The sequence below is a fragment of the Nipponia nippon genome, unplaced genomic scaffold (assembly GCF_047370975.1).
Source record: "Nipponia nippon isolate SJK-2023a ecotype South Korea unplaced genomic scaffold, ASM4737097v1 scaffold_17, whole genome shotgun sequence".
Lineage (NCBI taxonomy): Eukaryota > Metazoa > Chordata > Aves > Pelecaniformes > Threskiornithidae > Nipponia > Nipponia nippon.
This window is the reverse complement of record NW_028262333.1, coordinates 10,913,904-10,980,326: the sequence shown is the minus strand read 5'-3', so window position 1 is coordinate 10,980,326 and position 66,423 is coordinate 10,913,904. Positions and strand designations below refer to the sequence as shown.

Sequence of the window (66,423 nt, the reverse complement as noted above, 5' to 3'; positions counted from 1 at the left end):
CAGAGATTTGGGAAAATCTGTTCACCCAGTTGGCAGGAGGAGGGAGTGGGTTTGTTGCAGTTCCTCTGCCAGGAAGGAAAACTATAACAACGATAAAGGTTATAAAAGGGGTTTTGACCAGTTTCCCCCACCCTCTTTGGATTTTGTCTGTGGGACCTAGGATGCATGCATAGATAAAATAATCTTTTAGCTTTAGCAACCTTATCTTACTTTTTGATTCGTATTTGTGACAATCTTTTCCAGAGACACATTTCTGCTAAATTCTTTCTCTATACTATGGACAGATAGTGCAAACGTTTTTAAAAAAGTGTTAGATCAATGGCCAGTGAACAAAAAATGCAGAACGGGCGTGTTCTCTGCAATTTGAATTGATCCTTTTCTCTCTAAAGGTCTGTTTTTTTAAACGCAGGTATTTGTTTACTTTCAGGTGTTGCTATTACATCACTTGGTCACAAGAGGGAGCTCGCATATCAGGCTCTATGGTTTATTTTTTATATTAAAACTGAGGACTGCAGACTAATAAAAAGAATATGTTAGAATATGCATGTGTGTGAGACATGTAAATGTGCAAATATAAATCTATATATATTTATATACCCACGCCTTTTAGTTACCAAAGAAGGGAGACCATTCATAGAAATAAGGAGCAATAACTACCAGGCACGACAGCAGAAAGGAGCCTTAGAATGGCCCAGAAATAACTTTCTCATACTCATGGGTATATATCTTACACTCATGGGGATATGCTCATGGATTGTGTCTTATCTCTGTTCCCACACTGCAGTTCTGTAAATCTCAAAACTCATACTAACTTATGGTATCAGGACACAGACGGAGCAGAAGACGCTCCCTCCCAGCAGCGCGTGACCAGCAGGGATTACTCTCACCAATAGTTTTGAGCAGCCCTTGGTTTTAACTTTCTGGTGTGAACCCAGGATCGCCTTTCACCTTTGCAGAGAGTCCTTTGGCAGCCAAAACTTGACTGTGCTTGGGATCTGTCCCAGAATTCATAGTATTGAATGTACATGCATTTTTTTTGATTGTTAACTGCGTTCATTAAAGAAGAAGACTGAAATACTAATTAATTTTCAATTTCTGCTAGATGCCAGTGGCAGCAGCATGGATTGATCTGATCTGCTCAAGGCTCATTTTTTTAAAACAAATAAACCTATAAATCCAGAGCTTTCTAACCTGAGAATTAACGTTGTCCTCAGAACTTGGTGTCACACATCTTCCTACAGCGATGTTCCCACTGGTCAAGCAATTGGTCAGCAATCCTGCTAATATATTTGCAAGTTCCTTCAAGAAAACACATAATAAATGCCCCTAATGAACTGTGCACAGTATGGGAACTTTTATTGGAAACCTTGCTGCTGTTTCTGTCCAACTGCTAGAGAAGACAGCACAGCTTACAGGATAACCCCTGACTGTTCAGTAGCTGGATTTGGATCTGGATTTGTTGATATTTGAGCTGTAGATGCTCAGGGTGGTTGGTTTCCTAGGAATCGGTAGCAACCTTCCTGTGTGAAAGTGAACTACCTTGTCTCACCCCTGGGGTGTGTATGGTCCCTCACATGGATTTGCTAAGCACTGCTGTCTGGAGCACAAACTGTGGTGGCCCTTTAGCTTATCCCATGGCTGGGAGGCAGTGCAAACCCACTGCACTATGCCAGTGTGAGCTACTTAACAGGGTAGTAGTTGCAGCATGCAGCCCTGGTTGGTTTGTCTTTCAGGTGTATCATGTCCATTTTGCACGTTTTCCGTTTTGTGCTCTGACCTTGTTCCTTAGTTCCCTTCAAGTTTTCTTTCTGTACAACCGCTGCCCTTCAAATACAGCATCATGAAGAACATCCCCACCCTGGCTGGTGGCACTGCTACAGATGCACCAGATGTTGGGCCGCACATCAGTGATGTGTTGCAATGAATTTGGGGTCCTTGAGAAAAGAGAATGTGTCCTGCCCCATGGGGCTGATTCCTAGAAGAACTGTTATGTATTTTGTTTGAGATCTGAGAGTAGATGTTTGGAGAGATGTGCAAGTTTCAGAAGCACAGGGTGGATTCTGTTAAGCTGATTCTTGTTTATGCAATGAAAGACTGTAGACAGGAGAAGGCAGCTTTCCTAACGTGAGCTTGCTTACTGAACCACGAATCACGTGGATATCTGTCAGTTTTGACAGATGGTAAGGCTGCTGGTCCTGAAACTTCTAAGAGAAGGTTACACGTAACTAATCATTTATAATCTGTACATCTGATTTATTAAACAATCTAATTATTAAGTTAATTGCACCACACCTGCATACCATCGTCCTGTTTGTTTAACTTGGTGGGATAGGAAAGTTTGCACAATCTAATTTTGAAGATCTTAAAAAGTCTGGGATTAGTCCAAGAGAATTACAAATAAGGTTAGACCTCAAGCCAGGTGTACAGTCATGAACATGTCTCATGCTGCTAGGACATATCACGTGGTACCGCAACCTGGATGTAAGCAGAAACACACTGCCAGAAAGGTGAAGACCCTCTCGAGGCTGTATCTGCTCACTGCTGTAATATTTTTGTGTTGTTGCCGATTCTGGACTTGGTTTGTTTCTCGATATACTTCTAGATGCCCTTTTCTAGTGTGTATGTGTCTTTTTGTAATATATATGGTCAAATTACAGGACTGGATGGTCCTTCTTGGAAAAGAGTGTGTGATAGGATACTGTTGTTATTCTGTAAGTCTGGGCTCTAGCCACTCTCATCCTTGTGGATTAATCTGCAATAAGTGGTCTTCCAGCTTGATCAAGAAGTTTGGTAGGGGTGACTGCAAGTATATAGTTACCGAAGTGTGAAGGAAAACTAAAGTATGGCGATAACTGAACTTTATTTCATAGTGCCAACTGTAGAACCATGTGGAAGTGTTTGGTTGTTTCCAAGAAACTTTGAGGAAAAATTGAATGGGAACAAAAAACAGTCTGCGTTATTAATTCTCCCAAGGCTTTCTTAGACTATCTCATTCAAAAATAAGAGGTTTTCCTTAGTTTTCAGTTGCTGAAAATGAAAACAAATTCCAGAAGTTTTCCAGTGGGAATATGAGTAGATAGATACTGCTTGAAGGTATTTCTATTTTGAGGACACAGCCATTTAGATCATACATTTAGTATGAACAAGATTCATTTAGATCTTGTAAGAATTCATTATAGATCCATCCATTATATTTTTCATGTCAGACAAGACTTGTAAGGAGTCATAGTTATGCCAGGTTTCCTTTCATTATTGATAAATCTGGAGAGGATGAAGCATGTTGCCACAAGTACTTACCTGGGTGTTGATTGAAAAGATAGCTTTAATGAATGCACTTAGAATTGGCCCTTTTGAACAGAAGAACTGACAACTTGTCCAAGGACAATTTCATTATATGCCTAAACTTACTTATTTAACTGAGGCCACCCAGTGCAGGTACAGTCCTGTTCTTCTTCACCCTCTCCCAGCTGTATGAAGAGTCAGATGGAAAATGAAGGATTATTTTTAGGTTGGACAGTTTTCTGTTTTGCACCGCACTGTGATTCCTGCATTGGAAACTATTTAGCACAGCCAGGTTGTTCCAAAGCCCTAGGCATTTTCTAGTCACTGGGTCACCTCCTGGGGACAGCAGGCAGCAAAGCTGTCAGCACTGGTCAGGATCTTCTAACCACCAGAGAATTTTTGGACATTCTGTTGATATAGTCAGTCTGCTTGCCAGTAAGTTCAGTGGCTTTGTTTATGGCAGGAATTCTGTCTGTATTTTGACTCAGTACATTTAAAATGTCATCATAAAGTGTTTGTATTCAAGGGAATGACGTCTAATGAGACATGTTATTTTGATAAAATATCTGTAGTATCAAACAAGTATCAGACTAGGCTTCCATATGCTGACTACTTCCTGATGCATCTCGCATGTATACATTCAGACAGGTTTTCCTCATTTATTTTTTCATAGTTCCTCTTCCTTATATCAAATAAATATAAAGGAAGAGTAAGATAAATTTCTCTGTTCATTTCTGTAGCTGGTATTGCCTCGCTCTCTGCAGTCTTGGGGCTGGCAGCAGAGCGTTCCTGCAATATGCACCTCCTGCCCCTGCTTCACCCACGCTGCTCCACTTCCCTGGTGGTTTCCTCTCATGCAGGGGGATTTCTCAGTTTACAGCCTGGGAAAGTCTGGTTCCCCATAATCAGATTCTTCCAAAGCCCAAGCATTTTCTACCTGCTGGACACCTCCAGGAGGCAATTAGCAGGGAATAAAATTTTCAGCAGTCTTCAGGATCTTCTGGTCTTCTGGTGTATCCCAAGGTTTGACACAAAGCTAAGCTGGTGCAGGGTGGCAAGGGCAGCTCCAACAGCAACACTGAGTAGCAGCTCCCACCTAACCCAAGAAGTCTGCTGGATTCTTGCCACTTTTTTTTTTTCTCATCCTCATGCCCCATGTAGATGGGGGCATTATAGGAAATATGCAGAATATGTGCTAGGCGCACATAGCTTTTCTTAATTGCACATAGATCAGTAAGGGGATTATTGGAATGGTGAAAGCTGCATTAAATTATCCTTTGCCTGCCCATCTTGTCCTCTGTGGCCCATCGATATCACAGAGTCTCCAAGGAGCAGGAAGACCATACTTTAAAACACCTAAATTGCCCTTCCCTGTTCCCCAAAACTGTTCCACAACTTTTGCTGCCTCAGTCAGCCACCAATGGAGGGGATCATTGGGTCCTAAATGCCTGTTTTCTTAAATCATTGTGAGATGAGCTAAAGCAATTAGTCCTTAGGGGTGCTTGCCTCTAAGTAGGTGATAATGATTCAATGCATTTTTGCACTTTTCCTTCCTTGCACACACCACAGCCTTTATTTCTCATTGCGCTATGTTGCTGAAAATACGTTGTGGTCAACGGGGATCTTTAAGTTTTCATGCTTTCCTTTCTATTACATTTTACTTAATAATATGATGTCAGGTGTATGGGAGCACAGCGAAATGAGAGTGAGAAACTTTTTCTGCCACTGTGGAACAATCTTATATCTCAATGGCTGATTTATATCCTGCCTGAAGTCAGTGTCAGACAGAACATCTCTCTTCTCTCCCACAGGCTGTTTGCAAAGTCAGAAGTAGGCTGATCATTATCTGCATCTCTTAAGTCATGATTTCCCTCTTATTTTGCTCTTTTACAATTCCAGTTTTGTGGGGAGTCAGGGGAAACTCCCCTCACTCCTGGGCTTTTTGTTGACCTATTACCTCTGGAAAATATTTATTTAGTCTGAAAGTTGTTAAGTTGAAAACTAGCAATATGAATGCAATAAACAAATCAAGGGCATCTGTTTTCTTGTGAAGCCTCTTCATGATTCTGTTTCTGACATCAGTAAAAAGAAATCTGACTGATATTTTACATGGAAAAATATTTTAAATGTCGTTTCTTACTGTCACTTTTTCTAGATTATAACCTGAGATAAGCTTAGGATTGTTTCTTGTATTACTACACGACTAGATTTAAGATATAGCAGAAACAATTCAGACACATATTGCTCATTTGTAAGCATCTTTGATTTTTAAAGCCCATATGTGAATCAGGAAAAAAGGCCATTATGGCAGCCTAGGTGTTGCGTTAGTAAAGCATTTTGCCTTCTCTTTCCAGCCCTTTCACTCCTTTGGTTGTCTGAGCCATGCTGCCGATGAGCTGTAATCCATTCTGTGTCTCAACAGGAAGACGACAACATTTATCTTGTGTCTTAGAACAGTAGTGTGAACATCCAGGATTATTTACAGAAGTTTATATAAGATGACAAAAGGTTTCTGTTTGAAGTGGTGCTTGGTGTGCAACTTACACTACAGAGTGTGTGTCCATGAAGATACTGTAATTTGTAGATCACCATGGTTGCTTCCATGAGAAATGCACATGAAAGTCCTGGGAATTTTTAGTTCTAACTTTTGGAGATTTTTAGTTGATTGAATCAAAAGTGGGAAACCAATAGAGAAGATGGGAAGGGAGCTATAACCAGCTGTGGGCAGGTATAGGCTTATCTGGGGAGGAAACAGACTGGAAATGGTAGTTACTTGGGCTTTAGTCTTTCCAGTAGCACCACCTGATATTATGTGTGCTGTCACTTGCGTCTTGGCGATGTGAAACCCTGGTATGTGTTGAGCTCTGCGAGCAAATGCTATCAGTCTTCAGACAACTGTAAAATGCAGAGCATCGGGGAGAAATGAGTTCTCCTGTCTCACCAAACTCTTGTTTCCTTACTTTTCTGTAAACCTACAAGAGTGAGGCTTGTCCACATGCCTCAGGAGGGTGTCGTGAGGATTAGCCAGATCAGATCAGCTTTCTTACGCAAATATGTAAAACTGCTTTTAAGTCATGAATGTGATTTATGACTGGGAAACCACAATGGCAGGCCAGTGCCTCTCTTCCCATAGCGTGGCATATACCAGACTTGTTCTTAAAGGGGTGCAGGAGACTCAGAAAAAAACAAGGACATACCAGATGCACTGGGGCAGTTCCAGTCCCTCCAAAAATATCTTCTAAACCAGTGATCTCCTATCTGTCATTAGAGACAGCTTCTTATTAGATCTTTGACACTGCTTAGGGCTTGGGCTTGTCCTGCAGCAGGTCATGGAGTTATGTTAAATCAGGGATAGCGCAGTGGAGCACAAGAACTTTGGCTCTGCTGCTGTACTTCTGCCTTGATAAGTATCGTAGCAGAGACTCAAGCATATAAAACTGTCCTAGTCAGGTTTCTGAAGGCAACACTCTAAGTTTTGTAATAGCTGTGCTACTAAGTGAATTCCCAAACTAAGACAGAAAATACTGCTGTGGAACTGTAGATCTTGTGAATGGGTTTCTGGCTGCCTACTGTCAGCAAACACCTTTCAAAGAAACGGTTGTGTGCTGGCTGGTGTAGCAGGATTGGGAGAATTCTTCCTTGTTGAAGAGTAAAGTAGCTTCTCAAGTGCCTTTGGGTCACTCCTGGCATACAGTTTAGCATTACTTCATTCTAATGGGGAAAAAAAACCTATAGTTGTGGTGATATGTGGTATGGAATTGGTCTGCACATTCCCAACACTTAACCTTCATGAGACAGACATTCCCAAAGAAAGAGGTGCAATGTACAGAGATAATGGTGTTTCTTTCCGCTTTGCAGAAAGCATCCACTCCTGCCCTGCATCCTCAAATATTGAGGGTTTCTGTCTCAGAAATCATAAAGCAAACGGTGTTCAGAGCCTTCTTTTCCTGATGTGAGTCGTAGAAAGCAAGGCAAGTGTGGAACTGTACATACTTGAAGACAAGCATGCACCTTGCCGTGGACACCCGGACAGGTTTGAATGGTTTGAAGAAGGGCTCTTTCCTAAAATCACAGTTGATTATCAATTCTCTATTGTAAATCTATTCCTCAGTATAATCTACTCATGCAGACAAGTCATCTTGTATACCAGATGTCTGACCTTCTTCACCTCCTCTGTCCCCCCTGCCCTATGCCACATCCTCTCCATCAGAACGTAGTATGACACGTCCTGCTAGAGAGCTGCTAGAGAAAGATAATTGAGATAACAGAAAGAGGTACTTCTTACAGTAATTAAGTAACTCAATGGATTAGTTTCCTTTTGTTTTCATCTGGCAGTTTCACAATCCTGTCGTGAACCAAACTCGAGAGAGAGCAAAGAGGCCTACAAGCATCCGCACGGTCCCACGTCTGCTCAGGGGCTGGCTCAGGGCTGGCTGAAGGGATGTTCTGTCCTGCCGAGAGACATCCAGCCCTTCCCACAGGACTGCCCTGGGGCTTGCAAAGCCTCACGGGGCTTTAGGGTCCCACAGAGAAGATCTGAATATGCCTGTGGGGAGGCAGAGGGCTGAACTACTCAAGGATGGAGGACTACCATGTTTCCTGGACTCTAGATTGCAGGGGTTTAGGGGAGGTCACCAGTGCAAGCAAACGCTTTGCATCAGCTCGCAGATGCAGGGGGAACGTGTACAATGACAGACAGCAGTGGAGGCACTTATTTCAGGTTGCGCAGTTCTGCGCTGAATGCTTTAAGCACACAACGATGATTGCTGTCATGCAGATTGCAAACCGAGGCATCAGATGAGTAGATACCTTGCAGATGTATCTTCTGCAGTTTAGTAAATTTGGTGGGTTTTTCAAATTCTGTGCAAGGGTTTCCTACTACTGTCTTGCAGAAGTGATTTGACTGGAAGCTGACTGACTACATTTGACTCTTGCCAGCTTATGTTGGGTAGAACTGAATTTATGATGTGTCTTTTGCTTGTGCCACAATTTCACAATCACCATATCTATTTCATAAATCTAATGAAGTTGTTTCGGGAGTAAAAGTATTAGACAAAGAATCTTCTTTTTCTTTGCAGTTGCTGAAAACACAGTTTAGGGGAGCTGTCTGCAGTCCTAGGACCTCGGAAGTCTTTTGCTCGTCTATAAAAATGAATCAACATTTTTCAGATTTTACGCTTGCTACAGATTATGACTAGACACAACGCTGGTGAACTGCACCTACAAAGATATGAAAATCAAAGCATCATGGAAACAATGAAATAGCTTGGACTTGCACTTGGAAAATATTAGCAAGACTGGGTATCAGTGTTTCCTGAGGCAATATTTGGAAATTTGAGATCTGACATCATACTAAGCACTAGATGCACTAAGATCTATGGATGTCACTGTATTTTGTCTTCTGTTCAAGGCCAGGAGTATGTGTAAGCACTCTGCTGATTTGTCAGAAATGTGGATGATTTTTCTTCACACTAGAATCCAAAAAAATGGTTATTTAGGAGAAATCTGTCTGAGCTGAATTTTGAGTAGAAAATGTAGGAAGATATGAAAATGTGAGCAATGAAATAGTTGTTTTATTTCTTGGTTTCATCTGCATAGGCGTTACCACAGAAATAGTGTTTTTTATTTTAATATTTATTATCTTCTTATCATATTTGAACCAGGTGGCAGAAACACATCAAGAAATGCATTTGATCTGATATATAAGTTTAACTCCTTTTATATACTTGAATCAGATGCATTTTCTATAATCTAGTTCTCTCTTTTCCCCCAAGCCCGTATTAATGGAAACCTTAAGAATAATGGTGTAGTTGATGAGCGTTTCCATCACACTTTTGATCCTAGAAACATGTTCATCCCATCGATATCACACTTAATGCTGAAAAAAGAAAGGGAATTACATGCCTGTGTCTGTTCCTTGAAGTCTGAAAAATCCACCATACTTCAGTGGAGGTGGTGAAGAAATTATGTCACTGGAGATCTTTTAAGATCCTCCATCTCAAAGGCCAGTCCTGTTACAATGCCTCATCTCTGAGGCACAAAGGAGATGAAATCTGACCTTCTCTCTCCTTTTGGGGACTTTCCCTTGTGTGAAGAGATCTTAGAAACTACTTGTAAGGCTTGAATAGGTGGCTGAGATAAGCGTCTCCCCTTATATGTTTTTTTTTTCCCCAGCAAAGCTCTCTTCTTGTGTCTTTGGTTTCTGTTGAGCTGAGTGGAGAGGTGATAGAGAAGCATATCTGAGCTCATGGCACTATAGAAAGATCTTCTTCAAAGCCGGTGTTAAATATGTCCTGAGAAAGAAACAGTTGTCCACAACACCTTCCAAAGACACAAGCCCATTAAGAACTTGTAATTAACCCTGGGTATGGTCTTGCTTTTGTATGTTAAGATGTTCATGAGTTCTCTACTACTGAATATTTAAAAGAAAAATAAAAGTGGCTATGGGCAGGACAATCTGCAACCTTGCAAGAAAGAAGCTAAGCGACTTATTCATGGGATGTAGATAATATCGAAAAATAAAAGTGATGCAGAAAGAAAAGTGATGCAGAAAGAAAACGCAGAATTTCTGTTTGAATCTCAAGTCACCAAATATTTCTGGTGCTATAGAGTGGTCAGAGTGTGCATTTTGCTGTAGCATCTCATGTGAGTGAAATTATTGGACTGGAGCTTTGCAGAAGCATTTTGACACCCACTACAAAAACAGGATGTTCAGACCTTTCACCAAGTACAAAACATACAATGAAGAATAATTTTGGTGCTCATGTAAATTATAGTTTTATTGGTTTAGCAGTTGTTATTTCTACCTTTTATATTTCAGGTGGACAATAAATACAATAAATAACTTTTCTGTTCCCCCTTCTTATCGAAGAGTTTAGGGATTTTTAAAGCTTTTTTAAGTTTTTTCTCTTTAAGCTGCAGGTTTATTGATTGCTTGATAGGTTCTCAGGATTTTATTAAAAAATTCCTTCACATTTCCCTTGGTCTTGTACTGGCATTGATTCCCGCGTGCCAGGCTCTGTGATGGAAGAAAGAACAAAGATTGGGTTACCAAAGATTTTATAAAAAATAAAGGATTTAGATGAAACAGCTGAAATATACATTCTTTGGAGCTAAACAAGGATTTCAAAAACAATTCCTAAAGAATTGTTCCTTGGGCAGTTAGTGTAAGAATGGCTTTTCATGGTGACTAACAAGGTGACAGCTGGACTGTCACATAGTTATAGCTGAAGTAATTTAAAGTAGGCTGGTTCAACCCAGAAAACAGGGCAGACAGAGCAGTATGAGAAGCTGGGTAAGACTAGGGCAATGGGTCTGCTCGGTGTCGCAATGCCATTCTAACAATATTCCCACTTGCAAGTTTGAAGGTAGCTTAAAGGAGCTCGAGACACTGCAGCATCAGCATCTTCCGTGTCTCATTGAATTACACAACAGTTTTGCTCGGTGTGTAAACAAAGGATGTTTCACTGCCTCAGAAAAGGCATCTGGGGATCCAGGAATCTTCCTGAGCATCATCACAAGTTTGAAGATGCTGTAGGTCACAGCAGTATTTCATGCCCAAGCATCCTTGAAGAAACTGCAGCATCGGTAGAATTAATGCTCCAGAAGAGAAGGATGTCTCTGCCTGCCTGTCCCCAGCCATGCTACTTCTGCACATCTACTCTCTGTTTGTATATCATTACTATTTAGTGTAGAAACACATTTTGAGAAAGGAAAATAGAAAAGCAATTTAAATAAAGTTCCTCTCCCAGAGATCTGTCTTTAAAGGTCCTCATTCTAAAGGGGTTTGGAGAAGGGAAAGGGCACAGTGGGGCAGAACCCATCTCCCTGCTTTCTCTGCCAATTTTAATAGCTTTCCATTGCCTCACGCATGTTGCAGCTATGATATCTGGCTCCTGCATAAAATGAGTATTTAAAATACATTTGAAATTAATCCAACACTTAGCTACAAATGTTTAAAATATAAAAAGTCCTTTCTTTTACAAAAGATAGACAAAGATCTATAGAAAAGTAAGAAAAGTCTTACTTCACAGAGCTTTCTGTCCAGTTGAGTCTGAAAGGTTAGATTAAGCCTTGCAATTATTGTGTTTGAAGTGTTGTGGTTTAATATGTTGTTTTTCAGCATGTGTTCCGTTCCTTCCACAAAGCATGCCAATTCGTGGCCAGGCTGTTAAACAAAGAAGGTATTAGAAAAAGCTAGAATGCATTTTGTGTTTCTCTACAGAAAGGAGAAATATGTATTCCTAAATGAGGCAGCATGTAACAATTAAACGGGATGTATTTTGCATTCTGTTGAAAACCAATATGAGAACTTTGGGGTGGTTATAAAACAGCAAATCATCATGTATGCTGTAAGAAACACCTGTCACATCTCTCAGAAAACCTCAAACTGTAAAAGTAACCTCTTTGAAGTATAGTTTTAGCTAATGCTGGCTTTCACCATATCTGAGGAGGCTTACAAAAATGAAATGGTTTTTGGATACACCTAGAGCTGAGCATCTGCGGCCTGACATCTCTGGCCCAGGTTCAGGTATTTAGGCACCTAACCATAAAACAAGGTCCTGCGGAGATTTTCAAAGCAAGAAAAACAAAGTCCTGCAGAGATTTTTCAAAGCAAGAACCTGTATCTCTTGATTTGTAAGTCAAGCCCACAGAGGACTTCTACCTGACTCTGGACTTGGCTCTGATTGCACTGGTAATGGGAGGACTTCTGCTCCCCTCCCCACCACTATTAATCAGGCTCAGTTTTGCTGCTACGAGTGTATTAAAATCTTCCTCATAACTGAAAGCAAAAGTTACATAAGGAGCAAAGTGAACAAACTAAAACTCAGTTAATACTGATCATCTTTAACAACTACAGGAGCTTAAAAAAACCAGACTTACCTCAGGAATGGGAAGACATGAACATGACTGAAAATGAAAAGAGTGAGCATTAAAATCCAGCATCGCTAGCATTCACCACACAAGTACATTTTTGTTTAGTTTCATGATATTCTCAAAAGCAATGTACTCACACTGACAGCTGTCTCCCTACATGGGCAACTTACAGAACTTTCACCCTGAAAGAATAACAAGTGAGAAATCAGTATTTATTATCATCCACTTTACAAACATGCATTTTTACAGAATTAAGGTGCTAAAGAGCCACTTACAAGTAGATGTTTTGTATACCGGATAATTTCACGGACACTGCAATTATGTGCTTGCACAGAGAGCAGCAAACAAGAGAAGAGCATGTATGACAGCATGCTGGCATTCATGTGCAACTCAGTCTGATGGGTGACAGACGAATAGGAGGACACTCCTTTTAATTGAGTCTTCACAAAATTCCCATTCTAATATGGAAAAACCCAACTATAAAACTGATACCAGGTGCCCACTATTTTTTCCCACTAGCTTGGACAGCATTTTAGAGAAATCAAACGTGCAATTGAGTCACCTACTGCAGTGACTTTTCTTTAGTACTGCGGAAATTCACAAATCCTCCTCAGAGGTGATTAATTTGAACATTATGATATCACACCCCAACAGGAAACAATGGTTAAAAATCTACGAAAGCATTTTTTTTTCAGATGTGGGGTTTGTCTCCTGTGCTTATGTAAATTATGGTTCCATGAAAGTGAAGAGACAATAATGTTCAGCATTGCCAAAGTTCCTGAGAAAACAAACTGACAGGCTTCCCCCTAGATTCAAAGCAGGACCTTTCTCAAAGAAAGCTGGTAATGCTGCAGGGGTCTGTTGAGCAGACAGACAGACAAATGGATGGAGTTGTGGAGCGGTGGCTGGAGAAGCTGTCACTCTGAATTACAGCTGCCGTGTCCAGAGAGCAATCCCGTAGTCCCTGGCTGTGATCCCACCTTTGCCAAGTGCAAGTGCACCAGTGTGCAGATAGGGATCGGGCCCTCAGAGTGCAAACCCTGACCGCAGTGTCTCATCCCATGCGTTCCTTTTTAAGCAGAAAGGAGTGGACGCAAAAATAGTCCTAAGTGACCAAAATGGTATTAACTTGGAAACTTTCTCAGATGGAGTCTCCAAATCAGGTTGAATGCCTGCTCTGTGGCCACAGAGGTTTTCTTTTTTTCAGCAGAGCAAGCCCTTCAGATTTCTTTTAGATCCCCAGTGTTGTCTCTTAAGCTTCCCTCCTGTTATGCCTTTAATCCTGTTATGCCTCAAAGATCTTCTCCAAAAGCTTGAGCCTTCTGCTGGTCAGTCTGGCTGAAGGATGAGCACGATCTCGCTGGAGACTGTCCTGGAAAGACAAAACATCGGGTTGCAATTTGCTGGTTTTGATCTGGCATTTGCCTGCCGGCAAGGGATTCATCCGGCTGAACACGGCTCCACTGCCTGCCCGCATGCCAAGGGGAGCGGAGGAGGATCTGCGTGCAGTTCCTGCCCCTGCCTCGCTGCCTGCCCGCCAAGCACCAGCTCCGGGCTGGGGCGGATGCTCCCTGCCTTTTATTTGAAGTTCATCCTTAGGTGATTTAGTGTGGGAAGTGTACATCCCATTAGGCAGCTACAGCTTTCACGCAGGCCCCAGGGAATACCTAGAAAAAGCCAGAGACCCTCCCTTGGCAAGTTAAAGCTGGCAGCAGGCTATGTTATGATCAACAGACGCACGAAAGTATATTGAGAGGAGGGATGGCATTCATGAGCCAGGCAGTGGCATCTTTCAAGGCACTGGGCTGTTAGAGAAGGGCTAAAATCATTGATTTGTGATCGAGAGCCTATGATTCCCTGAAAAGTAGTAAAGAGACTTCTGTGATGGGTAGGTCTGCCTTGAGGAAACAGCTTTTTGCTGAAGGAAAGCAATGGGCATGCTGCTCTCTGTTTCTTCAGCCAGTGAAGCCCCAGGGCAAGAGCTAGAACAATTAGTTCAAAGCCTAAATCCGTGAAGGAAATAAATTGTGTGTAACATTTGTGGGACACTTGGTTTCTCAGATCGTTGAAAAAATGATTTTACATGGTTTTAAAGGAAAGCATGCACAAGCATCTTTGATTTAGCCAAGGTTGTGCAAGGAATATGGTAACAAGTCATGGGGAGAGAGGGCCAAGGGGCTCTTCGTGACAGCCAGGAGTTTTTACTGCTTCTTATTTTTAAGGAAAATATGTTCATTCAAAATCCTCTTTTGCCCAGGAGCTGCTACGCTCTGTCTTTGCAAGGATTTTTACAAAATCTGATACGCTTAGCCTAGGCCCTAGAGCCCTAGGGCCTCTTCACCTAAGGAATGATGTCTCAATGCAGCTGCCACGCTCTGTAAGTGAAAGCGATTGGTGGCACAAATTGTATGCAAGATACATAATTAGGACCTTTCCATACATGAGATGTAATTATGTTCACCAGACAGTGGGCAGATCAGATAACTTCTTCCCAGGCTCATAGCCCAAAAGGACAAGATCTGTAGTTTTATTACTAGTTGAAGATTAGAATGGCAGAGCTTCCAGAGCTGCTTCTGAGCTGCTCCCCGAGCCCGCGGTTCCTCCTCGCATTCTCTGTCTGCCAGCGGTGCCAATGCTATCCCTACATCTTTTCATTTCTATTTGATTGCTTAATTAGATCCATCTCATGCGGTTGTTGCTCCAGGGCAAATAGGTCACCAGAGAAGTGGTATTCCAGAGAAGTGGTATTCACCAGAGAAGTGGTATAATTTAGAGTGAATCAGAAATCACCAGAAGTCGAACTGGCAGAGAAAGAGCTTTCCATGTATTGATTGGAGCGGCAGTGGATTGGGCAGAGAAGCGAGTGGCACCGGTTATGGCTTTGGAGAGTTTAGGCTCTATTCCGGCATTTAGAGGCTGATCCGAAGACCGGTTTCCAGGTGGAAATTAATATTTATTGCCATCCCAGCAAAAAGACCAGCTTTTTTATATAATCTTTAAATATTTAGTTTTGATATTCTAAAAGTCTCCATTTTGATGACCAGCTGCAGCAACGTATTTTCACAAATATATTGTCATTTGTGTGTTAAATACGACCAGCAGTTTATTTTCTGTCCTCATGTCTAGGTATCTGATCTCCCTCTGTTCCTCTCCCTTAATCTCTCTTTCAGCAACACAGACCAAAACGTAGAGAGGAAATAGAGGTTTTTCAACCATCACTCAAAAAAACACAAACAAATTCATAATAAATTCAGTAGCCAAATTGCAATAGGTAGGAAGGTGACTGTGTGAGTCCTCTTCCCTCTGAGGCTGCAAACCCACAAGCCTCAAAAGGCCGGTTGTCAAAGTGGGGAGCCACCAGTGCTAAGTCTGGTCTTTCTGAAGCTTTTTCTTCCCTTTTCCAAATAACTATTTTAGCCTGGTCAGCATGAACCTCCAGATCTTCTGAGTTCTCATGAGAGAATTTGCATCCCAGTGTAGTGTTTCCAAGAAACTCTGTAGAGTTTGGGTTTTTTTAATGTAGAAAATAGATTCCCTGTAGAAGAAAAATACCAAGATAACATACCAGCTTGTTTTACATTTGCTGATCAAGATGTAAGAGCTTGCAAAGACCACAAATGAAAAGATGCTATTGATAGTTTCATTTTCCAGAGATAAGGTGGCTTGGAGTATTTTTTTTCCTTTCTTTTACATAGAGATGACATATGCTAGTGTAGAAATAAAGGAAAATAGGGTCATTCTAATTCCTCCACGAAAGGGTAAACCATAGCATAGTAATAGCAAGAATGCCTGTGACAGAAAGGTGTAAAATCCAGATGAACTCGGGGAACATTTCATGTGCCAGCTTGAAGAGGGCAGTGGCACCTCCTGATAGCCGCACGCTCTGCTCTGTCCTAGCAGATGGACCACGGGACATCCTCAGGACTCGCATTAGCTTCTGTAGGTAATGGAGGCCCCATTGCTTTCAGAAGAGTTTTAATAAATTTGAAACCATTTAAACTAACTAATCAAAACTAGTGGTGCTCAGGAGCTGTGAGATGGGGAAGCACACCTGAAAGGGACCTTCAGAGTTCTGAGTCATCCTCATTTCATGCAACAGTACAGTCACCGGAGCTTTCCTGTGTTTTCTGGCAGGGGAGCCAAGCTTTCCATGCTGCAATGATATTTAGCAAGAGCTGAGGCATCAAAAAGTAAAAAGCCCTGACACCAACATGCCAGCCATGCTGGGCGTTGGACATATTGCAAGGGCATCTCACAAACAACAGCCTCCAGAAGTAAGCAGAGGAAAGCAGGAACTGTCAACAAAGATCACCAGTTCTCTTGTATTTTAAGGTTTTCCTGATGCCATTGCTCTCACTTTGGTATCCCCCTTTGTGGGCCTGATTGCTTTCACACCAGGAAAGAGAAACACTGCAGAGCTCTCAGATCATAAGTCCACTCACCCTTCCTTGCTTGTCCCACTGGGAGATGACCCTGGGTGCTTGGTTTCCCTCTCAGCGCAGCATGCAGAGGAAGGTTGAACAGACAGACAGCGCAAGGCATTAACTCCGTGGCTGTGTGAGAGCCCTCACCAGCCAGACCCACAGTGCAGCTGGAAGCATTGAAAAACTGCCTGCAGACTGCTTGATTGAAACACGGCAATCACAATTTAATAATGAAATAAGCACGGATATTGGTTCACACCTAGTTGCATGAGTAAGAATAGGCTGGCCCTCTTCCACAAGAGTTGGCAGGATTTTCTGTACTATGTGTAAAGTAGGCTACATTAGTGCTAAAATGTTTTGAAACGGGAATAGACCATGAGCCTGTCCAGTCCATGAAGATGAGCTATGTAAGTCCTCATGCTTTTACAGCAGGCGACGCTGTGTAGGTACCAGTCCTGAAGCACCGGGTGTTGGCGGCAGGGCAGTCTCAGCCTGTGCTTCCCCAGTTGCAAGGTTCTTGTTTCTCCAAGTGTTTCCCCTTGTGACCCAAGGTTATCCATTGCTTTCTCCATCACTCAAGAGGACCTTCATATTCTTTTCAGCGATTTGGTGTTCTACAGTCCAGTAGCCTTAGTATTTCACCTATACTAAGAAAGGGTTTCTTGATGTATCCAGCATTTTATATCTTACAGTGAAACCTCGTATGGGACCCCTTGAAACGATACTCTCCTGCTGCTGCATGTATGGCTCTTAACAGGTTGGTTGTTCCACTAGTGTCTGATTCTGGAGCTGTTGCAGGATCTACAGTTTAGGAAAACTGCTTTGAAAATCAGTGTAACTACTTAAATTTCCCCTCACTGGGGGGAAAGTCTTAATTCCCTTTGGAGCCTATCTCTGGAATGATACTTTACATACTACTTATCTAAGTTGGCAGTGATCAGTCTATGCATCACTATAGGAGCATGTATACAGGCAGAAGATGGCTTTAGAGAAAGGAACCTGTTCTTCTGCAGTTTATATTCAATTTAGCAACTTGAACTTCTCACTTCTGTCCTTGAATCTTACCATTTCTTCAAACTCTACACTTTACCTTTTTCTTCACAGGTACAAGACAGGCATTGGCCTTCTTGGCTTACATGAATGCAATATCTAGGAGAGAAATCTCCACTGTAACAACATCTATGACAAAACAAGGAACTTCAGATAAACCAAGGAAATATAATATATCCTAATGCATGCAAGGATGTCACCTATTCCTTTGTCTCACAGTACAACAGAAAAAGAGAAACTGAGGTGGGGACTGTGATCTCACCTTCCCCTGAAGTGTGGACATGCCAGGCAGGGAGTCCTGAGGCATGAGAAAATCTCAGCCTGGCCCAGAGCCATCACAGGCAGGGCTTCAGCAGGCACTAAAACCGCTGGGGGTGAGCTTCTGCATGGGATGTCAGCTGCTGCCTGCCTGGAAGAAAGACTCAAGGACATTATAGGTGCCCAGCAGCAGTGGGGATGCAGAAACAGGGAGGTGAGGTAGCCCCCTCCTTGCCCCCTGGCCAGAGGGCAGCCCCAGCCTGCTCCCACCTCACACCCCACAGGCACCACGAGGCTTCTCCCAGCACCAAAGACCTTCCTCCAGGTCAGGGCTGTTGCCCAGAAAAATAGCTTTTCACTGGGAAATTGGTTCCTGTTTGTTTGGGGGTTTTGTTTTGTTCTTTTTTTTAAATGAGGAAATAAGCTGCTGTTACCTTCTTTCCTTCCATAGCACTACATAGTGTATCAACTGGGAAAAACAGCTACACAGCCAGTATCTCATTAAGTAATATGGGGTGTTGTAAGAGCTGGAACACCACCAGTGACATGGAAGTTGGGCAATTACAGACTCATTTGAGGCATGACAGGTCTGAGTATGCTTTCATATTCCAGGCAAGAAAAGCACAGAATTAGGTATCCCTGGTCCTTCTGGTCTCCGTTCTCATTTTATACCAATTTCAGGATTTGCTGCATTTATGTGAGAAATGTGGGGCTCTGTAAGCATCTGTGAACAAGCTATCAGGCAGATGTCTTCTCCCACTCCAGCGTGTGTGGTGCTGGGGAACATGCCACCGACAGCAGGTCACTACAGCCACAGCACTGACAGAGGAGCAGGTCCGTATCCTGAATTATGTTGACATGGGGGATTTTTCTTTTGTGTAATTCAGGGACAAATCCACCAACATATGCAATCAGTGCCCCATACAAGGGATTTGAATCAGCTGTATGTATGGCGCTTTGCCTGCCAGGCAAGGCACTGTTTTAAACTCCCATCAGCAGGACCCCAAAAAGGGTTCCTTAGAGGTCCTAATTTCTATCAATGGATAATGATATTGATATTATCTCTAAAAATTAATGCATTTGATATATCAGAAAGAAAATCTTCCACAAGACACAGACCTGTCAAGTCTCTGTGTGCATAAACTGTAATTGCCATTCCTCATCTTCGAGGCATGGGGCTGACCCCATCACCCAGCCCCACCACTGGACCTCTTTCCTTGGTGACACAGCACGCATTCACTCCTTCAAAAGCAAGACTAAGTTATTTATCGGGCTCTGTGTGCAGGGATCCGCTGTGATCAATCGCAGCGATGGGTACCACCATACCACAAAGTGCTGTGTCTCAAAAGCTGCTTGTCCCAATCCTGCTGTGCCTGACCCAGCATCCCCAACCTCCTGCACGGTGGCCAGGGCTGCTGTCACCCTCGAAACCTTCATGCTCCAGCCTGGTGTTGCTTTGCCTCACTTGTGATTTGTCTATGAATGCTAATGGGGTGATACACTGATTAACCAGTGCATCCAGGGCTTACCTCCTGCGCTGCCGGGCTAGGGAAGCCATTGGCAGGGCAGGGTCACCCCAAATCACCTGCACGCTGCCAGTGTGGGGCTGCCCTGTTGGGAAGGGAGCGTGTGCTGGTCTGGCAGCAAGCCTGGACTTGGGGTTGAATGGAGCAAGACAGAGATTGTGTGGCAGCTCCAGCAAGCCACACACGGCTGTGCCCTACCACGGACGAGGATGCCATCATGTGGCCAAAGCTTTTTATTCACTTTCCACTTGTTTCATGTTTTTATATTAAAAGCTTTCTGCCCTCTGCTCCCTCTCTACACTGGGTATTCCACAGCTCTCCCTGACAGCTCCTTCTGGCAGGTGTGTGTCACACAAGAGTTTTGCCCAAGTAAATCCTGGCCATCCATCTCAAAACTGGTTTAATTGAATGAAGAATATCAGGAAAAATCACCATGCAACTCCAACGTGGGTCTTAGGGCTTTATGCCCAGGGGGGCACTGAACATACCAAACCTGTGCACCATGAGGGCAGGATCATTCAGATACACAGCTTGTTGCAAACCTCACCAGTTTAATTAATTCATGGTCCATTTTACATAATGCAAGCAGATAAGCTACACCATTTATTTGCACTGAAAAACTAGCGTCCCCGAGTATTATCCCTGGAGACATATGATATTATGCATCCAAAGGACATGTTGTATGTATATGTATTAAAATAGGTGACATGGAAAGGATGAATCCTTAAATGCAGCCAGCAACAAATACTTCTGTGAAGGCTCATCAATTTTATCGATATTGTTTACTAAAGAGTTCCCTGTGTTCTTGCCAAGCTCAAAGGTACTGTGAGCCTTCTCACCTGCAAGTCCTGAGATGAAGCAACACCAGCTGTTTCTCCCACTTTTTAAGGCCAGTTTTGGGGGAAGCCATACTTCTGTTTTTAATTTAGGCCCCAGTGAAATGGAGCCTAAGGTTGGGGACCCCATTTCTGAGTACTGCTCCAGACCAGAGTTTTTAGGCACTTTCTGCTGAAGTCTTCAAGTGTTGTCGCCAATTCCTCCATTCATCCAGGGAAGAGGACGCAGGAGTTTCTCTTTCCTTCTCCTGCTTTTCTGGAGAACAGCTGGACGGTTGCTCCAGGTTGTCTTCAGAAACCTTTATTGAGGGCATCTGCTAAAACTGCCATTGCTGGGCTATTTCCCTAGAGCTCTTCTTCTCCAGAGGAAGATGGGGGGGAACCGTACATTTCCCAGAGGACGGTGTTATCCCAGACTGTTCCCCCATGCTGCAGGTCCCTCTGCATGTGAGGCTGTTACCCCTCAGCCTCTCCTGCCAATGCCAGCAGATTGCTCTCGTCCCAACAGAGCTGGTTCTTCTTGGGTTTTGGCATCAGAAGCTCCATGCTTAGAAAATCAAGCATGGAGATACTTAACAGCATAAACAGAAATAATCATGATATAAAAGATCTTGGAATAATTGAAAGGCTGAGGCAGACCAAAGAGAGACCTGGGCCTGCCCCAGTTGTCTCAGTGGGATTACAGCAAAGAGCTGGAGGTCTGAAGCTGGCCTATGTATTTTAGAGAGTAGTTTGGGATAAACTCCGCATCCTTTAAAAAGACTTCTTTTGCTGGTGGTCTCTCAAGGCTGCAAAGTGATGTCTGCAGGATTTGGCAGTTGGCAAGCTGGTCTGTCACGTCAGCAAAATCAGGTGATCTAACGAGATACCTCTAGCAGGTCCCTGGAGGGCTACACAAGGCAAGTTAGGTGAATTAATAGGCAGCCATCTATATGAAATGCAGATTTGTTTTATTGTTTTCTGAAGAAAAAGAGCAGCTTAGTCTCTGAATTTAACATCCTCCTGCTGCCCAATTTAATTTATATCTTGGATAACAAACTGAAGTTGTTGAAGCCCTTCACATCTTTTCATGATAATCTTGCCCGAATGGTGGCAAACTGGAGAGTATTCATTCATACAGGGGGAGTCATCCATTTCTTTGATCCTGAAAGCAAGCTATATTTTGGTGGGAATCCAGACCTTCCTATATGAAAAGCACCTGCACACCCATCACACCTCTCCCTTTCCTTGTTCACAAAGAAGACGAGCATTATATGCAGCGTTGTACAAAAGACGCTCCCACAGCTGATGTCTGGTGGGCTGGTGTTGGGTATATCTCACTTGAGTGGGTAAGGGAAGTAAGTTGTTCTTTCGGCTCAATGGGAAAAATGTCAATGGGAAAAACATCATCAGTGAAAAAGCCCGACACCACCATAGGAATTATTAAGGTGCTCTTAGACAACAGAGTGAGAGATTTGATAAGAAAATGGTCTTTGGCTTTGATTGAGCTGGTGCAGTTTTCGGAGTCTTCCAGAGACTAAGTCTGTGGCAGAAGAGAAAGCAGATGCCATAGGTTCAGGACGGGAGTCTTCGGTCAGAGCAGCTGAGCCCTCACCAACACCACGCTGCTGATTTGGCTCAGGAAAGTAGGAGACTTTCGGGTCTTCTTGGCAACACTTTTGAAATAAGAAAGAAGGAGGTTTATAATGTACTGCAGAAAACAGCAGACTGCCAAGAATAATCTTGACTATTTAACTGCTAAAAAAGCTTCTGTAATAAGATATTTTTAATGCTGCTCCTTTATGCAACCCTAGGTTTATGAGGGAAAGAGTAAAACTGTGAGCTGATAGTCAAGACACTTTGAAAGGGCTTAATTTCAGGTCTGTGTGGATGGATCAAAGGAGGAAAGGATATTGTGCAGGGACTTTAGTGAGAATGATATTTCAAAACTTATAACATGTTAGAGAATATTCTCCTTTCAGATTTTCCTTTCTGATTCACACTCGTCAAAACAATCACAACAATCAGACTGGATAGTAGTGAAATTCCAGGAGATCTGGAATGAAACCAAACTCCATCAGCACATCTATTGTCTGCTCCAAATCCCACAGACCCCAATTTGAAAAGTGTTTGACTATTCAGATGTAGGTAGCCATGTAAGTTATCTGACTTTCAGAGGATCTATACAATTGCAATTCCATTTGATTCAAAGATTAATTCTCTAATTTTAATAAAGCTGGAGGGTCTTTATGCGCTGACCTGGAAGTTAAGGATTGGTCTCAGTTTGGTCTCTTTTCATTGCTTTGAGGGAAAGTTCATAGCCAAGAAACATGGCTGAACTCATTGGGAATCCTCGCACTGCATTGACCGTGATGCCCCTAAAAAAGACCTGTTGGGGATGGAGAAAGGTTAGAGCATAGGAATATACTGGCTATTTTAAGAAGAAGAAGAAAGTATTGAATGAAGTCATGGGGGGATTCTGAAGAACCAAATCGTGGTTTGCTCAGGAGATCGCTCTCACTGCTGGTCTTTGCTGAAGCCTGCACTGGAGAACAGAAACGCAATGGCAAAAGTCACTGGTGTGGTATCATTGTGCTCCATGCTCCCTGTGGACCCACATCTGCATCTGCCAGCAAGAGCTACAGGAGGTAAAGGGTAAAAAATGGCCTCATGCCACTGGTGTAGAGCAGAAAGCAAGAAATCTAAAACATCTTCCAGTGTTGTCCTACCTAGCTACAAGTCCTCCTTCCCTTTGGGTACAAGGATCATGCAAACCCCAGGGTACAACAAAAAAGCTGTTGTTTTCATGCAGCAAATGCTCTGACTCCCAGGGCTGGGTCTATGGGTGCAGAACACGTTTGGGAAGTGGAGACGGAGCGGTGTGGCTGCGAGCCAGCCTGGCCGACACGGGCACTGTGCCACGCGGACTATTTTGCAGGTTTCACCTTTGAGCATAGAAACAATTTCTCAATCAGCAGAAAACTAGACTTACTCTGTACCTTGCTGAGAACTAGCTCTCACCACCGACTTTGGAAAAAATACTCGATAGAGGCTGATATTTTCACATGTGGGTTCCTAAGGTCAAGCTTTGGTGTTCATACATATCCCAGAGTTTTCTTTCATTAAGATAATAAATATGAATTTATATAGTCAGACTTCCCCATTCTGCTCAATATATATATTTTTGAAAAGATGCTGGCACTTACAGGAGTGAAAGACCCTGCGGCTTTTAAGTGCTTGAACAGTAAAGTGCTTTTTGGAAAGTGGAGAAGGGGCCCTTGTCGCTCCTGGCATTGGCTTGTCTCCCTTTGAAAACCCACCTCGGTACAGACACTACTGCCTGATATGTGCAAGGGTGCACACAAACCACTGGCTCTAGGGTGAGCCTATTTACAAAATGATGATTGCAGGGAGTATCTCTGCTGGCCTGTTTCTCTCAAAATCACTCCGTTAACCACCCAGGCTAATCACTGTAGTCACTAATCTAAACACCAGAAGTTCACAATAGACATAAGTGTCTAACTGGTATTTTCCCTGAAATACTGAGCTCTGCTAAACATGACTATATGTTATACCTAATAAAAACCAGTTCATGGTGCTGACTCGTATGAGACAGAATAAAAATATCTGCCTATTGTTTAGGATAGAGTTTGCAATGTGAAATTGCAATATTGGGATATTTAGGATATTATTTGATTTATTGGGGTGGTTTATTTTGCTAGGAAAGATAGAATTTTCTGGGAGAAAATTCAAATTTTTGCAGTATCCATAAAGAAACACAAGAGAGGCAAGTTAAGATTTATGAAGAAAAGCCTAAGAGGCATAAATTTTTCTCATCAGAATGAACACACCTGACTATGAAAGGAAGAAGAGAAAGAAGAGGGCTATATTTACATTTTTTTTGTACACCAGGCAATTATTTTCAGCACTGTTCCTTTGTCCTAGAATGAAAACATCCAAAGCTGGGTTTGCTGTTTATCAGTTGTGTCTCCCAACATATAAAAAGATTTTCCTTACGAGAGAAGGATCGAGTCTTATCATCAACTGTTACTTAATCCTATTGCTGGCTTTGGTCCGGGTACCAGGCATGATAGCAGAAAAACCACCAGCAGTTCAGACCTCAAACAAAAAAACCTAAAAGTGCCTGAATTAGCTGTTAGTATTCAGGTAGGACATGGAAGGTAGGGGGTGAGGATGAGGAAGGTGGGAGAAGGGAAATCACATGGAAATTCCCTTTTCAGCCACCCTATGTTTTACTGTGAAGCTGTATGCCAAACTGAATGTGCAGGGCAGGTGGTCTGCAGAGAGTCCGGGGCACCCTGACCCTCCTCTGACCGTCCAGGCATGGTCTGTAGCCTCTCTCCAAGTGCCTGTGCTTCATGTGACTGTGACTTTCTTCACTCCACGGCAAAAAACCAACCAGACTGCAGGCTCCTGTGACGGCTGGCATAACATATTGGCATGTTGGCAAATATTTAAATCACACTGACTTGTGACTTTGCAGGTTATTTTTCTTTTTGTAACTTACTACTTTTCCCTCAGAATGCAAAAATTAACACTTCGGAGCTAAGAGCCGACATGATGTTTTGATGACAACTTAAATACAGATTTATTTCAGTATCAGAAGACATTGCTTCTCATAACCGTGCATTGGCAGTGCAATAAAGCTGCAAACCCTGGTCCTCTGCCATTCACATTTAACTGAGGCAAAGTTTGCAGGTAAAACAAACAACTTTTATTACACTAATAGACAAAGTCAGAAAAAGGAAATAAGTTCTTTTTGGCATGCAGCCCTTCTTCACGTTTGAAGCTGAGGCCATTCTGATTTAAGAGCATTTTCAATCTACTCTGTCTTGGTGAAAAATGAGGGTAGGCAGTGCAAACCACAGTATCATTCCCACCAAAGCATTGCCCAAGGCAACCAAATGCAACTGGGGTGCCAGCACAGTTCCACTGGAATCAGTTCCCAGTGACTACGGTGTCAATGGGAAACATTTGACCTCTGCATTTTGTAGAAGCAATCACAGAGGCAAGATTTTCTACCTCTGATTTATGATAAATCAAATCATATTCACAATTAAATGCACTGACACGAAGTGTTCTTTTAAGTTAATTACACCAGCAGTCTGTGACCCCCAGTCATTCATTTTTTCATTGCTGTAAGGTGCATTATTACACTCACTATTATGATTTAGAAAGAATCTGCACTATGATTACAGTCATAATTTAGCAGTAACTGGCTTTAGCTGTCTCTCAACCCTGCAGATAGGTTTGTAACAGCCACTGTATTTCCCAATTGAAAATTAAATGCCTAATACCCACATTTTACTTCAAATACCACTTACTTTTAAGCCCTCGTTCTGGTAGCTCTGCAAGATACAGTCAAGGGTCCCTTTGTACTTGTTTAAATAAACTCCATCTGCCTGAAGTCGACTTTTCACAACATCCATTGGAGTAGCAGTCCCCCAGGAAATGGCTCCTAGAAAAATGCAGAAGTGTTTGAACAATTTCTTCTCTATATTTCCTTGGCCACAGGTCAGTGAACTCAGAAATTCACCTCTCGTCTACCACATCACATTCATGGGATTTTCGTTTTAGGGCATTCACCCTGCTCAAGGACAGGAACAGTACTTCTGGAAGCAAAGTTTCCTGTTTCTGGAAGAAGCATTGAGATTTTGGGGGTTATGCTGATAATCAAACGCAGACAACCGAGGAGGTCCTCCCCCGGGTGCAAATACATCTTCTGCCGTGCTTCTGGTGGAGCACGGACATGCCGTGGGAAGAGCCCGAGCTGCAGGGAGCTGCTCCCTGGGGCAATTTCAGAAAAACTGGAGTCCTCAGATAATACTGTTGAAAAGCAAAGTTTGAGCTAAGAATGCAAATAAGAGGCTGGTCTGTGCCATGCAATCAGGATTAGGCTCCACGCAGCTGAAATACTTCATCATTCCTATAAAGAAATTGTCTATTTACATTGATCAGCCTGCAGCTGAGTGGGATGTTTTGCCTCTCTGAAAAGGTCAGCATGTGACCGCAATACCTGGCCCAGTTGGATAGACAAGAGTTTGTTTGGACCTGCGTGAGTGTCAGGGCATACTAGAAAAGCTGTCCAGATGGGCACTGTTTATCTGCAGGAAAAACGGAGAGGACATTTTGTAATCATTACCTGAGCTAAGGATGGACTTGCGTTTAGGGGTCTGCAGTTTAGAAATGGCCAAGAAATGGGGAGTGGGTGTAGGGGTGACCTTACACATCTAAGCATGGTAGGGGATGCACGTGTCAGTCTTACTGGCGGGTATACACAGGAAAAAAAGAAGAAGGTCAATAACAGTCAACTCTGCTTCTGCTGCATGCAGGTAGGGTGCACACCCTCCTGGTGGGCAGCCAGCAGGTTGAAGTCCTCTTCTGGAGGCATCTTGGCTGCCGTGGATCGCTGGCAATGTGATACACAGGCTGCCGTGAGACATCCACATCCAGGGAGATGAAGGTGCTGGCTGTTTTCCTTCTCGCTGGCATTGAGCCGGATGAAGGTCTGATAACACGACTTCCATAAAGTTTGTCAAGTCATAAAGTGCAGCTGTGGTGCCAGGGGACCCGGCCCTGGGGGAGGAAGGTCATTCAGCCCCATGTCCTCTCCCAGTGACCAGGAGGATGTGGCAGCCCCTGAGCCACCCTGGCAACCTTGCTGTCCTTGTTTTGCCAGTGTTTTGGGGAAAAAAGGTGCTTACCTGCTACACCCCCTGCCAGCCAGATGGAGGAAGGATTAGGCGAAATGCATCCGTCAGGGGTAATCCATCCACAGAAAAACGTGTAAGGGATGAAATAGAGGCAGTACCCAGGAACATCCCTCAGAAGCATTGCTCCCACGCCTCGGTATATTCCTGCTATCCCTTCTTTCTGTAGGACTGTCCTAAAGCAGTGAATTGGGCCTCGGTACACAGGAAATCCAGGAACTGTGGGCTTTAGTTCAATGTTTGCTGCAAAAAAAGATACAACTGTTGTAATAGCTATATTGCTACAGAACTCCTCCCAAAAGCCTACCACCACTGAACAGACAAAAATCACTGCCATCCATTTTCTTTTGCTGGGATCAATATGTAGTGTGGGAAAAAACATTTTAAGAAAGAGGACTCAGGTCCATTTTTAAAAGATGTTTAGATAATTTGGGACAGATTTTTCTTAGATGCATTTCATGCCTCCTAATAGGTACATGCCCAGTGAGATTTCCAAATGAGTTTAAGGCTATGTGCCCAATTTTGATGGATTTTAACCACATCTGATGCCAAGCTGCATCTTTGAAAACCTTGGTATCTTCAGAGCCTGGCCCCTCTGATGTAGAGGACCGAGCTGTTTTTTGAAAGGGCATTAGGTTGCTAAGCTGCATGCAGGCTTTTAAAAATGGACATAATATTATGTTATCAAACCAATAAAAAAAAGTCACTGTTTCACAGTTAAGCACTGCAACTGTAACATGAGAAAGGTGCTTGTGAAACTGCTGAAATCCAGGCTGTTCAGCTCTGGAGCTGTGCCGCCTCTTCCTTTGGCTGTGCATGTGCCCCAGTGGGGTTTGCTCCACTCTGGCAGCCTGCGATGAAATTCAGCTGCCACATTGAGCAGAAGCAGCTACTTCTGCCTGCAGCTTCTGGAGAGGTTACAGCTGCCCGCTGCCATCCTGCCAGTGTCCCCTCCTGACCCATCTTGCCTGCACCTGGGTACCTGTAACTGTGCCCCGAATGAGCCAGCGGTTTTCAAATGTACATGTGAAATTTTTGCTTTTGAACAGAGGAGGGTGAAATAACAGAGCGGGGTTTACGGGCAAATGTATGTGGGGCTGAGAGGGTGCAGAAGGAGATGGGGGGCTGGCATGACTGCTGGCAGCCGTGGTGCTGCTGGTGGGATCTCCAGGAAACCTGACAGCCCAGGGACTCGCTGTCCCTGCCCCATGGCCATGCAGGGAAGGTGGCTCCCGCAGGTCCTGGTCCTGAGCAGACCTGCCCCTGTGTTTGTCATAGATCCCAATCAGCTGGAAATGCCAGCAGAGATCTGATCAATGTCATTGATAAAAACCCTCCCCTTGAGCTGGGCAGGATGGGGTCCATCCTGAGGCAGAAGGATTTGTAGCTCAATTGTGGTGGCACAAGGCAGCAGAGAGATGGGCCTTGAAGCAAAATTGTCCTAAAGCTGGCGGGAAACACCGAGAACTGGCAGAGAAAGGAAAAAGAAACTCTTGCTTCCTACCTTTGATGTATGGCTGCGTTTGCATCTGTAGCCTTATCTTTACCAGGTCCACAGGAGTGCCGATGCCCACGGAGATGAACCCTGTCACCACGCTGGCCAGAGCCACATCAGCAAGCACCGGCGTGCGGGATGGGTCTCCGTGGCGGAGCTGGCTGAGGAGCCGCTGCGTGTTGCTGAAGACGCCAAACACCACGGAGCTGTAGACGGCGATGCTGGCCAGCGGGAAGGACATGCCTTTGAAGAAGCCGGCCACCTACCCGGGGAAGGGAGCAGGAGTTAAGAGAATGAACAGGACTGAGCAGAGTAAACTCCAACTTGTCTGTCAGGCCAGGAATGCAAATCCAAGTACCAGATGTCTCCTGGAACCAACCGTTCGCACATGCTGAGCAAGTGAAAATTAATTCATACTGCTAAAGACTTGTAAAGATTGTGCAGAATACAGAATATGCTGAAAGCACCGGAACCGGTGTGAAAGTCCCTCTTATGGCCAGCTTCTGTCCTGGCATCACCAAAGCCAGCAAAATACCTGCAGTAGAGCTTTGCCAGCAGGTACAGGCAAAAGAGCCACTGTGGATGTAGCGCCCTGACCCATGCGGAGACATGTGCAATGTCATTTATCACTCCTTGCCAGGGATCTCTCTTTTCCCTAGAGGAGTAACCAAGAGAGTTACCTTGGACTTAGCAAGAGAAGGCTGTAGGAATTTGTGGTCTCAACTGCAACTTTATTGATCTTCATATAACTGCTCATGTCAACAGTGATTTTGTATAATCACTTTATGTATTTATCTATTTATCTATTTGCATTTTCTACCAGCACATTTTAAGATAAAGTACTTACAGACTCATTTCTGTACACAGTGAGAACACAGTTGAGTGTATTTCCATATCCTTGTCCAGCTTGCAAACGAGTCTGCAAAAGACATTCATGAAATGCGATTAAAATCCCATGCTTCCAGCCCAGTGAAATCTCATGCTACATAAACAATGTGTACTTTGCTTTGAGAGCGAATCCTTCCTTAGTTGTAAAGAAAGCAGAGCAATAAAATAAGATATATATGCATCCACCCCCTTGAACTTTGCCAGAAGCAGGGCTAAATGGGACCTCAGAGGTCTGAAGCTTTCTGCAACATCTGGAATTGATGACTTGTCAAATTGCTCTCGAGTCCAGACCAGCTACCCTGGCCCGGCACAGCGCTTGCAGCAGGCTGCTGGCATGCAGTGCTGTCACTGGCAAGGTCCTGATTTATGTGGAAATTGGAGAGTGATGCGGTCTCCTCCGTTTGGGGACTCTCGGTGGACGTTGGGATGTGTTGCTGAAGGATGGAGAGGAGAGCTGCCCTGGGAGGCTTCCGAGGCTCTTCCGTTCCAAGGTGGATTTTAAGACATAGAAATACTAAATGGAGCCAAAATAATTAGGCTCCATCTCAGAAATTCTCCATGCTTCACTCAAAAATACATTTTTACATCATTTCCAACGAAGACATTTTGTTTCTGGAAAGCAATGGTTATACCCCTTCCAAAAGATGCCCACAACAGCTGTAAGAAATGGCATATAAATCACGACAAAGCCTGTATGCTTCAACATGCTTTCCCCTTCTCACATATATATATATATGTATGTACATGCACACACATATTTAGATCATCTTTCATTCAAGCTGCTCACAAGTTTGCAATAAAAAAATCCTCACAAGTGATGCATTTTTTGGACTTAGAGGTGTGTGAGGAAATGGAAACCCTGTTTGGTTCATAGGACCCGGGGCTTCAGTAATTAATCTTGGCTGAGGCCAGAGCTCATTTTGTATAGGAATACAGTCACACGTGCTCTATTGGGGATGTTTTTAGGGAATGGGGACATCATTTCTGGTCGTATCCATCATCATTGCTGCTAGCAGGAATGGCAAAATGAAGCCTGGAGGGACAGTGCCAACCTGTGCTGGAGACAAGTGCCCAGTCCCCTCTAGTGCCTCAGCCCCGACTTACACCAGGGTGAAGCAGGAACTTTATTTGGAAATTTAAAGCCCAAGGGAGTGAGTATTCTCCAGAGTTCGTGCCTGGGGAGAGCTTTTGGATAGCAATCAGCAGGTTGCATGACAATGATTTGGCCCAGAGCCCTGCCCAGGGCCCTGCAAGAGGCTGGCTGGTAGGGTGCTGCTGTGGGACCCGTCCAGGGAGCGAGAAGGACCAAAGCCCAGGCTCACCCCTCGCCCCAGGGCTGCTCCATGCAGCCGTCTGCCCACACCAAGCACCGAGCAGCACCAAGCACCACTCTGCCCCTGGCCAGAGGCCATGGAGAAGGCGGCAGCAAAAGCAGAATATTTACTGAGCCCTTACAAACAAGCTGGTACATGAAGATGCCGGCTACGGCTCATGCAGCACACGCTGTGCGATGCAGGCAAGCCTGGGCCATGGGTGCAGACCTGTGCACACTGTGACTCACGCCAGTGTAATGGGGCTGGGGGGGATCGGCGGGGAGGCTGGCTGCACCCCAAGCAGTCCAGGACGGAGCAACTGCCATGCCCAGCCCTGCATTCCCTCCTGGCTTCATCTGCGCGCTTAGCCCAGGTGTTTCCATTTTGTCTCCATGGGCTTGTTTTTTTTTTCTTTTACACAGTAACCGGGTATTTAGAGGTTCAAGTTAATACATTTTTTGAGTAACTGAGGGCAACTGAGTGCACTCACAAACTGCTCCTCACATATATGCCCCTTACCTAAGCTGTTAACACCCAGCGCTAAAATCCCTGCAGGCATCTCTGTCAAAGTCAGCTGATACCAGTATGGATATTCCTCAGGAAACTTCTCCTCTCTGTTACATTTTAATTAGATGGGGCCCTTGGGTGACACCCAAAAACTGAAGGAAGTTCTGGGGAAATGAATGCAAAGTGGAGGATGAAAAGTGAGTAAATGTAAAACTATTCAGAGTTTTGCAAGGCCATGGAAAAACAGCTGCTTAGGTTTGATGGAAGCTGCAACGCTGGGAAGGGGCCAGCTGAAGGAGGAGGCCTGCTTGATGGGAACCATGGTGCAGATACCACATACCCCATCCAACCTTTCGTTCAGTCTTGTCCTCTCCTCCAGGTGGGGAAGGACCCCCCATTCCCCTGGAGGCTGCGAATGCTGCTGAGCCGCTCCTTTGCTGGCTTTAGTGCTGTGTAAAAACTCTCCTTTCCAGTTCCCTTCCCCTAAATCTGGAAAGATCACAAGTCTGCCTACTTGGTATTCCCAGGCCATGTCCAAAGCCAAGGGCAACAGAGGGGTCAGCCTGACAGTTGTCTTTATAGGCACTGAAGGATGGGTTCGCTCTTTCTTGGCATCCAGCAATTCAATGATTCCCAGCAGGATCCTCTCTCAGTTGTTGCCAAACTCCCCCAAAGCTGGCAATGACGCCCCGGTGGCCAGCCTGAGATGGGGATTGCCTTGGCAACCCTGGGCAGAGCCTGCCTGTGCTGCCTGTGCCCTGGCCCTGCCGGTCGCTGGGATGGTGCGGGCAGCCTTGTGGCTCCTCCTGCGTGGGGTCTGCACCCATCCTCACACAGCAGTGCTCCCAGCACTGATATCACCTTAGCAGCTCCGAATGGATAGGGCTGGCAGGCCGACTCCCAACCCTAGGAGGGCCAGCTGTGTGCGAGCGGATGGCTGTGATGGTGGGGGAAAGGATGTGGCGTGGGCCGTGCTGGAGCCTGCCTCCTCCCGATCTCCCTCCACAGTCTCTAAGGTGCAAACAGGACCACTGACTCTTGGGTCTGCCACATCTGACAGCCCCGCCTGGTGCCAGCAATGAGGCTTGAACGAGATCAGAGCACATGGGCAGACCAGTTGAAGCAGTGAAAGCTGGCCAGAGATGCCTGTCACACTGTGCAAAAGAAGAAAGGAACAGAATCTTCCTCTTTATCTCTGCATCAGTAGGGATGGTCAGCTTGGTTGGGCCAGGCTGTATTGGTGTGTGCATGGGCTTGTCTGCATCATGCTAGCAGATATCTTCTTACATCTCTAAATCCTTCCCTCTGAGGAATAATTGTCTTGCAGGAATAGTAAATATTGCATCTCATAGCCCTGGGATAACAATTTCAGCACTCCACCCTTCCAGCAATGCCGACACTAGGAAAACATGTAAAAATGTGCCTGCAGCAAAACAAATAGAGCTCCCCCATTGCCCTTTGAATACTTGTCTGTGGCAAAGTTCAATAAAACATTTGGTAAACCACACATTAAGCGAGGCCAGGTTTAATTTTCAGCATTAATCCTCACCAGAGGAACTTGCACGTATCTGCCAGTTCTTTTAGTTTCTCGTTCGAAATGAGCACTGGAGAGGAAGAAGGGTTAAACTCTACAAAAACCTTTCTACCCAGGCTAAATTCTTCCTTGGGGTGACGGGGGAAGTGAAGGTCTTTTGAAGCATCATCTAGAGAGAGCCCACCTCCCCATTGCTGAGGTTTTGGGTGGTGACATGAGAGGATGGTTCAAAGTGGTTTACCTTGATTGTGTCCAGGGGGTGGCCCACAAGCACGCTGGCGGCTCCTGGAGATGAAAGCAAAGTGTTACGCAAAACATTGAAGAAGCTTTTGTGATGGTAGGAAGCAATGGGCTTATAGGGGAGGAGGAGAGATTTCTGTTGGAACAGCTGTACTGGGCCAAACCAGAGCAATGCCCAGCACAGTGCCCTGTCTCTGACAAGAGGCAAAAGCTGGGCAGAAACACTTGCACATCTTCCCCGCATATTATCCTGGACTCCAAAGTTGTCCTGACTCCAAAGTACTCTAAAGTTGACTTTACATCTCAAAGGCATCCCGATGAGAGGAAGAGGTGTTGTATTTGTATGACCTGTCCATGAACATCCACCCTTGCTCTTGCAAGCTCATGCAAACTTTTAGACTCAAAATGGTGAGATTCAGGTTAGACACGAGGAAATGCTTTCTCTCGGTTCAGATAGAGATGCTCTAGAGCTGACTGCTGATGCGGACCGCAAAACCCCCAGCCTTTGCCATTTTAAGAGCAGTTTATAGAGATACCTGTCAGGGATGATTCAGATAAAGAGGATCCTCTTTGTCTTGATCTCTACAGTCCCATCCAGCCTCATTCCCCAGGGTTCTTTGGGAGAAACTGGTCCATTCCCCCTTACCATCCTGCCCATCTACCCACGCCACGCACTGCCAGGAGCCCCCACGGCAGGGCAGAGCGCGGCTTGGTTTCCCCCTTCTCCCGGAGGACAGAGCAACCCATGTGCTGTGGCCAGGATATGGGTTTGTGCACTTGTTCCAAACAAGACCGGCATTTTTTAGGGTGTTTGTGGAGATGGTGGGTAATTTGTGGTGCTTCCTCATCTGCAATTCTCCATGCAAACCAGTGTCCCCAAGTGTTTTAGAGACTACATTAAATTGCTCACTTGTAGTGGATTAGGACTGAAAAGAGAATCATGTCCTTGGTCAACACATTATGACTTTACTCAAAAATGTATTATAAAACATCCCCTCTCCTCCTGGACCTTACCTGAGACCATCTGTGGCCCAGTGCTATGCATGAAGACTGGCCGCTGCCACCAACACTGAGCGCTGGTGGCTGTTCACCCCCAGACGCCCTGTCTCGCTCCCGGGGATGTGGGGCAGTAGCACAGGGTCAGTGGGGCAGAGGCAGCGACTGTGTGCTGCACAGCCTCCGCAGGTTGCAAAGATCCAAAAATCAGCTGCTCGCGTAACTTTTTGGCAGATGTTCTGGGTTTTTTTAGAGTCAGCTAACCTATTAACCTCATCTGGCCGGTCAGGATCCGTGAGCCATCTCACGCCCCTTCCTGGCGTGAGCAGGAGCCTGGCCAGAGCTCTGGTCTGCGGCGGCCGGTGCCGCGATTGCCCCTCTGCTCGGCTGCTCCTGCAGCCCACCCCGGGCACGGCAGCTTAGCTGTGCACCTTAAAGGCTGCTAAACCCAGTGGGAAGTTTCCGTTCTGCAAGAGATACTACGTTACCAGCGCCTCTGCAGATCCTCGCGTTTCCTTTTCTTTCGGCTATCTGTTTCCCCGGTGTTTGCCATCAGCATTTTCAGCAGACCGGATCAATACCCCCCGCGGCCAGCACCGCCGCCCTGGCCACCACTCTGTTTGCCCTGTCGGGACCGCGGGGTCAAAGCCAAGCGGTTCCTCTCCCGGGGGTGTGTGCGGCTGGGCGACCCCGGGTTGGCTGCCGGTAGCCCCGGCTGCTCGCCTCCGAGCCCGGCGGTGCTTCCAGCCCTGAGAGAAGGGGAGGGAGAGCCGGCGGGGGCCGGGGGCGTGCGGAGAGGCTCCGGCAGCCGCCCCCCACCTCCCTGGGCGCACGGCAGCATCGCCCGTACTGACACTTACGTTTTAAGCATCCCGCCCGTGGAAATTGGATTAAAGCTCACTTCTGAGGCACAGCGAAGCAAATCAAACCGCGCACCCGCTGGTACGAGCACTCCGGTCGGCGGCACACACCACAGGTGACACGGCGGATTTTATTCCCACGCACGCCCCTGTCCCCCTCCTCGCTGCCTTCCCCCGCCCCGAGCCCACGGCACCACTTACCGCCCACCCAGCCCGCCGCGAAGTCCTGCAGCTGCAGGCTGCCCATGCTGCGCCCCCGAGCCCGTCCCGCCGGCTCCCTCCGGGCAGGGGTCCCCCTCCGGGCAGGGGGTCCCCTCCGGGCAGGGGTCCCTCCGGGCCGGGCCGCGCTGCCGCGGCAGCCCTGCCGCCCGCCGCGGTCTCTCCCAGCCGCAGTGACATCACGCACCGGGCCTTAAAGGCGCCGCACAGGGGCCGACGGCGGGGAGAGACCGGCCGGGGCCGGGTGGGGAGGGTCGCGGTCAGGCGTGGGGGGGTGGCGGTGGGGGCAGCGCGGGTGTTTCTCGTGGGACTGGTGCTGCCGGCTGTCGGGTAACTGGGGTCAGACCAGGCTCCACTTTACGCTGGGGTCGGTGGCGCTGAGGAGCAGGAAAAGCAGCATTGCCCCTTCGGCCAGGCAACAGGGGATGGGGGCTCTGTATGGAGGGGAAAAAACAGGGATTTGGGGGGAAGTATGCTATAAACTCTTAAATTAAAGATGTAAGTCGAGAGCTAAAGAGTATAACTCACACAGCCTTACTCAACTGAAAAACAGCTCTGTTTGCTTCATTGAAATCACACTGCCTCATCTTTTCAGAAAATGCCCCAATTTCTGTATTATCTTTTCAGAAGATATCCACAGTTTCTGTGTTTTGGCAAGCAATGAACAATTGCTCCCTTCTCAGTTGTGAGTGCAATCTACTCTAACAGCAATTATAAGGGAAGGCGATGAGGGCACTTTGCCCACTGAAATTCAAGAGGGAATTTGGGATAATGCAACTCAATTTGAAAGGGAATTCCAATCTTGGTGGCGTCTAGTCAATTTTACCTATGACCCCACCGACAGTAAAGCCACAGGTTTTGTTTTGACAATATACAATGCTTTGGTATACACCATGTACCCAGTCATTGCAGTGGGATTAAATCATGATGGAACTGTCCTGTGTCCATCAGAACACAGAGCATGGGCCCAGCAAAATGGGAACAAATGGCAAACTATTGGTGTTGGCGCGTGTGTTGTATGGGAACAACAGGGATTTATTTGTGGAAGTAATACCATTAAGGCCGAAGACGTTTGTCTTGACACTGAACAAAATGTTTGTCATTTTGAAATACATCCTGATTAACCCCCTGAAACTGCACTCGTATACATTGGAAATGGATGTGTTTGTATGAGAACCCTTTGTGATTCTATATTTATAGATGATACCACTGTAGATATATACAATCACTCAAGTATCTGTATTTGTAATTTTACCAAAATCATAGGATGAGACTTCAACTATTCAGCTCCTGTCACAACTCGCCAGTTGTTACAATCTGACTATGCATCGTATCAAGATTCATTGCCTACCCCCATTGGAATGAATCTCACATTGGTGAGAAAACTGTTGCAGCACGATGACCTGAGTCAATTGCTAAAACAAATTCAGAACAACGGACAAAACCCCCTAATTACCGTCCATCACGATGCAGAGGAGATACACCATGTCTTGGAAAGAGTGAAGGAAGATGGAAAACATCACTGGTGGGAAACTCTTTTTGGATGGTCCCCAACAGCAACTGGGATTTTTGATGCTACACCCAATTGTAGTTTTGTTGATTTTGACCTTATGTGTTTACTGTTTATAATCATTCTGTATATCAGAATTTGGCAAAAAATTAAACAAATTACATCAGTCCAGCATGTAAAACATACAATCAACTGATTCTGTATGTAACCTGGTATATAACTAACATTAATTAGAACACTTTAAGATAATTGGACTCTTACCACTGATCTACAACACGCCACATATTTGTAACATAGAGGCAAGAGGTAACTGTACTGCCACTGTATGAGTCGATAAAGTGGATTGACTGTAGGCACGGGGTGGAGCATGACGGGTGCGCTCGACCCCTTGACCAGACTGGCGGTGGTTTGGTGCAGGCTCGGAAGAGGTAAAGGCCTGAGCCGTAGCTGGGCCGTGAGCTCCTCGTGTTTCAGTCTGTTCTCTGAAAACCCACAAAGGAGCAGAGCGACACAGTCAGCACTGATGCACATGAGCTTGGAACACCGATCATGCGATTAACACGTGAATAGCGCGTGGCTTTTCCAAGACTCATTTATCAAGGAACAAAGAAAATTGTAGGTACAAGGAGTCTCCTGCAGACCTTTTCTGTGGCATGTAATTTGACTACAAGCCAACCACCAGCCAAAGTGAGCCTTCTACGAGCTCTCTCTGCTAGGCAGCGTGACTGAGTGGTGGTGATCTCCCCTTGAGCTGGAACACCTCTCAGGGTTGCTCCTCGAGGCAGACAGACCTTTTACCAATGACAGATGTTTGGTAAGCAACCAATATCGTGCATAACCGTGTAGTAGGGTAACTTTGATTGCATGCTGAAGTGATGCTAATGAAACATTGGCTAAATTTTGCATGTACAATCCCTTAGACATAAACCGTTGACCAAGTCTGAGACTAAGATTATACCTAGCTGCACCTAAGCTCCATCAGGAGTTTAGAAAGCAAGGGGGTCTACTCTGAACCTCGTGACTCACGGGGAGGGTCTTCCTTACTCTTTGCATCTCTGGTCTCTCTGTGAATCATTCTGACTCGAGTGTAACCCAATTTTCCTTGTATGATTCTTCCATGCAGTAATAATAGAGTGAGCCTTGCCATTGAACTTTGTTAAGTTGCACTTTTACAACATCATGTTAAAACCACTTTTGTCGATACCTTTGTTGGTGATTCCTTAAGCATTCTAAATCACCCATTCATGACACCTTCTTTTTCCATAGCATTCACAATTTTGTTATACATCTATTACCTGCTTCTTCCTCAGTCCTGTCTTTCCCAGAGTTAAGAGCCCAGCTCTGTTTAGTTCCCCTTTCATGCGAGATGCTCCTTTTCACCCTCCTCAGTCTTTTTTTTTTTTTTTTAAGTCTTTGAACTGGGCAGCCAGAACCACAAGTGATAGGAACGAGCCAAGCACTCAGGACCGTAAAGATATTTTCTGTTTTGATCTCAACCCCTTTTCTGGCAATTCCTAACATGCCTTTCTGATTGACACTGAAGACTGGGCTCTCTTTCTCAAATGCTAAATACCTGATTTTGAGCCCAGCCTGGGTGTTGTGCCTCTTATGTGGCACTTTCTATTAGTAAATCTAATGTCTTACGCCTGAATAGCACCCAGCCACTCCGTAGCAGGACATCCTTCTGGTCCTTAACCAGATCACTGGTATCCTTGTGCTCACTGGCTCTATTGGAAAACTCCTCTTGAACTCCAGGAGCACGGCTTTGCTCTGCAAATATACATTGGCCCTTCGCCACCATATGTATGCATTTGTCTCATCTGGCTGTGGTTTACTACAGCCCAAAGTGAATTTTGTTCTACAGAGGTCAGATTTCTGCAGATAGCAGTTCCTTGGATCAGTTTTGGAGGCTTTCTGAAAAGATTGGCATCAGGTTTGCTACATTGCCTTTCTGGAATACCAGATTGGGTTTTGTTGAAATGTATTTTGTCTACATATTCTGGTAACTGCAGAAAATGTTGATAGTTCATAAACAAGAAATCCTGAACACCAAAATACTGGGTGAAAATATAAATATTTAAATTTTTTGCTTAAATAATTAGTATTTGAATTTCCATTGATAAATGAATATTTTCCACAAAAAGAGACATAATTATTCAAGCTGACCTTAAAACAATGTCCCCTTATGTGCGTGCACATATAGACAAGAAACCTTATCACTGAGTTGGCTGAAGGGAGCTTTTGTCTAGAAGTTGCTTATGGAAACTTGATATTAGGTGCATAGTTATCAGCTCAGATAATCTACACCTGAAACTTTAGATTTTTCAATGTATATAACAATGCACACTCTCCATGAGGAGGGTTTTGCTCAAGCACCAGGTCTCTAATGGCGCAGTGCGGGTTTCAGGGGGGCTGTGGTCCTGGATAAATGTTGGGTACAACATGTGTGCACAAGCACTGTGGAAACTTGTCAGGTATTTGTTTTCTTAAATAAATTTATTTTCTTCTTTTTAGAAGAAACGTGATTCATATATACAGTAATACGGAAAGAGGATATTTTTCATGCATGTTTTCTTGCAAAGTGAGAAGAAAAGCTGGCTGAGTGAGGTAATTGTTCAGATAGCAGCATTAATCATTAGTCATATGAATTCTCTTTAACTATGAGTAACACATTTCCACACCAAATTCACATCTGCTAACTCAGGGACAGTACTGGAAATGGTCTTTGTGCGACGTTGAACAAAGAGTTGAAACCAAATGTTACAGAGACTTTATTGTAAACAACTCCTAGCCTGGAAGAGGAAGGCAGAGAAGCTAGGATGGGCACAGAAAGCGAGCTGAGATGCCCTTGCAGCTGTACCTGTGGACATACTCACCCCAGCGGCATGTAAGGGTGCAGGACACTTATGGCTCTTGCCATCGGCTGCTGTTAGCAATGCCCACAAACCTACAAATCAGCCCCAGAGTGGGCAGAGACCTGTGCACAAGCTCGAAGTGGTTACTATTGGTTTGGCTGCTCAGTGCCTTGCTCCTCTGTGCTTTGTGAGGGTGTGTTTGCCCCCAAAGTGAAGTGGCTCAGAAAGAGAGCTTTCCATAACTGTCAGCTATGGATTGTGAGCTGATGAGCCGTTTCCACACAGACTGCAGCACCTTTCAGTGGCTATGCACAAGTAAACCTGTGCCGCTGCTGGTCTGTCTGCAGGCATTTTGCCAAACTGCTGTTATACTGGAGTGAACTGGGACCCATTAAAGCAAAGAATAACTCCCCTGCTTTGGGCAGTGGCCCTACCAGGGACATCTTTGCACTCAAAAATACTTTCCAGCATGCTGCCAAGTCTTGCCCATGGGCTGAGAAGCTCATGGCTCTTATCTTCAGCCAACAGCATCAGATTCATTACTGCTGTTTGTTGAGGCCTGTGCATACACCTCCATCTCCCAGCTGACAGAGGATCTCCTTTTACTGATAACAGGCAGCAGTGCTGTCTGGAAAACTGGGAAGAGATCCATCCTTTCTGCTGCTCTGAATCCCAGCCCGGGCTTGTAGCTGCTCACAACAAGTGCTGGGCAGAGGGAGATGAGTGTGGTTTCGGTTAGGGATGAGGAATCCTCTTCCTCCTGCCAAGAGGAGGAACAGGGAGGTTGTGTCATCCTGTACACTCTTGATTCTGCCTCCTCCTCAGCCACAAACCCATTGTTTTTCACCGTACCACACTCTTTTGACCAGCTTACATTCTTTCCACAACAGGTTTATAATGCTACTGATAAAAGAGAGGAAATTTCCCACCATCTTACCAGGAGCCATATATTTTCTCCGGGCAAGCACTGCAGTGCAGGGACTGGGGAAGACTCAGTAACTCGTGGTAGGTTCATATTTAACTGCTCTGGGAATTAAAGAAATGACTCAGCAGGGACAGAGTATGTTAGAGATGAAAAGGGATTATACATTTCTTATCCAGCTGTAAAAGATTTCTGGGCTAGGATGCATTTCACTGGAAATACAGCAGATCCCTGATTTAAAGGGATAAATTCCTTTTAAATATTAACCTATTAATAACATATAATGGCTTAAGCTGCTGGGCAAGATACAAGTAAAACAACATTAAACCTCGCTGCTGCAGCGAGAGTTTCTGGTCATCAGGGTCTAATGGTTGGTGTCTCTTTGAGGGGCTGAGTCCCATGAGCAGAGGCCAGTAAATTAAAAAGCAATGTACACAAACACCCTGAAGCAATGTGCGAGCAGTGATAAGAGGACAAATTCATGTGCTACAGCAGACGGATTCAGGCAGTGGGAAGACATGTCAGGGGCCACATAGCAGAAATAGTTATCCCCACCAGGAGCTTCCAAGCAAGCTTGTTCCTGTGGGCAGTGAGGCATGAGTGTATTCTCTGCAGGAATGTGCATGGAAGATGGATTAGGGACTACAGAGACACCAGAAACAGGCATGGAGGGCCCCACTATCAATGACTGCAAAGCTCTTCTCTGCCCTTCCTTGCCCAGGACCTGGGTAGGTTTTACTGGAGAAATAGTGTCCCAGGAAGAATTAGGCAGCAAGGGGAACCCTCTGGTCTTTTCATCACCCATTTGCTTATGGTTTTATATAGGGAACACCTCTGACAAATGCCTGAAGTAGCTGATGTCCATGAATGCCTCCCACCCTACAGGCAAGGCTCAGCAGATGCAATTGCATAATACTGGAGCAGACCTCCTGGGACAGGCTGCCCTCAGCCTCGAGGGACCAGGAGATTTCCCCGTTACGTCCAACGTATCCCCCCCAGATCACAGCCTGAGCACCAGCCAGCAGTCAGGGAAAGTGTCCAACGAGCAGCCCCCTAGCACCATCCAACAGCTTCACTTGAGGGCCATGAACAGCCCTCTCCAGCGCACCAAGGTGCTGCTGCAATTTCTGGAGAGCAGGAGAAGCAGCAGCATCTGGAGCCTGGCAAGCTGCAGCCACGCTCCCACCCAGGCAAGGCTGACCCTCCCGCAAGCCAAGGAGGTTTTGGCTGAGATGAGCCGGCTCAGTAGGGACATGCTTGAAGCTGAGAGCAGAGCAATACTGCAACAGGCACCTACAGTACGGAAGAAAAGGCATTTTTCTCCATCCTGTCAGGAGGAGACAGCCAGCTGTGACTCATGCTCCCTGCTCCCATCCCCTGGGTTCATTTTCGACACAGCAGCTATTGATAAGATCTTGAAAGAGCAGGAGGTTTCCCTGGCAGAGGTGGCTGGGCAGGCAACCTGTGGTTATACTGCTAATGAGCCTAAGTAAGTGGAGCGCTTTGCTCAAAGGCATGAACAAGTTTCTGTTGATGATTGTATCATCAACAGCTGCCTGCTCATGGTGCTCAACTCAGCCCCACCACACTTCATGGTCAAAGGGACACTTTCACCAGCACCACCATAGTTTTATTATAGGCAGAGAGGAGAGAGAGCTGCCAAAGAGGAAATCAAGGGACGGGTTGATGTTCAACCAGAGCAGAATTTAACAGCGCAGGCTGTGCTGTGTGCAACAGCAATGTGATGGTCATGGGAAAAGTACTTTCGCAGATCTCTCTAGGAAATGTTGACTCCTGTGACCTGCCCTCTTACACGTCAGACCTCCACAGTCTCATAGAAGGAATTGGAGCATGTAGAAAGAGTGGTTGAGTAAGGAGGAGATTTTCTCCAAGGTTAGAGACAGGAATGTCTCTGGAGGCTACAAGCAAGTTGCAAGCTCAGGGAGCTTCATGCTCCATTAGCCAAGCATCTGCAACAGCCACCCCAAAGCGCTTACACTGCAAAAAGCTGCAGGAGATATCCTGCATTTGCTGCCCTCCACCCTACCTGTGGTTGAGAGGCAAAGCCCTGCCCAGGCTGCCCAAACTCTCTTTCTAAACCCCGAAATACTTCAAATATGATCATCATATGTTATCCCCCTGACAGTGACCTCCTGATGGACAAAAGTCCTTGTAAGTTCACCTTGGAAGTTCACCAGGCTCTCTGTGTTTTCATTTCTTGGTCAATGATTAATGTTTCAAGCAGAAAACCAAGTAATTTTGCTCAAACTCATGAATGAGAAAATCTGAGCCTCAGCCAGTTTTTATTGGAAAACAACAGTAGAAACACGGAAAAAGCTTTGAAAGAAGTGTCGAGGCCTAAGAGGTTTTTGTCAGCTGTGATGGTTGTCCTGCCCTCTCTGACGGTGGAGGGGAGCTGAGAGGACTGGAGCCAAAGCAGGGCCTGTGCAGGTGGGCACGAGCAGAAACAAAGGGGAGCAGAAGAGGAGGTGGAGGCAGGAGGCAGGCACAGGTCTGCAGGACTGAGACATGAGAAGGTCCTGGAGAAAGGGATGGTCGTGGAGAGGAATCTTCTCAACATCTGGGACAGGATTTGTCCCTTTGAACTTTACATTTCCCTTCTGCAGTTGTCTGCCTGAGCTGGTCATCTCAGCAGCCTTAGGCATCTAAGATGAGCCGTGGCTTGCCATCCAATGGGAACCTAAGCTCAGATGCACACATTTCTACTACAGAAATCCACATTTAGGTGAAATAATTCCCACTCTTGGCTTTCAGGTCTTGTGTCGAGTCAGACACCAGACAGAGACTCACCGGGAGAGATGAGCTCCGTTTGAACTCCAGCTTCATGTGATCAAACCCCTCCTGCCTATATGCATATGCTTAATACCACATCTGTAATAGCAGCATGTGAATGCACAGTTCCTCACGCAAACGCCACTGGCAATTGAAAATTAGAATAAACTATTCTTTTCAGCTTGTGGAAGCTGGATATCTAACTCTCTAGAAAAATAAATGGCAATTTGGAGCTTGGCTTTTGTAAATTGCCTTGAAAATCTCAGTAATTGTGAGTAATTAAAGTATTTAGTCCTAAAATATAGTTTAAATGGGTTTTTGTGTGTGTGTGAATGATTGTCTTCAGCTAAATAGTGTCCTCCATGTTTACCCCTCCAAACACCTTTTTTCTGTTATTCTGTTGTAGGAAAGGGATTTTGCTAGGTTGCCAAGACAGTTAAACTGAGATCTTCAAAGCTGCAAATACTAATCAGAGTGCTTGAAAGCTGCAGGAAAATTTATATGAGAGAAGCAAACACCACTTCTTTGTGGGCAACGATTTGATTAAACAAGCACAGTGAGACAGTTTCTCATTTGTGTTAATGGAGAAGCATCCTTTGTTCATGTTCATGTTCAGTCCCAATGATTCCCTGCTCACAATGTCCTATTTAAGCTCCATTAATTCACTGTGGAGCCTATAGGAAGAATTCGTGTTCATCCTCACTGGAAGGACTCGCAGCATCCCTGCTAGTGAAAGGAAAAACCAAGACAGCAGCTGAGAAGGTCTCAGATCTGAAAAATCAGCAGAGTGAAAACTGGAAAATGAGGAGTGGAGCCTTGGGTCTGCTGAAGAAATCCTGCTGGTTGTGCCTGAGCCAGGAATTCACCCTTTGCAAACCTCTTCATGACAATTATCTGACCTTATAAATCAGGACTCCTAGAAGGTCCCTCTGGAGGCTCCTCAAAGGCCAGTAAGGCAGGGAAGAATGCTGCACCTTTAGCTGTGGGTGGATGTGTCCGTGTGCATTTTGGCTCCATGAGCTATTAAAGATGAGCAATGCCTCAAACACTAACGCCTGCATGTGAGCCCTTTCCCTCAGACACGTGGGACCTGCCCTGGCGCTCAGTGAGAGGCTGTGCAATTAAGAGCTGCCCATCTCCGGCTGCCTGGATAAACAGGGAAAGCAAATACGTTGGAGCAAAGAGCCAGGCCTTCTACTGAGCTTTAACAGGGTGAAGCTGCAGCAAGTATTTCAAAGAAAAAATAAAGTCAAGGTACTGCTGGCAAATCCAATTGCTCATCACACATGGTCACGTTCACATCCAGGCAGTTGGGTCTCAGCAGCCTGGGTGCCGTGAAGGGTCACCTTCCTGCATGACAACATCTCGCGCTGGTTTTCAGTGCTGCCGTGGGACATGAGGCTGTCTCAGCACTTGTCTCCCCATGCTGGGCTCCACATACGTAAGGCTGATGGGCGTTACAGCAGGGGCTGGGTCTTTGTGTGGATGCTTTTCCCTCTAGAAGTACACAGTTCAGAGCCCAGATGTGGTCCAAGTGGTGCTTTTGCAGCATCTATCCAAAGCTCAAGGAAATGCTCATTCTTCAAAATGTATTATTTTTGCAAATGGCTCATTACTGTGCTTCCTTGCTGTCCTTCCAGCATCCCCATTGGTGTGGCCACTACCAAATATGCACAAAAACTTCAGGTCCAGCCTGGACCAGTGTTTGCCCAGCAGATATTTATCACTGTTGCAATGCTATCTAATTGCACGGATCAATACCTTTCCTTCAAAACCTGTGGAAGCAACAGAAACAATTTGCTGCAATGTATTTCCCCCAGCAGCAAGAGCTGCATTTTGGTACCTGGAGGAAGCCAGACCCCCAAGGAGGGATTTCCACCTGAAACAGCAGCTGATGATTTGATAATATTTGGGCAGACAGTGCCACCAAAAGGAAACGTGATAAACTACCCAGCCTAAAAATGCCTTTTGCTGGTGCTTTTTGAGCAATTGCCATGACTGCCCTCCGTCCACAGCCCTCTGCTTTGTTCTCCCATCAGCAACTCAGATGATGCTTTGGTGCATCTGTCTCTCTCAGAAACACACACAGCCCTCCTAAGGCACCGGCGTTGAGAAATTAATGTTTTAGTCATGCAGCTAAGGGAGAGTCTCTTTTTAGCCTAGCAGCTAAAGATTTTTGCAGCCCCACACAGCACAATCTTATGAAATTACTTGAATACTAAACTGCAACACATGGAGAAATCATTCTTTGAGAGTTTTTAGATAACATATTCCTCTATATCCTGCAAAACAACACTTTATTTGCTTGTGATTAACTGGAATACTTTTCTCATTTTGTTTCAAAGCAGGCACTACCAACAAGAAATTAAACATATTAGAGTTTGCCTGGATCTTTAAAGTACCCATTGCCGTAGCTGACTTTGCTCCAGGATGCAGCTCAGAGGCTGAGCCCGGTCCCGATCCGTGGCCTGACTCTGGCCACAGCCACAAAAGCATTGTGGTCTCACCACGGATGAGACTCTGCTGAAGCCTGGATCTGCCGGACGGGGACAAGGAACTTCACATCCGATGTGCTTTACATCAAGCTGATATCACAACTGCAAGTTTCTCCTAAATTAACGAGAAGCCAAAATAACGGTCTCCATTTATTGGGGAAGACAGATTAAAATGCTTCTCCAAGGCTGGTTTTTCGCAGCTTTCGCTGCCAGGGTGGCTGCAGAGGGTGCTGTTAACCTGCATACACCAGCACCGAAACGGGGACTCCACCGAGCAGGACAGACCCTGCAGGCTGCTGCAGGCGGTGTGTGCGTTCTGGGGGGACATTGCAGAATTGTACTGTTAGGACATTAATTCAGGCACTGCGCAGACCTGTCTGCTACAACCCCACCTGAAGACTTCAATTGAATATGACAGAGAAAGGCCGGGTCCAGTTGGCACGTCCCATCCAGCTGCCTGGAGTTTGTATTTTGGAAAAACCATTGTCCTCTGTTTTGATGTTGGGTGTAGTAGGATCTTGCAGCTCCCTGCTGGGTCTCTGGGTGTCCCCAGATGGGTGGGTTTGAGGGGGACAAAGCTGGCAAAGGGGGTTCAATGAGACAAGGCTAATTGCTTGGAGCAGAGCAGAAAGGATTAATGAGCTTCACACAAGTATTTTCTTTGCTGGTGGGGGAGGACATATATCTGTATTTCTGGTTAATCTGATGATGAGAAAACCACGGCTTGGCTGCTCTGCACTGCTGAAGTATAAAATAGTCCTTTAACACCATCCTAAGGATCCTTGTCCCTTCCCAACATTTGAATTTCATTACCAAGGACAACACAGATGTTAAATATTTTACCAATCTGAGAATGCCCCATTTGTTCGTGGGGAATGGGCTGGGCACAGGTGGGCTGCATCAGTCCTGTCCTCCAGGCTGAGAGCTGGAGCTTTCCTACAGCATCACGTCTCAGGAGGCAGTAAAAATTATTTCACTCCTTTAGTATGATTCAAAGCTTCACTTTCTGTTTTCAAAGGCATCTTCTTGCCCTAAGTAATGACAAAACCAGGCTGTGCTCCCACTACCAAACATTGCCTTCTGCCCTTTCCTTTGATTTTCCCTAATTCAGAGGAGACTGTCGCTGGGCTGAGAGCATGCTGGAGGTTTCATTGAGGTGCTTGCAGGGTGGGCACCGGGATGGGGCAGGGATGGGGACACGGATGTGGGTGGCAGGTGATGGTGGGGGCCGTGAGTCCTCTCCAGCTGCTGGACATCCTGGAGGAGCTTTCACAGGACTCGGCAGCAGAGACCATTTATTCATGATGGCTTTTAAATCCATTTCATTTCAGCATTAAATGCATATGCCTTGCTCATCATCAACTACGCAATGGTTTAAAAAGCTGTTTTTTTCCCTTAAAAATCCTGCCATGGTTTTGCTCCTGGTTGCTCTTGTGTTTTCTCTAATCCTGCTGCTCTAGCAAAGGTGGCTGCAGCTCTCCCGTGCCTCTGCTCTGACATAGACCACCTTGAGAACTGTGATTTTCAGCATTTGGCTCGCCACCTACGCAATTATTTTCTGTTCAGTGAGTGCGCGCAGGTGCCAGCTAGCAGATGCAGCTGACAGACTGGTCTGAATGGGCCACGGCTGGTGAGTGCCCTTTCGAGTTGGGACTGTGACATTTTTACATATGGACTACTGTTACCTTCTCAGGTTTGGGTTTTTTTCTTTTTTTTTTTTTTTTCCTTTTTTAAAATAAGAGTTTCAGCATCATTTTTCTGGCTTTCTGCCTAGCCATATAGGGAAGAGTAATGTCAGAGGAGTCAGTCCAAAGCTGACTGAATTTTTGTTACTGCTGCTACAGTAGGATGGGGGCAGGAATAGACACTGGAGAGTGAGGATCCTCCCAAGGGTGGGCTGGCGCTGTGTGGGGAGGAGGCAGAAAGCTCCTGTTTCCAGCCTCAGCACCCCTCAGACAGGGCATGTGGTACCCAGCCTGGTCAGCCCTGCCTCTGAAACCACAGGCATTTTGATTATAAAAAGGCAGAGAAGACAGACAAGAGGGAGAAAAATGTTCCCAGCGAGGGACTTACAGGAAACATCAGAAGACCCATTCCCAAATTATCCCAAGATCATCCCACTCCATCCACTGTTGCTGCTCAATGGAAAAACAGTGAAAAAAAATCCTATAAAAGACTAGTCCAGAACTGCTGTGCATGAAGGCAAACAGAAACTCTCAGCTTATTTTATTACCCCATAGCTGCTTGCTGCTGCACGATCATTTTAGTCTCTGTGACTCAAACCTCAAAGCTGCACCTGTAGGCACCATGTCTGGATGTGCTTTGACTTTGTCCCCGTCACTCCTCAGGTATCCCAGCTCCATCAGCAGAGCTGCTCTGGCAGTGAAAGTCCTGGGGAGCCTGGAGGGAACTAGCTGCAGCAGGTAGTGCTGTGGCTGCTTGCTGCAAGCCCCGAAGATGCTTGGGGCCACTTTTAGCACAGTTAATGCAATTAGTGCAATTAGCAGCGTTAGTGCCATTAGCACACACACACGTCGGGGCCACTATTGAGCCACCTGAGCTGCTGCTGCTCCCTACCAGCTCACCTCCAGCACAGACCTGCAGCCAGGCTCCCTGCTTGTGTTGTCTCCTTTCCTTTTCCTTGTATTTGTTTTTATGTTTTATTAAACTTTAGAGTTCCTCAGTGGTCCATAAGAAGCATCATCCTAGTTTCTGTCCCTTCATTCCCCCATGAGCAAGGAGGAGTGATTGCTGGGGGGGAAAAAAAAAAAAGCTATTTGTGTTTTTCTACCCAAATATTTCCTTGCTGGTGATTCAAGGGTGCCGTGATTTCCCTTCAGGTCCTTTGGAGTTTTCAGTAGTTTCTTCTCCTGTCCATTTTCTGTGATAACAGTCTGAGAAACATCTGCACCCCATTAGGAGCGGCTTTGGGTACATAAAGCTGAATCAAAGGGTAAAAAAATGTTTGATGGCTGAGTCACGCTCTCATCCAGGAAGCAATCTGGCAATCAGCACAGGATCCCTGGGGTATCCAAGCTGAAAAACAGGCTTGACCCTTATTTCTAGCACACCACTGAAGCTACTTACTCTGTTAAAATACTAAAGCTGCTATGAATTATACATAAAGCATGAAGAAGCTGAGGTCTTCTATGTCACCTAGCAGTATCAGCTTCCTTTTTAGTAAAAATTACCTGGTGAAGTGCTATCGTAGTGTCACCACCCAGAGAGGGGCTGTGTACCCACTTTCTGGCTGCTGCAGTGATCAGCTTCTCTTGATGTTTTCTCAAAAGCTGGAACAAGGAGATGCTGGAAATCTGACTCACTGTCAAGGGGCCTCAGGTAGATCTGATTTTGGTAAATTGGGGGCTATTTGGTAAATTACCCATCAGACAGCGGTGATTTGTCAGCTGTGCTTTGTGGTTAATGTCGGCCGTGTATCTGAAGTCAGCATGGTGCTTTTCAGGGACTGCAAGCTCAGCGTAGGACCGGCGGGATACATCTCCACTGAACTTGGGTCCTGAGATCCCCCTGAACCAACCACCTCCCATGGGTGATTTTACACCCCATCTGCCTGCTGTGATCATTTGAATATGCCCTTTGCAATCTCTTCTCAGGAAATTCAGAGCGACCCTCAATGTTGGTGGGCTTCATTTTTTTGTGCTACCTGCTGATGCCGCGTGGCTCCTTTCTTCTCCAGATGACCAGCAGGCTCCCTGAGAGCTCACCTCCCCTTTTTGCTAGCCCGTTTTCTCTTAAAGCATTTCTGATTTTCCTCCTGTTTCTGGGAACAAGCAGAGATAAAGGTGTATAACGGCCATTTGAAGATTTATTTTTCCATTTGCAATCTTCTATTTTGAGGCTGTTTTGACTGTGAAGCTACTTCCATGCCCATTGCTGTCCCCAGCAGACTTGTTGCTGACTGCTGCAGATGCTGGTGGTGGGTAAACTCAGGTGTCCTCATTGTTTCCCTGGGCTGGACATGGTTAGCCACATTTTCACAGATGCTGGGGCATTTCCATCAATTCCTGAAGAAAACTCACAACCATGCACGCAGCTATTTTTTTTTTTACATACAACCTGTTGTGCTTTCTTTGTGCCCGCATGGTTTAACAACTTATTTTGGAAAGTCTGACTCTAAGGTTGAAGTCTTTGTGGGCTGAGGAATGTTTCAGACACAAAGGCTGACCGTATTTTACATCCTCGTCTGCTGATTTTCTTAGTCTTTATACACAAACGTAAATCGCAAGATTCATGTTCCTACTTTCAAGTGAAAGCACAATCAAAGAAATCATATCCATCCAGCCAGGGTTCAGGCATGTCTGGGGAGGGTAATCAAATATTAAAAAAATGGAAAATGTTTTTCATGCTGCCTGTTGCTGCAGCTGACAGTGCATTGCTGAGAGCTGGGAGGAGATTCTGCCAAATTTAATAGCCAGGACTTAGATGGATAACTAGAAATAAATCAAGACAATCATAGACTGGAGCCAAATGGTTTGCTACAGTGTGTAAAGAGAGGATCATGGTTTGGGAAGCACAGTGATTAATTTGTTTTCATAGAGTAATTACCAATTAATCATTTGGCTAATGATGCTCTATTATGAATTAGTTATAAACAGACTTCAGCCCAATTATAAGGACTCAACTAGATCATTTAATTGAATGTTTATTCTTCCAAAAGTGCTGCAGAAGACTTCTTTTTAGCAGCTGAACACATACGTCTAACTGAAAAATGGCACACGTTTGAAATCACTGGCTGCTAAAGATGCCTTAAATTACACCCTGTTCTAATTAGGAGGCTCAGTGGTGTATCCATAGCTGAGCTTGACCTCTGTGACAATGCCAGTTGTTTAAGCGTGTAATCATTCTTTTACATCAGATCCTTTTTCCTGAAAATGTTGGTATTTAAGGGGTTTTTTTACTTCATCAAATGAGGGGGCCTAAAATAAACATTCTTCTCTAGGCTGACACATGACAGCATTAACAATGAGTTGAAAATAAAATTGCACACGATATGCTGTTTAGAAGAATGTCCTCGAAATTGCTGCAGAAAATACCAGCTGTACGTAGCAGACTAATACTTAGCAATTCAAGTTCCCCCTTGGGGGTACATCTGCCAGATATAAATATTAATGAAAGGGAATTGTGACAGGAAGATTAAGATTCATTAATCACTATTATTATCCAGCATCAGGTGCTAACGGGACAGCTGCTTGGAGTGAGATGCCGTCACCTTGACCTAGCGCACACGTTCGTGAGGATGCCGTAAGAAAATGAGGTCTTCAAAGGAAGCAATAAGCACACTGCTGCAAGATGAGACATACTGAGGGAGCAAATCCAAAGCTCGGTGGCTGCGGGTGTGCGTGGGGTCCCCGGGAGGATGTGGTGGGACAGGGGAGGACCTGCGGCACCACCTCTGGTTTAAGCAAGTGGCACTGCAGCCGCTGTCTCTGCATTGCCGGGGTGATTCCCTCTGCTTTCCCCTCTGCAGACGGGACCCGTGCTCACCCCACACACTGACGGTAACTCAGCTGTCTAGGGAAAATAACAGCCAGAGAAACCAGGAAAAGCTGCAACTCCCATGCTTTGGTGGGATATAGAAGATTTCACAAACTTTCCCATCCAACATGTTGTTCAAACACTCTGCAGCTGTCAGACCCCCATTGTTCAGGTTTGTATCGTGTTGGGGTTTTTGATGTCTCAGCCATTGCAGAGCTTTTGAGTGGGAAAGAGAGGCCACTGCCTCTTCCTCCCCGGTGCTGATCCTCCTTTCCCAGCCAGGTTGGTGTCTGTTTTCATAGGCCTCTGTTCAGCCACAGGCTTAACTCCTTGCTCTCCACCACACTCCCTTTGCGTTGCATGTGTTGCCTGTTGCCTTCAGATCTTGCTTCAGCAAGAATTTCCATTTTAGCTGCTTGCATTTGATAATTTTGCCCAGTACTAGCCATCACGGAGTGTGCTTGCTCCTTGGTGCAATTGCAGTAGAAGCAGTTTTGTGCCACCTCTAGTCTTTGGCATTATTTTTTCTCTCAGCTAATAACATGAGAAGGTGCCCCAGTTTCCCCCAGGCAATTGTCGTGCAGGTTGCTGTGCCCCGTGCAGTAGCTGTTGCGCAAGAACACCATGCACAGGAGGTAGGTGCTCAGAAAAGCAGAAATACAACCATTCCCCTACACAATGCATATGTTTCAAACATTAGGTTGGAGGAGTCCCACAGCTCAGGTGATGCTGTTGTAAGGCCGTCCTGGGGAATTGGTTTCTCCATTTATGTTTACCAGTAGCAGAAACTAGCCCAAGGACACCAGCCTTGATAAAAGACTGCTAACTAAAATACATAGCACATGCATTTTTCCACGTGTAAGACTCTAATGATTGCTGCAGAAGTCAAAATAAAGACTACATAACTTGGATCAGGTGCTAGCATTTCTGCCTTACCCACACCTGCAAATCCCATCAGCTTGTGTCCCTGGGAAAGGTGAAAGTGCCCCCAGCAGCCTAGGAGCCTGGAGGCACTTAATGAGAACTGGTAGCGTTGGGGTAGGGACAGATAGATTTATGGGGTATTATGTAGGTCAGTGGGCTATTTGCTCTTTCGTCATCCATTCCCACCTGTATCATTAACCAAGAAAGGATTACGGACGGGTCCAGCCTGCACCTTCATCGCAGCCCAGCTTTTCTCTTTGTGTTTTGGGAAACAGTTGCTCTGGGAAGAGACCTCACCTGGATTACACACACATTTGTTCTGGAGAGAATTAAGATATAGATATAGATAGACAGAGATATACGTCTGTGTGTCAGGATAGACTAATCGAATCTGTTCGAGGCTTCAGGTGTGATGGGGAGCACAGCTGCTTCCCCTCCTGATGCACCAGTTTCCATGTGGATCCCTGGAGCTTGCATCCCTCACTTCTTCATTCCTTTGTATTTCCATTTATTCCTGCTGATGATTAGCATTCGGCACAGCCCTCAGGCACTACCTTCAACTTATCCCTGTTCTGCAAAACACGGTTCCTCTGGCTGATGTGGTTCCTAAATTGCATTGGCAAAACAAAGCAGCCTGGACTAGACTATCTCAGCAGGAGGGCTGTGTGGTTCCCCCATCAATGAGCTTACCTGGTGACGTGCATGTGCTGGTATTTGCATGGGAGGTATATATTCAAGGTATTCTCTGATCACTTACCGTAAATACGGTTCTGAATGGAAGCCGAGTTGTTTCATATTAATTAATTCCTTCCATTCCTCCCTATCACGTTGTTGGGAAGGGACTTATTTAAGCTTCTTTGTTTAATGCTGGGTTCTGTTCCTCTGTGATAAGTGCTGCTTGCCAAAAGCTTCGTTTCTAGTGTAGTTCAAAGTAAAGTTATTAAGTCATATATGTCGACGTAATCAGGATTTAGGAGAGGAAGAAGATCTTAGCTAATCACGATCCTTGGGGCAGGATGCACACTGATGCAGGTACATGTTGGTGAGCTGTTTTTCTCCCTAAAACATCATTTGGTGGGGTTCAGGTTTATCGAGAGGGAGCATTTCAGCCTGCTGCTCTGTACCAGATGGGGAGACTGGAGGCCCAAGCCCAGCCTTGCTGAGGATGAGGGAATTTTCTTCTTGATTTTAGGATGTTTTGGGTCTAGATCTTAAGGCCTGGAGTACTTTAGCAAAGAAGGCCTCTTGTACATGATTTCAGAGACAAATTCCATGCCCTGCAATGTCTGTGTGAACCTTTTTACTGACTTTGAAGTAGGTTTTTCCCTAGGGGTATGTAGATTAACAAATACTGTGACTAAGTCCTTTTCCCCCTGCTTTCCAAATGAAATCTGATATCGGCTCTTGAGCAAGAAGAACCTGCATTATAAGAAATCCCCAAAGACAGTGATGGTCATCACCACTTCTGTTATTAAAGGGCATATTTTGCCGTGGTTTGTTTGATTTGTTTTGTGAATTAAGTTTGTGAATTCATGAGATTAAAAGCTTAAATGGGATCAATGAAGACTACACAGCATGCATCAAAGTAATGGTGGATTGTTTTTCAAATTCTGGAGGACCACTAGTATTGAAGTACTAAGACTTTAGAGCAATAATTATGAATTTTTCAAATAGAGAGATGAAAGGAAATGCATTATCAGTACATGAGGCTGAACTGAACTCTTTGTTATTTCCAGCTGACCAGGACCTCTCTTGGGGTAAAGGTACATGATGTCCTCTCTAAGGTAGCAATCTGATCCACAGAGCAGTTTGAGAAAAATCATTTGCTGTTTGTGTACAGGATGTTAACTGTGTGGAAAACTAATAAAGCAGCGTAAGTCTTTGAGAGAAACACAGAAGCTTCCAACTCTGCCCTCCATCCTTCCCTTTTTACCTCTGAGCAAGACTGTATGGAAAATATATTAAAACGATGAGTTTTATTCAGCTCCAATTTCCAGATGGCAGCATATGTTATGATATTTGCTGGCTTTTGATTAAAATTAGGATTTTCTGATTCATAAGGGTAAAACTTGTAATAGTCTCATCTCCCAAATCCTTGATTTCTGATGTTCATTGTTTCCATAAATTATCAAGTACAGCCAATAGAAAGCAGCTAATTTTTATCTAGTGGAAGTCAGGCAGATTTGTGGATTTGATACTATGTAGTTTAAACTGTTTTAATATGCCAAATTTATGGAAATGCTGAACTAAATATTCTTAGAACAAATCACACGTGAATTTCAGGCAGAACTCCCTCCCTCCTCTGCCCAATCCCTTGAGTTCAGATAATCCCACTATATTTTGCATGGTTTTCTTTCAACTTACCCAAGACGTAGGCCGTCTTCGTGCTAAAACTAGAAGCTATTTCATATGGCCTGACTCAGATCAACCAGAGTCTGATTTGTCTTGTTTTTCAGTGAGGAGGTGGGAGAATGATGTTGAGGTGCCCACGGGGATGCAGGGATGTGGGGCAGGGAAGGCAACACCAACTGCTCCAGTCACATTCCTATTTCCATCCAGGGCAGCTGTGCATGAATATTGGGATGAATTTTCACCAGTTTGGCTGACCCCAGGTTTCCTGAAACAGCACCAAGCTCTCATCCACTGTGGGGCACAGGCAGCTACTGCTTTGGGGTGGTGCATTGCCTCATCCTGAGCAGTCCCTAGCAGAAAGACCGAGGTCAAAGGTCCTGTCCTCTGCTGGGTCCCAGCATCCAGCCAAAACCCCCTCCCTGCCTGCCAAAAACACTTAAGTGCAGCGTGGGCAGAAATTATTACGCAAATCATCATATACCTGACAAGGCTGTAGCCTTCCTGGTCTCAGTTTCACACTTACCCACAGGGAAAACTGGTCTATGGGGATGTGAAATAGCTAAATATGATGTGTTTTGCTTCTTTGATCACTAAAAGAAAATACGTGACACTGGTACATTTAGCTGCGGGCTGCTCTCTGAAGACAGTTATTGGAGGCTATAGATACCAATGTACACATTACAGAAGCACTCAAAGATTAACTAAACAATTGCAGTAAGCACATCTGTTTTGAAGAGAAAGTGTCTACACACATAGCAGCAATGGGAAAGAGCGGTGTTTCATCAACTTGTGCGGTGTCTCAAAGAGGTGACATAGTTGGCAGTTAGGAGAGTATGTTGCAAGATTTCACAATTGCAAAGAAAACACCGAGCTGACCTTTTTTTGGTCAGATCCTCATCTGGTGTAAATTGGTCAAGATTCACCAAAGCCAAGTTGTTCCTGGATGCTGTTGCCCAGTTTTCCAGAGTCAAAACTGATGTTTTATAGAAGCTCATAGTTGCACATATTAAAGTAATCAGGAGTATTTTCATTAGTGACTGTGCAAGTGAAATGAAGACAGACATAATGGAAATGTGTTCAAAAAATTTTATTGACAAAGAATTTAAATAAAAATGATTTTTTTCTCCTGTGTATGACTTATGCACAGTAACCAGGACTAACAGATGCCATTAATACAATGGAAGGATTGTAGTGGAGGGGAGAGGAAATGTATTTCCCAATCCCTACTGGAAATTATGTCTCTGCTTAATTCCTCCAAGCAGCTTAGATTTAAATAATTCTCTTTTTTTTCCCATTGGCCATTTCCCATAGCTGCACATCTCTCAAGTGAGCATCTAGCCTTCGGGATTAGCCACAGAAAAACACAGTTCTCTCCCTCACCCTACTCCTTCAGGATGTTTTCTAGAGCAAGTTTATCTGAATTCCACCAAATCAGGCATTTCCCTCTCTGCTGTCATTACACAGTCCGGGTTATCACTTGCTGTTTTGTTTGAGGGGAGGATTATTTTTACTCCATATTCATGCAGATTTTCATGTTGTTGTAGTTTTCAAGAGCTTCTCATTCACGCCTGTGTTGACTCAATCTTTTGCCGATAAAGACAAACCTCCTGCTTTGTTCTCAGCACACCACGCAGCTGGCGCCGAGACTCCAACTACCTGTTTCTCCCTCTTGTTCTCCCTCTTTGTTCTCCAAACCTTCTGTCCCAGTGAAGAACCTGTCACATAGAGCTGGAGCAGTACAGAGCTCTCCCTCTGTCCTGTAGTAAGGAAAGTACCCACCGGAGGGAAAGGGCTGATTCAGACCTGGCAGCCCACTGGGGAGGGAGGTCATTGACAGGCGGTGTTCAGAGGTGCTGTCTCTTAGGACTTGGCAGACTGTTGGCTCTTCATCAGTCTTAGAACAAAGTGCCCTCTTGTCCAGCTCCAAACTTGGTGGGATGGTCTGAAAGAAACATGTGCAGGGTCAAAAGCTAAGGTCTCAAATGCATGAAAAAGCAGGGATGGCACATTGGAAACTGTGCTGTCTTTGGGGACACAGCAGTCCCCCACAGCAACGGGACAGATCTCATCCAGGGCCAACAGTGTCCCCACACACCAGGAGTCCAGGGTCCATGAGGTTGTTTCAAGGGACAGGGAACTTGCCAGGGCCGTCTCATGTATCTCCTCCTGGCAGATAGCTCTACACCTGCATTATGTTTTCAGAGCACAATTCATTATTGTGTTCTTAAGGGCCTAATTTTGGGGAACAGTATGGTGTGAGATGTGCACACCTTTCTTCCTCCCTTCCTACCCCGTTCAGAAACATTAAACGTGAGTTTCACCTCACTTAAATTAACCCCATTTAACCACATAGACTTTGAAACAGTCTGTGCAGGGTGACTTCTAAGAGGTAGCTCAGAGGGGGCCAAGATGCCTCGCTCAGACAGGGGGGACGTCCCCATCGCACACACCTAAAGGCAACTTTAAGAGCTCCCACTCTCGCCTTTGGCTTATTTTGTTTGGGCTTTTTCCCAGTTATGTTTCTTCCTGCCCTGAAAGTATGTGTTCGTGCAAAGGCACTGCCTGCATAAATTCTGCATTTCTTTTGTGCATGACCTTGACTAAAGGAAAGTGCAATGGCAATGCTCAGGCAAAACACATCTCCACTTCCGATTCAGCTACAACACTAGTGCCATCAGAAGGGCTAGCGAGGCCCTGGGGTGAGCGAGAGGCACCGAGGTTGGTGAGGTCAGTGCTCCCACTCATGGTGGATGGAGCGTTCCCCGACTCTGCGATCCTGGGGAGCAATTTAGCAATTACTCTCGCAGCTTACTTTCTCAGCATCTCCAACATCCTCTGCACATCCACCTTCGCTTTCATCTTCCCCATCGTTATCAGGTTTTTTTTCCTCTGTATTTAATCCATATATGAGTGGCTGGTCAAGAAGCTCTTTGTATGTTCTGTAACATGGAAAATATCCCGTGGAAATGGCTGAATAACTCACTTTCTCATCCTGCTTAGTGTTAACCTTGCCATCACTGAAGCTTTCTGCTCTTTCTGTGCTGATATGCAATGCAGCAAGGGAAGAAGGGCTGATGAAAATGTAAGACGTTCTGTAGTAGGGCAGGTACGCAAAAGCAAACACCAGGTGATCTGGGACTGACTGGTCATTGCACAGCGAGAGTTTAGTATTCAAGTCTTCAGGACTGTCCCTGGTCAGCAGGACGTGCTCCAAGACTCCAGGGCTGGATGGCGGGGGATTGGTTTCATCCCTTCTCTCCAGATCTCGTGGAAGCTCCTGAAAGAAATTTGTATTTGATCAAATATAACAAAATTATGCTATCAGTGGGCAAGACCCATTAGCAAAACCAATCACCAATGTTAATCACTTCTGCTGTCAACCCAGGTCATGGCACATCAGCCACCGCAAAGACATAATGAGGCCAATCAGAAGACTGAGGATTGTAAGGATTTGGCTGATTATCTTTCAGCTCTTTCTTTTTGAGTCTTGAAATGGTGTCTCATACAGGGTTTTCAATTAAATTTGAATACCAAGTTAGCTCCTATACTCTCAAGCAGTCTTCAGTAGTTCATACGGGAAAAATATGAAATTTCCTGTTTTCCCTGTGTTGATGAAGAGCAGCAATAACCAGGCTTCAGAAATAAAAATCCAGTCTCCATCCCCTGCTACCTGATTTTTTACAGACTACTGTTTGGCACTGTATGAAACCATGGCCCAGAGAGACAGTTTCTGTACCTGATGTGAGGTTAAACTTACATCTGATTTCATGAGCTGCCTTGGCAGACTCCAAGCCAACGAAATAGGACTCCCAGGGGCTTGGGCTATTTAGGGTGATTTATGGCCTCCTGAAAATCTTGGTAGATCAGCAGCGCTTGTGAGCATTCTAGAAATGGAAGAACATTAAAATTTGGGTAAAGCCTGAAAAAAACCCCTTTACAGCCCTCTTCTCCTCCAGATGTTTTCTTTTTGAATTTTTCGTACAATCAAAACTGGCATATACAATGCAAGGCTTTGAAAGAGTTTGGATTTGATGTTTCAATTCAACACCAGTTTTATCTCTCTTTATTTGAAAAGCCTATTTGTCAGATCACCACTATTATAAGACATTTTCATTGAAGAAAAAAAAAAGTAAAAGTTCATCTTACTGTTACAGATAAACACACAATATTTTGCTACTAGAAAAATTGTCTACCCCTTAGCTGTTTGCTCCTCTGGTGCTGTTAATTCCCCATCCACATCGACTTTCCTCTGCTTTCTTCTTATCAAAAGAGCTGTCTCTAAGGTTTTTTGCATTTTAAGGATATTTTACAAATATCTCATTCAAATTGGCCTGAATCTGTACATTTGAGTAACATAGCTGCAACCCACCTGTTCACAGGGGTGAGAGAAAGGATATTTTTATAGTTACCAGGTGCCCAAGAGGCATCCAAGAAGGGAAAGCCAGAGGGGAGAGCATCACCCCACATCTGCCTGGCTGCCTTGGTGACGGGGTTCCAAGGCAGCATCACAAATGGGGGGGACACCCCACCCATCCCCCCCAGCTCCCTGCTGACAGAGCTGTCCCCTTTCTAGTGCCCAGTACAGTCTTGTGGACATCCTAGTTTTACTGGGATGCTCGCAGATGGCCTGGCTTCTTTCTAAAGAAGAATCAGTTGCTTTTATCCCTGTCAGTGAGATAATGAACTAGTGAGATAAGCCCTAATAAACCAACTGGTCCCAGCTGGGGTGATGATCCTAGGTGGGGTGTTTCAACAAAGCCTGGAAAGGATGGGCTCCTCCACCTTGTTCTTCACTGGTGTAGGAAAGCTTGTTTGATGGACTCCCAACCAAGCAACCACCAGCCCAAGTGACACATTCAAAAGAATAAATTTCAACAGAAATAGCATCAAATTGATGATTTTTTTCATTTTCATACTAATTGCTGTAAAGATGATGGTAAGTATAAATTTCATTTTACTGTGACAGAATAATGTGTCTCTCTCTGGTTTCTAAATGTAGAAAAAAGCACAGGAATGCCTCAGTTGTGCCTTTTAAGGCATTTTCAAAGCCATGTATTTCCACACTTTAAAAAAGAATATATCCTGTAAATATATAGAAACAGACAAAGACTTCCTGATATTTCACATTGGAATAGTTATCATCTATTTTCCTCCATTCAGTTTAATTTTTTTTTTGCTAAATGACAGATGATTTTTCTTATTACTGCATCAACATGTATGTTTTTCAGTGTTTAACTGGCAGGTGTAATAGAGTGGAGCAGCTCCTCTGACAATACATTAAAAATGCTCATAAATACCTGGGTAACAGAGAAATTCAGAATAAGATTCATTCCCACATAGTATTTGATCTATTTACTGAAATTCCAGAGCTCTAAAGCACAGGAAGGATTTTGAATGGACTGTATTATTATTCACCCCATTTATTATCCTGGTTGCTGCCTGCAGTAAAAAGTGGTTTCTTATAATGTGATTTCTCAACTGCATCAGTATGATATACCGACAGCTAATGAAGTGTTCAGGCACCCAAAACCCTAGCTTCATTGAAATTCATTGCCACAAAGATTCTGCCAGAACTAATTGCTCTCAAGGCTGCTGATGCATATGTCTTAGTTTCATTTCACAAAATGACAGAGCTAATGCTAGTATAAACCAAGGTAAAAAAGCCCTCCAGCCTGCAGCACACTCCAGCACTTTGCAGGAGTCAGCTGCCACTCCTGCAGGGCCAAGAATAGTCTGAGGATTTGCATACTTTTTTAAAAATGGAAAGATGGCATTTATGTGCAGAGGAAATAATGATGGAGTATGGGAGGGTCTTAAGGAAAAGACAAGGAGGTCTCTGCTGCCTCCAGCGCACCCCGAATCACCAGGCTTTGGGCAAGGCATGGGGTTTGGGCCAGAGAAGGAGTCAAAAACCTGGGATCTGAAGGCAGGAGAAGGCAGGCGTGAGCACCAACTTGTGGCTGGTGAGGTGTCCCGGCCCCCCTGCACCCCTGGGTGCTGAGCTCCCACCTCCAGCTCCCGCCGCCCTTGCAGCCTCCCCTGGCCGAGGCGCAGATCCTCCCTATGCCCCCAAATTCAAACCCACACCCAGAAGACCAGACCCTCTCTCCAAGCTGCAAATGATCATTTGCAAACGGAGTGTTCCTTTAAAGATGCTTTTGTGGGAAAAAGCAATAAATGCAATTTACTGGGAAGGAAAGGAGAGGAATTTGTGAGCGCAGATGAAGTTTGTGAACCCCAGGACTGCTTGAGCAGATTTGCTGAACAACTTCATTTACATGATGTTTGTGCATTCCTGTTTCAAAAGTCAGCCTACGCGGATCGCTCCAGATACGCCTTGCCAAAATACTTGGGACTGATCCAAGGGAATGATCTTGACTGTTGCAGGTGGGTTATGGACCCCCCGAGAGGTGCCGGAGATGTCACGGAGTTCACTAATTACGGCTCATTACGGCTTGTAGGGGAAGGATGCTCTCAGCACAACGAGTCAGGGTGCTGTAGCAGGACACCTTTTCAGACACCTCCTGATGCGGGCAAGGTGAACAGGGATGTGGCTTTTTCATTTTAACCTTCCGGAGTTACATTTTGCTGCTGAGATTGGTGGGAGCAAAGCTGCCCTTTCGTGGAGCCTTTCAGCATTTTCCGTAATGGTTTCCCTGCAACCTCAGACCTCTGTGATTTGGCCAGTTAGTTTCAACAAAGACAACTTTTATTATCTTACTGAAAAGCCTGGATGTGCTGGTATGTTGTGCTTGCTACATATACGTTTTCAAGCATTAGTCATGCCATAACATCTGCTTTTTATTGGTAATTACACTATCCCCATTTTAATAAGAGGTAATTCTTAAATTTCTCATAAAATATATATGACTCCAGGGAAAGAAGGTGAAAGGTTTTGCAAGCCTCTCACAGCCACAAGACCAAAACGAGTGAAAATAAATCCTTTCTGAACACAACTTGTCCAGCCACTCATGACAGCACGTCCAGGGATGCCTGTACAACTCGCTGTCCCTATTTCTCCTAATTGTTCATGCTCTGCAGAACAGACCTGCAAAGTCTGTGCGCCACAGCCCTTCTGGGTGCTATTAATGTGCTCAAAAACGGGGACCTGGTCCTAAAATTGCACGTACATGGATACCCCCTCCTGGGTGTAACTTGACTGGAATTAGCGTGAAGGGGGTTCTGCGAGATCAGGTCCAAACTGGGGAACAGTAAAAGTTTGTGGGCTGTTTCCAAGTGTTTTAGATGCTTTAGAATTGCAAATAGGTGTCCAGATTAATGGACCGTAACTTGTTTGCATTCATATTTATTGTAGGCTCAGTATAAACTGAGTTGAAATAGTGTGCCTGAAAAATGAGTAACATCTGAAGTGGCAGACCAATATCCAGATAAAGCATCAAGAAAAAAATCTTTTCGGGCTCCATTAGAAGCTTCTAGTTTCTTATTTCTCACTCTCTCTGTAGGCAAGTGCTGCTGCGCTGCTTTGGCAATGCAAGAGTTGGGCTCTGTGATCCCATCGTGTGTTTCCAGGGATTTTTCTAGCAATTCTGGACAAGGCAGTGACAAATGACACTTTTGCAAGGTCATCCCTACATCTTTGAAAACCAGGGAGCTTTTTCAGTGGCTCCTGCCATTCAATGAATGCCAGCAGCCAAGCCCATATGGAGCATTGTGTGCTGAGCTCATTGTTGATGCAAATGCACACAACTAGTTTTGATTAAGAACAAAATGCAGAATTGACTCAAACTGCTTTTTTGTTTGAAAAGCTTCAAGCCTCTCATTATCATCAGGGTTTCTTTCAGGGCAGGAAATTGGAATTTCCATAAAATAATGCTGAAAGGCACAGGGCAAAGTCAAAGAACATTTATGTTCTTAACGAATGGAAGAATAAACATGCAAAACAAATTTGGGGACACTCAATTAAACATTTGGGGGCATGTTATGGCATGTGGATTGTTTAAATTATTCAATATATATTAAGCAGCCACATACACAAGTGGTAAAAGGACAAAGCAGTGGGTTTAAGAGGGACCTTTTCCCTTTGCACAGTAACTCATAGCTATCCAGTATGTGATTATTGTGTTCTATAGCCAAGGAGGGTTTGTGTTGTAGCGCGCCTGGATTGCATGGGTTTCACGTGAACAAGGAGCTCATTCCAGTGCAGAGGAGGGTCCCACAGCAGCATTTGTAGGCCTGAGGTCCCTGAGGTGGGATCAAAAAGACTTTGTGTAACCTCAGGGCTGCTCTGCTGTGTTTGGAAATGCTGGTGCTTGGAAGGGCTTGCCGGCCACTGAGCACAGCCAGCACGCAGGTGGTCCGGCGCCGTTTCCCATCCTTGGGATGTCCTGCTGATTGGAAAATCCTTGTGCCAAGGGAAACTGGAAAGTGGCAACTACATTCTTCGCTCTTTCAACACCCGGATGAATCTGGCTAGAGAGTCTCTTCAGTTTTATGGGGCTTTAATCATAGCCAGGGCTGGCAGTGTTCCTTACAAATAAGGGTGTTTGGTATTTCCCGGTGCAAGACCAGGCTACCCTGCGTATGATACTGCAGGGCGGTTTTGTGTTTTCTGGGAGGAGGGAAATAAAAGGAAGGACATTTTTGCCAAGGATGACATTAAAAAGCTATATTGCAAAGACAAGCTCTCCAAAATTAGAAAACTGGGGAATTGAAGTGGCTTTGTCCCTATTTCTCTGCATGCCTCATTGTGCAGATTTCAGTAACAAAACCAGCTCCTGCTTCCTTGTGTTGTCTGCCTGCCTTCCCAGGTCTGCAGCAAGCTGTGGCACTCGGAGCTCAGGTTCATTCGATGTGGCTGGAGAGAAGGAGAACTGTTTTCAAGGCACAGCTTTGCAGAGTACAGACTACCTGTGAGCAGGTGAGAGTCTGGCAAGTGGGTGGCCATTGCTTTACTCTGCTCCCAGGTGACATTACTGGGAAAGAAATTGTCTTTGAGACATACACTTACAAATGTGGCTGTGCTTTCCAGAACTACCATAAAAATAAGGAAAAAAAAAATCTTAAAATCTATTAAAAACGTAAAAGCAATTAATGTGAGGGAGATGAACTATGAAACCATCATCCTAAACAGCACAGAAACTACTGCTTTCCTTTGGGCTGGTGATTTGAACAGCAGCTCCCAGCCTCTCGAGTTGTGGACTCCCAGAGTGGTGGTCAGAGAGAGCAGAATAATCCTTGAGAAATGGGAATTTTCCTATGGGGAATAATCCCACCGTCTGAGAGTTGGTGGCATGGTGTTGGGGAAGCCTTGCAGAGGAAAGGGGAAGGAACAGGACAGGAAAAAAAGAAAAAACAAACAAACAAACAAACAAAAAAACAGTTTTCACAGTGAATTGGAAAAAACTTGTGGTGGACTGGAAAAATACTGGAAAATACATTTTCGTTTTGTTGTTCCACCTCAAATAGAATATCACCGTATCTGTTCAGGACAAGCCAAAATGGGGGGAAATTATTACAGCTGGCAACATCTAGGAACCAGAAGAAGCCTAAAGCAGAGAGGGAGGATGTGTCAGGGATTGGCACCATAAGGTTTTCTTAAAACATATCTATCTCTGCCTTCAGACTGGTAGGTGGCAGCGGAAAGAAAACTCATTGTGTGTTTAAAAAACAGGTCATCTTCAAAAAACATCACAGAAACCTTGAGTAGACATGAGCAAACAGCCCTGAGGGAGTCATTTGTCTTTGCTGTCAAGAGGAAAATTAAGACTCCAGGGGACACAGAGGCTGGGTTTGATGGATGCTTGCAGCAGAAGGCAAGTGGGTCAGCATTCCTGTCTGCCACGAAATTGGGTTCTTTCCCTGGAGAAAAGTGACTGCATCAAGCGTACACCTGTGTGGAGGAGAGAGGGGATGGGAAGATAAATGGCGGAAAGTCCCTAAAATTATGAGTGTCTCTTCTTGTTTGGTATTGACAGAAATAACCTCTCTCCAGAAAGGCGAACTGGATCACCATGAGCTGGGGGCTGGTTATTGCTGCACAAGCATATTTGTGGGCAGAGCATAGTTAGTGGCTACATCTGCATTAGCTTTAGCAAGCAGATCTGAGAAGTGGGTGTCCATACTAGATGTTTTCAGGGGGATTGGTCCTGGTACTGAGTGATCATCAGTGGCCTATGCATTTAGGTGAGCTGGAGCACATCATCTGGTCTCATGTCCTCCAAAAGCCATCCAGTTCATGTGCTACAGCACCACTCCATGTAAGTGGAGATGATTGGGATATTTGTTTCAAAATTCCTGATCCTGATGACAACCTTTATGTAGATATACCTGGATAGAGTACCTATTGGTTAGGAGAACATTCCTGTGATAGTCAACGCGATGCAGCTCTGCGATGACCAAACCATACTGTGTGAGACCCAGCCTTGAAAAGGAAGAGAAAATGCAATTTCTGCTACAGTCAAAACCCAAGAAAATATTGCCCCTTGTATATCCTTGGAGCTCTTCTAGATCAAGTATCTTGTCATCCTCTTAACACACACACACACACACACACACACACACACACACACACACAAGATATCTGCTGATTAAGAGCCTGAATCCATTTTAGCAGACAGACGCACCCCAGTCAGCTGTGCAATATATATTTCTACTTGAAAACAAAATTTGACTCCTATAAGCAACCTGTTTCAGTCGGTGAGGGTATGGTGAATCATGCCAGTAGTTTTACTGATTTTTTTTTTTTTTCTGTTTTCTAACCAGATTTATTTCAGCCATAAAACACAGAATCTGGTGATTAATGTTCAGCAGATTTCAGCTGAGTAATATGTGGCCTTGGGTTACTAACATATATAAAAAAAGGAAAAAAAACTTTTCTGATAATATTTCAATATTGATAACTGCCAATGCTGGAAAAAAGCTGCAGACAGGCTCCAAGTCTTAAATACTATTTCAACTTTTTAATTAAATTAGAGTTTCTTCATCTACTTTTTCAGTTTAGACATTGAGAATGTACTGAAGTCTTTAAACTTACTTTTCCTGCAGCTCTCACATAATCATGGGCTGCAGGAGGGGGGAAAGCACTGCAGATAATGAGACATAGTAGTAAGCTGCAGAGTTTGGCAAGCACAGTGATCGCTAAAGAGACTCAAGGTGTTTATAGACATTTCAGCTGCGATAGATCTTGAGGACTAGGCTTTAAACTCTCAGCATCTGCGGCTGTTTCTGAGCAGGTAGAGAAGAAAAGGTACTGGTGACACAGGGGTAGGACTGGAAAGAATTGCCTGGCCCCTGAGAGCAGTCCCTGAACACGGCAGTCATCTGCATCAGTTAGTCTCCAGGAAGGGACAAGCCCCTGCTTGGCAGCAAACCTCCTCATTATAGTGTCCTCTTAGAAACACATTAAATTTCCATTGCGTCCTGTGACATCCAGCCCTGAAAGGGGACGAAGAAAGGAAAATGCTCTTTGGGTTGCCAGCCCCACTGCCACCTCCATGCACACATGGCAGTGGCTGGTGGTTCATACTTGATGGTCCAGTCAACCATTCAATTTATTTTATGGAATATATTCTTCATTTGGCATCTGTGACTGTTTCCTGTCAGGGAACGATTCATGGGTGCAGCGGCTCTCGAGCTTTGCATTCGCTCCAGCTTCAGCTTGTTTGCCTCTGGCAAACTTTCAATGGTGCAACTGGAAAACAGGTCCCCAACTGCCCTTGGTGCAGTATGAGATAGTTTCACACTGTGGGTTTTTAACACGGGTGTCTGGTCTATACTCACTATTTACTGCAGCAGCAGCTGCAAGCAGCTGTGCCCGTCCAAAAACCAGGTGAAAAGAAGGTCTTGCCATTTGGTACTGGTCCTTCTGTGACTCCCCCAGTCCCCAGCGTGAGGCTGTGCCTCCCCGAGGAGCATGCTCGGCCAGAGGAGCGAGGGAGGCCGACCGGCAGGACGGGCAAGCGGAGGGAGGTGGATGCAGTGTGTCCAGGAAGCACATTCCCGGGACGTGACGGCACATCCCGGGGGCCCGAGGGCTGCACTTGTGCTGGGAAGGAAGGACTGGGCTTGCTTTCAGGCTCCCCTTCTCACTTGGGAGCAGGAC

The 66,423-nt window shown here is 45.1% G+C and overlaps 2 protein-coding genes and 1 long non-coding RNA gene across 7 annotated transcripts; 1 reads left to right on the top strand and 2 right to left on the bottom strand.

The window, feature by feature from the left end:
- Window positions 1-10,043: 10,043 nt before the first annotated feature.
- On the bottom strand, window positions 10,044-19,862 carry LOC148056171 (uncharacterized). The gene is made up of 6 exons (XM_087754018.1): window positions 16,602-19,862; window positions 12,435-13,531; window positions 12,297-12,341; window positions 12,166-12,192; window positions 11,309-11,449; window positions 10,044-10,300 (listed from the first exon to the last, which is right to left on the bottom strand). Exons 2-6 carry the CDS (start codon window positions 12,540-12,542, stop codon window positions 10,193-10,195), a joined length of 429 nt encoding a protein of 142 aa, XP_087610144.1. The 5' UTR covers window positions 12,543-13,531; window positions 16,602-19,862; the 3' UTR covers window positions 10,044-10,192.
- Window positions 19,863-21,186: 1,324 nt separating this feature from the next.
- On the bottom strand, window positions 21,187-35,189 carry SLC25A48 (solute carrier family 25 member 48). 3 transcript variants are annotated; one of them, XM_087754016.1, is made up of 8 exons: window positions 34,998-35,189; window positions 32,942-32,985; window positions 29,306-29,377; window positions 28,468-28,720; window positions 26,958-27,206; window positions 25,578-25,711; window positions 22,492-22,621; window positions 21,771-21,908 (listed from the first exon to the last, which is right to left on the bottom strand). In XM_087754016.1, the coding sequence occupies exons 1-7, from the start codon at window positions 35,041-35,043 to the stop codon at window positions 22,499-22,501; spliced, it is 921 nt and encodes a 306-aa protein (XP_087610142.1). In that variant the 5' UTR covers window positions 35,044-35,189; the 3' UTR covers window positions 21,771-21,908; window positions 22,492-22,498. The 3 variants fall into 3 exon arrangements, with proteins under 3 accessions (XP_087610141.1, XP_087610143.1, XP_087610142.1); XM_087754015.1 differs by lacking the exon at window positions 22,492-22,621 and having other exon boundaries at window positions 21,187-21,908; XM_087754017.1 differs by lacking the exons at window positions 22,492-22,621; window positions 34,998-35,189 and adding an exon at window positions 34,797-34,902 and having other exon boundaries at window positions 21,187-21,908.
- LOC148056170 (uncharacterized) lies at window positions 33,795-45,930 on the top strand. Of its 3 annotated transcripts, none has more exons than XR_015703913.1 (5): window positions 33,795-34,912; window positions 36,282-36,540; window positions 39,040-39,132; window positions 40,271-40,385; window positions 45,441-45,930. It is a non-coding gene; the product is annotated as an uncharacterized LOC148056170 (long non-coding RNA). The 3 variants fall into 3 exon arrangements; XR_015703914.1 differs by lacking the exon at window positions 45,441-45,930 and adding an exon at window positions 43,078-43,232; XR_015703912.1 differs by lacking the exons at window positions 39,040-39,132; window positions 40,271-40,385; window positions 45,441-45,930 and having other exon boundaries at window positions 36,282-36,691.
- The last annotated feature ends 20,493 nt before the right edge of the window (window positions 45,931-66,423 follow it).

Bases quoted from the DNA above. Each gene is read 5' to 3' on its own strand.
- LOC148056171 (XM_087754018.1), bottom strand. From the start codon at position 12,542: ATGAATGCCAGCATGCTGTCATACATGCTCTTCTCTTGTTTGCTGCTC. The intron at 11,450-12,165 runs GTAAGTCTGGTT...TTTGTTTAACAG, and splicing joins CATGTCTTCCCATTCCTGAG to CCTGGCCACGAATTGGCATG. The intron at 10,301-11,308 runs GTAAGACTTTTC...CTTCCATCACAG, and splicing joins TGGACAGAAAGCTCTGTGAA to AGCCTGGCACGCGGGAATCA.
- SLC25A48 (XM_087754015.1), bottom strand. From the start codon at position 35,043: ATGGGCAGCCTGCAGCTGCAGGACTTCGCGGCGGGCTGGGTGGGCG. The intron at 32,986-34,997 runs GTAAGTGGTGCC...TTTCATCTCCAG, and splicing joins CGCGGCGGGCTGGGTGGGCG to GAGCCGCCAGCGTGCTTGTG. The intron at 28,721-29,305 runs GTAAGTACTTTA...TTCCCCGGGTAG, and splicing joins CTGTGTACAGAAATGAGTCT to GTGGCCGGCTTCTTCAAAGG.